At 33.4% G+C, this 70782-nt stretch overlaps 8 protein-coding genes, 2 long non-coding RNA genes and 1 other non-coding gene across 12 annotated transcripts; 6 read left to right on the forward strand and 5 right to left on the reverse strand.

Annotated features, from left to right (window-relative positions):
• Positions 1-3000: 3000 nt before the first annotated feature.
• Positions 3001-4377, forward strand: LOC108860175 (transcription factor MYBS1). The gene is made up of 2 exons (XM_018634082.2): positions 3001-3618; positions 3727-4377. Exons 1-2 carry the CDS (start codon positions 3230-3232, stop codon positions 4226-4228), a joined length of 891 nt encoding a protein of 296 aa, XP_018489584.1. The 5' UTR covers positions 3001-3229; the 3' UTR covers positions 4229-4377.
• Positions 4378-4784: 407 nt separating this feature from the next.
• TRNAD-GUC (transfer RNA aspartic acid (anticodon GUC)) lies at positions 4785-4856 on the reverse strand. The gene has a single exon. It is a non-coding gene; the product is annotated as a tRNA-Asp (tRNA).
• A 1218-nt stretch (positions 4857-6074) lies between these two features.
• LOC108858234 (protein PLANT CADMIUM RESISTANCE 6-like) lies at positions 6075-7343 on the forward strand. The gene is made up of 4 exons (XM_018632190.2): positions 6075-6286; positions 6418-6489; positions 6735-6947; positions 7073-7343. The coding sequence occupies exons 1-4, from the start codon at positions 6157-6159 to the stop codon at positions 7156-7158; spliced, it is 501 nt and encodes a 166-aa protein (XP_018487692.1). The 5' UTR covers positions 6075-6156; the 3' UTR covers positions 7159-7343.
• An 8802-nt stretch (positions 7344-16145) lies between these two features.
• On the forward strand, positions 16146-16451 carry LOC130497636 (protein PLANT CADMIUM RESISTANCE 6-like). The gene has a single exon (XM_056990594.1). The coding sequence runs from the start codon at positions 16146-16148 to the stop codon at positions 16449-16451; it is 306 nt and encodes a 101-aa protein (XP_056846574.1).
• Positions 16452-16833: 382 nt separating this feature from the next.
• On the forward strand, positions 16834-17414 carry LOC108858021 (protein PLANT CADMIUM RESISTANCE 6). Its single transcript, XM_018632017.2, has 2 exons — positions 16834-17040; positions 17128-17414. Exons 1-2 carry the CDS (start codon positions 16845-16847, stop codon positions 17211-17213), a joined length of 282 nt encoding a protein of 93 aa, XP_018487519.2. The 5' UTR covers positions 16834-16844; the 3' UTR covers positions 17214-17414.
• A 489-nt stretch (positions 17415-17903) lies between these two features.
• Positions 17904-18560, forward strand: LOC130497640 (uncharacterized protein At1g43920, Chloroplastic-like). The gene is made up of 3 exons (XM_056990598.1): positions 17904-18050; positions 18143-18339; positions 18434-18560. Exons 1-3 carry the CDS (start codon positions 17904-17906, stop codon positions 18558-18560), a joined length of 471 nt encoding a protein of 156 aa, XP_056846578.1.
• A 1635-nt stretch (positions 18561-20195) lies between these two features.
• Positions 20196-29696, reverse strand: LOC108806065 (DENN domain and WD repeat-containing protein SCD1). 2 transcript variants are annotated; one of them, XM_018578092.2, is made up of 31 exons: positions 29353-29693; positions 29028-29121; positions 28733-28934; positions 28470-28611; positions 28218-28318; positions 28006-28069; positions 27679-27792; positions 27380-27597; positions 27216-27270; positions 27065-27139; positions 26642-26837; positions 26205-26328; positions 26082-26136; positions 25701-25745; positions 25167-25242; positions 24915-24991; positions 24788-24838; positions 24459-24616; positions 24313-24360; positions 23668-23725; positions 23484-23567; positions 23083-23338; positions 22831-22997; positions 22244-22308; positions 22018-22141; positions 21531-21712; positions 21363-21434; positions 21057-21217; positions 20921-20962; positions 20622-20809; positions 20196-20531 (listed from the first exon to the last, which is right to left on the reverse strand). In XM_018578092.2, exons 1-31 carry the CDS (start codon positions 29524-29526, stop codon positions 20436-20438), a joined length of 3564 nt encoding a protein of 1187 aa, XP_018433594.1. In that variant the 5' UTR covers positions 29527-29693; the 3' UTR covers positions 20196-20435. The 2 variants fall into 2 exon arrangements, 1 of the variants encoding a protein (XP_018433594.1); XR_008935126.1 differs by lacking the exons at positions 20196-20531; positions 20622-20809; positions 20921-20962; ... (1 more) ...; positions 21363-21434; positions 21531-21712 and having other exon boundaries at positions 22124-22141; positions 22827-22997; positions 29353-29696.
• Positions 29697-31335: 1639 nt separating this feature from the next.
• LOC130499143 (uncharacterized) lies at positions 31336-33106 on the reverse strand. Its single transcript, XR_008938008.1, has 7 exons — positions 32680-33106; positions 32372-32603; positions 32176-32293; positions 31930-32082; positions 31736-31850; positions 31523-31666; positions 31336-31446 (listed from the first exon to the last, which is right to left on the reverse strand). It is a non-coding gene; the product is annotated as an uncharacterized LOC130499143 (long non-coding RNA).
• A 4039-nt stretch (positions 33107-37145) lies between these two features.
• Positions 37146-38974, reverse strand: LOC108848614 (uncharacterized). Its single transcript, XM_018622020.1, has 8 exons — positions 38767-38974; positions 38488-38614; positions 38270-38394; positions 38101-38182; positions 37914-38031; positions 37675-37838; positions 37444-37534; positions 37146-37373 (listed from the first exon to the last, which is right to left on the reverse strand). Exons 1-8 carry the CDS (start codon positions 38972-38974, stop codon positions 37146-37148), a joined length of 1143 nt encoding a protein of 380 aa, XP_018477522.1.
• An 11357-nt stretch (positions 38975-50331) lies between these two features.
• On the forward strand, positions 50332-54806 carry LOC108856885 (kunitz trypsin inhibitor 4-like). The gene is made up of 2 exons (XM_018630790.2): positions 50332-50556; positions 54083-54806. Exons 1-2 carry the CDS (start codon positions 50517-50519, stop codon positions 54670-54672), a joined length of 630 nt encoding a protein of 209 aa, XP_018486292.2. The 5' UTR covers positions 50332-50516; the 3' UTR covers positions 54673-54806.
• A 1836-nt stretch (positions 54807-56642) lies between these two features.
• On the reverse strand, positions 56643-57365 carry LOC108815999 (uncharacterized). Its single transcript, XR_001943776.2, has 3 exons — positions 57175-57365; positions 57037-57081; positions 56643-56960 (listed from the first exon to the last, which is right to left on the reverse strand). It is a non-coding gene; the product is annotated as an uncharacterized LOC108815999 (long non-coding RNA).
• Between the last annotated feature and the right edge of the window lie 13417 nt (positions 57366-70782).

Raw genomic sequence — 70782 nt, forward strand, 5'->3', positions numbered from 1 at the left:
ATTAAATAGTTAATTAAATGGTCCCACGACTTATCAACAATAGATAAATATATAGAACTCTAAATTAATATATTATATTTAAAGCACACATATATATATAGGGAAATTTGGACGCATGACTATAGTACAATTAGAATTGAGACGGTAACCATAGTAAACGGGTGCTACGATATTCTTTATATAATATATATAATGACAAAAACTACCCTTTTATTCCTGTTCATTCTCACTCTCACTTGATTTTTGTTTTTTTCTTTTATTCAATGATTATTTACAAGTTTCTGAATTTTTTCACCAAGTGATTATTCAATTATATTTACAAGTTTCTGTTCATTCTCAATCATATCCACCACTGATTTTTTCTTCATATCTTTGTTTGGGTTTACAATTTTGCTACTATCCAATATATATGGATTAAGAAGCAGAAGATGCGTAGAGCTAGTGGAGAAGATGAACAGTATACACTTCGTCGAACTATACTATTTGATAAACATAGAATAGTACACCACGATGTGTACTGTTACATCATCTCTATGTCTTGTCTTCTAGCAATATCGCCAATCATTGTTTCCTCACATATTCCCACTATCTCTTCTTTTTCTCTAATTCTTGTGGGTATTTTTTCTCCTACTTCATCAACTCCGACTACACCTCCATCATCCCTTTGCTAATGGTGTATCCTCTTACACTACACGACTCTACTATTTAATGATTATAGTATAGTATGTCTCATCTTCTCCTCTACTTCTTATGGTGGTTTTTTACTAATCCCTCAAATTTATTGACAATGCCACTAGTTTCTTCACAAATCGGAAATCCTTCTCCTTTAGGTTTAGGGTTTATGGTTTAGGGTTTAGGTTTAGGGTAATTGATTTGGATATATGGTTTGGGTTTAGGGTTTGGGTTTAGAGTATATGGTTTGGGTTTAGGATTTAGGGTTTATGGTTTGGGTTTAGGATATATGGTTTGGGTTTAGGGTTTAGGGTTTATGCTTAGGGTAATTGGTTTGGATATATGGTTTGGGTTTAGGGTTTGAGTTTAGGGTATATGGTTTGGGTTTAGGATTTAGGGTTTATGGTTTGGATATATGGTTTGGGTTTAGGGTATATGGTTTGGGTTTAGAGCTATTGTAGAAGATGAACTGTATACACTTTGTCGAACTATACTATTTGATAAACATAGAATAGTACACAACGATGTGTACTGTTACATCATCCTATGTCTTGTCTTCCAGCAATGTCGCCAATCACTGTTTCATCACCTATTTCCACCGCTTCTTCATTTTCTCCAATTCTTGTGGGTATTTTTTTTTTCTTGTGGGTATTTTTTTCTCCTAATTCATCACCTCCATCATCCCTTTGCTAAATGGTGAAACTGGTGTATGTCTCCTCTTCTCCTCTACTTCTTATGGTGGTTTTTACTAATCCCTCAAATTTATTGACAATGCCACTAGTTTCTTCACAAATCGGAAATCCTTCTCTTTTGGGTTTAGACTTTATGGTTTAGAGTTTGGGTTTATGGTTTGGATACATGGTTGGGTTTAGGATTTGAGTTTAAGGTATATGGTTTGGGTTTAGGGTATATGGTTTGGGTTTAGGGTATATGGTTTAGATATATGGTTCGGGTTTAGGTTTAGGGTTTGGGTTTAGGGTATATGGTTTGGGTTTAGGGTTTAGGGTTTGAGTTTAGAGCTAGTGTAGAAGATGAACTGTATACACTTTGTCGAACTAACATTGAATAGTACACAACGATGTGTACTGTTACATCATTTCTATGTCTTGTCTTCTAGCAATGTCGTCAATCATTGTTTCATCACATATTCCCACTGTCTCTTCTTTTTCTCCAATTTTTGTGGGTATTTTTTCTCCTACTTCATCACCTCTATCATCTTTTGCTAATGGTGTATCCTCTTACACTGGACGACTTTACTATTTAATGATTGTAGTATAGTATGTCTCATCTTTTCCTCTACTTTTTATGGTGGTTTTTTACTAATCCCTCAAATTTATTGACAATGCCACTAGCTTCTTCACAAATCAGAAATCCTCCTCTTTTGGGTTTATGGTTTATGCTTTGTGTTTAGGGTATATGGTTTGGGTTTAGGGTTTAGAGTTTAGGATTTGGGTTTAGAGTTTGGGTTTAGGGTTTAGGATTTAGGGTTTAAAGTATGTGGATTTGTGTTTGTGTATTTGTTTTTGCCTATACTATATGATATTTAGTATTTAGTCTCTCTCTCTCCCTTCCTCCCTCCCTCTCTTATTTATCATCCTGTTTCTCTTGCTACCGAGAACTTTAACTTCGTGATCTTCCAAACCATTTCCAAACATAGAAATAAGTAACATTGTTATGTATTATGTTAATGTGTTCCATTCTATTGTAAAATCGAATAATAGAAATATAAGTGTAAACTAACCAAATATATAATCTATTTTTATGATATTGGTATCATTTGTTTTCTATACTATTTTTAAAATAGTATAGTATAGTATAGTTAGTTAATTGTGCACACAATGCAGCAAACAAACGGTCAAGCGCGTAAAAGGAGTTTCTTATCTACTTTTGTGCTAAACAGACACACTTCCCCATAAAAGTCATACATGGTTACTTCTTTGATTTTTCTTCTCGTTATGAATATAGAGCAAATTGACCCATATATATATTAGATACTTCAACGCATATTAATTCACCAAAAGGTTAAAAATAAATATTTACATACTTTTCGGATACTTATGTCGGAATCCAAATATGCAATAGAAATCAAAAACATTTTCAAAAAAAAATCAAAAACGTTCTACGAGCTCACTTATCTTTCACGTTAGTTTTCTGATTAAAAACGTTAAACAAAAAGACCAAGTCTCTAAAGAATGAGGGTTAATTTGAAAGAAAAGGGAGAGTGATCGTCAACTACAAGAATCTTATCTTGTGCCTACTCTTTCCTTCCGAGTGACAATAGACAACGAACCCAACTGATTGATGCTTGTGAATAAGTTACTGTCGCCATCAAACCCCTTATCCTGCGCATATACATTACACAGTCCACTTTTATCGTGAGCACCTCAAAAACAAAAGAAGTTTTCACACAAAACTCCAAAAAGCGAAGAATCTGACCCATTCACATACGTTTCACAAACACCATCATGCCCACCACACGATCAAAGAAGAGAGTAAGAGAGGAGAGAGAAGCATAGAAAAGAGAGAGACAGGAAACAGAGATTGAAGCAAGAATCAAATGGAGAGTGTAGCAGTGACATGGAGCAGAGAAGAAGAGAAATCATTCGAGAACGCAATTGCTATGCATTGTGTAGAGGAAGAGATAACAGAGGAACAATGGAGCAAAATGGTGTCAGTGGTTCCAACAAAAACATTAGAACAAGTAAAGAAACATTACCAAATCCTTTTAGAAGACGTCAAGGCAATAGAGAACGGACAAGTCCCATTACCTCGTTATCACAGAGCCGGCGACGAAGCTGCTCCTGAGAACAGAGACTGTCATTCTTCTGGATCATCGGAGAAGAAACCAAACCACGGAGTCCCCGGGACAAATGGCGGCGGAAGAAGTAGTTCAAGACATGAGCAGGAGAGAAGAAAAGGGATTCCATGGACAGAAGAAGAGCATAGGTGTTTCCTTCTTCTTCTTCATCACTTCATCTTAAAGAAAGTAAAAAAAAAAAGATGTTACCTTTTATTCAAATGCTCTGTTTTTTTTTTGTTTTCTTGTTCTTGAAGGTTGTTTCTTTTGGGTTTGGAAAAATTCGGGAAAGGAGATTGGAGAAGCATCTCAAGGAACTTTGTGATCACAAGAACACCAACTCAAGTAGCAAGTCATGCTCAAAAATACTTCATCAGACTTAACTCGATGAACCGAGATCGAAGACGGTCTAGCATTCATGACATCACTTCTTTGAACAATCAAGCTCCTGCGGTTACAGGACAACAACAGCAACAACAAGTAGCTAAACATAGAGCAGCTCAGCCGCAACCACAGCCGCAGCAACCGCATCATCCGGGTGCGACAATGGCTGGACTAGGGATGTATGGCGGTGCGCCACTGGGACAACCAATCATGGCACCACCTGATCATATGGGTTCGGCTGTTGGAACACCAGTGATGCTTCCACCTCCAATGGGAACTCATCATCATCATCTTGGAGTTGCTCCTTATGCTGTACCGGCTTATCCGGTTCCACAAATACCGCAGCAACATCCAGCTCCATCGACTATGCATTGACGACAAGAGTTGGTGAAAACTGACACCACATTTGTAGTGATAACTTGTGTACATTTCTCGAAATGAATAGAGACTGAGAATAGCAATAATGTACAGCAGCGTCATATGTTTTCCCCCATTTCAAGAATCTGTTATCTTTCTTTTTTCCTTCTGAAATTGTAAGTACATTTCTTGAAATAAAGAGTCTGTCTAATAGGAATTTATATTCAAATATGTGCCGAAGTGTGCGATCGTAGAAGAAACAATTGTAAAGAACGGAAGATATTTATGTTGTGATCTAAAGACAGTTACAAAAAAACAAGAGAAAAAAGCAGTTTTTTACGAACTGTAGTTTTCTTCGAAGAGATCCTTTTAAGCTCAGTATCTAATAAGAAACGTAGTAAAAGCATTTCAATCAGTGCTTTTGATTTTAGAATATGCTAAAATGCTTTTGATTTTAGAATATGCTAAAATGCTTTTGATCAAGGCGTGTGGGCCAATTCATGCCTAATACAGTTAGACCAGTTCAGGCCATAATTTTTTCACTTGTTTCAGAAAATTGACAGAAAAAAACAAACGCCGTTGCCGGGGATCGAACCCGGGTCACCCGGGTGACAGGCGGGAATACTTACCACTATACTACAACGACTTGATGTCCAAACGGTTAAAAGCCTTTAATTTTAGTTGTCAATTATTACTTGTTTGCACCAAGTCAAGAGTCTTCTAAAATAAGTAATGATTGACCATGTGCGAGCACAATCATGTTTAGCATTATCAGATGACAATCTAGTTTTCCATTGTCAATAGCAAGTTGAGTTTTGTTTTCTTCTCTTTATAGATAGTAATTTTTTTTTTTAAGTGCTCACCAGAATAAGTCAAACAATATTTTAAACCCACTAATGTTTAGTGCCATTTCCCCCCAAATTGAAGTTTAATTAGTTTGTGAAACAGCTAAGATAAAATTTAAAAATTCATTCATTGTTGCGAATATTGGTATCAACTTTGATCTTTCTCAAAGATATTACCAAACTATTTAGTTACAAACTTGCTTCTTCAGATAAGAACACCTTTTGAATGGCGATATCCGTGGTTTTAAAATATTTTAGCATATGAGAATTATTCTTAGTAATGTAGGGATATCACCATTCTTTTTTTTAAGTTCCAAAAAAAAAAAATGGCGATATCCGTAGTCCGTACATTACTAAGAATAATTCTCATTACTAATATTTCAATTTCAAAACGATTATCTATTCGTATAAGCCAAGTTATAATAATCTTAATTATATAGTCATGGAGATCCAAATCAGATATGGTCTTTCTTGAATGCATACATTATTAGTATGTTAAAAATAAATACCAAAAGTTCATTCGATTTTCAATTTTAAATATGCAACAACAATAACAAGATGATATTCCACGCACCAGTGTACTAGCATGTTTGTTTTTGTTGCAGTTCTTCTGCAAATTGCAAAAGAGGGTTTATTAAAAATGATTTTTTTCTGTTTGTAATAAACTCTAGTTTCGTGATAAAAATGCAACCAATTTTCTTGAAGACGCTTTAGCTAGATGGTGGTCAATTCCTGCAAATAGGTTTTAAACTTCGTTAAAACAGAATTGTACACTCATATGGTAAACGTTGAAATGATCGTGATAGCATAGCTAGTTTCATTAGTAAACCTATACAAATTGAAATATTAATTATAACGAATTCAGTATATATGTATTGTCATGTTGTATGATAGAAAAGGTACAAAATGTCAAAACACAAGTTGTGACGAAAATTTCAAACTAATTTCAAGCTGCATAGAATTGACCGTTATATAAATTAAAGCTCGAACAAGCGTTTTATCACAATACAGTAAAAGAAGAAAAACTAAACTTAGCTTTCAAAAAAAAAGAAAAACTAAACTTCGTTCCTAAATCCTAATCAGTTATCTGCAAGTTCACAAATGGGTCGACCAGACCAAAATCCGGTGTCTCATGCACAACCAATCGGAGTGCCAATGACCGGAGCCGCCAGCAACCAACCATCAAACTGGACTTCAGAACTTTTTGATTGCATGAACGACGGGGAAAATGGTTAGAAGTTTCAAAAAATATATTTCAACCAAGACATTTGGTTTCCGAATTAAGTTCATTGGTTTTTCTTGTCGCTCCACTGTTAACACTTACATATTATTTTTGTTGCCTTTGATGTGTTTTCGAATCAGCTCTCATCACATGTTTCTTCCCGTTCATCACGTTCGGACAGATTGCTGAGGTTATCGATGAAGGCGCAAGCAGTAAGTAACACCGGACATGTGTTTCACTGTAGCATGCATTAATATAGATCAACGATATTGTGGAATTAGGGGATCAACACTTTCATGATGACAAAATTCTTTCTAAATCCCCATTTATGTTTAATTCATTCACACTAAAATGGGGATCTATCATTCCGGGACTTTTTGGAGACTTAATAGCGATCGTGTCATTTTATTGTGAGTATTTTCATTTCACGGTTCTGTGATTTTGTGTCATTGCGCAGGTTGTGGGACGAGTGGAATGCTGTATGGCGTGATATGCTGTCTATTAGGGATACCATGTGTTTACTCATGCACATTCCGGACCAAACTCCGAAGCAAATACGGGCTACCGGATGCTCCGGCTCCAGATTGGATCACCCATTGCTTCTGTGAATATTGTGCACTTTGCCAAGAATATCGTGAGCTCAAGAACCGTGGCCTTGATCCTGCCATTGGTAAAGCTGACCATATCCTACCTCTCAAATAATCTTTTTTTTAATATTTTGAATCTTGTTTTTTTTTTGTTTGGTAATGACGTAATGCTATATTGACTTGGTATTATATATCTTGGTTTATTTAGGATGGAGTGGGAATGTGCAAAGGCAGCGAATGGGTCAGCAACAAGAGATGATGGCTCCTCCCATGGGTCAACGGATGATGGGTTGACTTGGATGTTGTTGTTTTCTCCTTAAAATTTACTCTTTTTCTGGTCAAGAAACACTATTCTCTTTAATAATGGTTTTTGTCAACCTTCGATAATGTATTTATTTGTGTGTATTTTTTCCTTCTTCCTGTGTGCTCATTTATTATTTTACGACCAAAAATAAATGTCAATAGGGCTTCGTGTTCGTGGATGGATACAACTGTTTATATTCCCTGTTATATACTAATAAGTCCACTTGGAAACACAACAAACCATTACTAAGAGCAGTGCCGGCCCTTTGTTTATTGTGGCATAAAACCTTTGTTTATGAGTTAAAACCTTTGTTTATGAGTTAAACGCTTCACCCCTGGAAACGATCAGATCGTACGCGTCCTCCTATGGGTGGCGTAGTATAATCTCTGCTAGATCTCTGGTTAGCAAAGGACTAATCAAAAGGGTGGGATCAGGGACATCCATATCAGTATGGCATGATCCCTGGCTCCCAACCACTCGCCCGAGACCAGCAAATAAAAAACAAAATGTTCTCTTACCGGATCTTATGGTTGATTCCCTCATTGATGAAACAACGCGAACCTGGAAATCACATACTCTTCAGGAGATAATGGAACCCGAGGATGTTAAAATTGTAGAGAGTATACCTTTAAGTAGGATACCAAATAATGATCGAGATGGCTGGCACTTTACAAAAAATGGCAAATATACGGTAAAATCAGGATACCAAGTGGAGCGAACATATCCTGATATAGAAAGAGGGACGGTAGAATTCGGACCTACGGTAACTGCTCTTAAAGCTAATTGTTGGAAAGTGCGCTGTCCGCCCAAGATGAAGCACTTTCTATGGCAAGTTTTATCGGGATGTATTGCAGTGAAGAAAAGTCTAAAGGCAAGGGGTATTAAAGGAGATATACGATGTGACAGATGTGGAGCAGAAGAAGAGTCTATAAATCATGTTTTCTTTGAATGCCCACCGGCAATCCAGGTGTGGGCACTATCAACGATCCCAACGCATCCAGATCACTTTCCAGGACAATCTTTATTTGTGAATATGGATTATTTATTTTGGAGGGTTAAACCAACATTAGAGGAGCACCATTATGCGTGGATACTTTGGTATTTATGGAAAGGACGGAATAGTAAGGTATTTAGTAATTTGGACACGGACCCACAAGAGACTCTCCGCCGAGCTATGACTGAATCTTTGCTCTGGAAGGAAGCTCAACAGGAGATTGCTCAGCCCCAGAATCAGGTTACAGAAACGACTGGAGCAGTACTACCGACTAGAGCGGGACGATGGTGCTTCACGGATGGATCATGGAAAGCAGAGGATACTTTTTCAGGACACGGATGGTACAGTACTTTGGAGGGTTATGAAGGTTTACTGGGAGCTAGGAATACGAGGGCTAGTCAATCTCCATTACATGCCGAAGTTGAAGCCCTTATTTGGGCGATGGAGTGCATGAGGAATTTACGGCAATATAACGTTACATTTGCAACGGATTGTTCTCAATTGGTGAAGATGGTTTCGGAACCAGAAGAATGGCCGGCGTTTGCGAGTTACTTAGAAGACATCAAGAGTCTGAAGAGAAGTTTCAACAGCTCAGAGATTATCCATATACCACGGACGCAGAACAAAAAGGCGGATAGCTTAGCACGCAGTGTGAGGCAACAAACGTCGTTTACTGTCCATATGGATACAGAGCACCCAGTTTGGTTTACAGAGTCCACATGAGTCTGTAAAATGGTCGACAAAAAAAAAAAAAAAAAAAAAAAAAAAAAAAAAAAATGAGTTAACTAATTACTCCCTCTGTCCCACTTTATATGATGTTTTAGGTTATTTCACATAGATTAAGAAAACACAAATTTTTATGTAGTTTATCTTGGTAACATAAAAATACATTAAATAAAACTAGTTTAACCAATAATAAAAAAGTACAGTATTTTATAATTGGTCATAAAATTCAAATCATATTAAATTCTACCTAGATTATTGAGAACATCACTTAAAATGGAACAAAATAAAAATCCTAAAACATTACTTAAAGTGGGACGGAGGGAGTATATGTTAAGTAAAAATATTTAATGCTAAACCTTAATAAATTTATAAATAAAACTACACTATCACTTTCATAACTTTTGTGCGAAAAATTAATCACAATATTAAAAAAAAAACATATTCTAAAATAAATGATATCATCATTTTGTTGGTTTCCAAATAAAAAACAATAAAAGGACATTAACAACTTTAAAAAAAATATATGGAAAACATAAAACAATACAAAGAACTTGTTTAAAATACTTAGAAAAGAAAACTTATTAGCTTTAAGAAAAACAGAAAGAAATTCATGAATTTTCAACATGAAAAATAAAATGTGAAAAAGTTTCTCTAAAAATGAATATTAAATATGAATTATATATCTAAGACTAATTTTGATTTATATAGACAAAATTATAATGAAAATAAAAGGATAATACTCAACTTTAAAAAATAAAAATATTTAATATAACTATTGATAATGTTAAACGGAGACAATGCTTACTCTATTATGTTTCAAGGGAAATACACGAAAAATTGTAAGAAATACCACAAGTAAGTACTATTTTTCAAAAATATCACCAGTCAGGAAATATACTAACATTTGAGTTTATGATTTAGTGATTATTGTTTAGGGTTTAGTATTAAGGGGTTGGGTTTATAAATATTCTAAATATTTATAAATTAGTTTGGTCTTTTTATCACAAATTTAGAGTATTTAATTTTGGAAATAATCATTCATCAATGATAAATTTGAAAAGTGGTGTCAAACTTGTGGTAGAATTGAAATTTTGTCGAAATACATGCATTGAATTATTAATGATAATCTTCTTTTAATAACTAGGTAAGGAAACCGCATGATATTGTGAGGGAACTCATTTTATAAAAATAAATTTATTAAATTTTAAAACTTATATTTTCATAAAAATTGTTTTACATTTTTATAAAAACAATTTCTGTATCACAATATATTTTGGATGCATCTATATTATTTATAGATGCTTTCAAATTTTATACTATTTTAATCTTAGATTATAATTCAATATAAATACACCAATACCAATATATATATATATATATATATATATATATATATTACTAGTTTAGATTATTTTGAATTTATGAACAAACGAAACCAACCTTGATCAAAATAATCTGCACCAAAAAGATTATTATAAACCATACATATAATTAAAATCATATATTTAATTATATATATACTATAAAAATAATTACCCAACAAACTGAATATCTGAATAATTTTAGATAACTTAGAAGATTCTTTAAATATATAAACATATATCAAATGAGAGAAAGGATAACTCTTTATAAATATATGAAGTTTTACGATGCAAAATTACATTCGTAGATATTTTGACAACCTCTTAAAATCTATGTAATTTTAAGATAAAAGATACAGTATTTTGTGAGATCATATTATTAATAGTTATATTTCAAAAGACATAGTTATACTTCTGATCATGTATGTTCCATCAATACAACTTTAGACATTAAAAAAAAAATAATGACCTAGACATTTTAAAAAAACTAATGAAAAATTTAAGATGAAAAATGCAACCTTTCACATTTATTGGGATGCCAATGAAATAATAAAACATATTCTTAAAAGAGAAATTGCACCCCATACACAAAGCTTATGCCGTAATTAAGTGAATACCCTAAATCCTACACCATGGTGCCTTAGTTAATAGAAAGCAAACTTGTCACATCTTACATAGTTTGCTAATTTCATCATTCTTTTTGTGTTTAAACAAATTCACTCTTCTTAAAATGGTAAAAACATATTTACAATTTTCACAATCTCTTAAAGACCATTTCCAATTTTAAGCATGAGAGATGCATTTTATGATGATAAGATATATATACATATTTACATATTTTTACAACCAATTATAAATTATGATTTTAGGATGAAAAAAAACATTTCATTATTAAGAAAATGCATTTTTCAGATCAAAAGGCACTCATCTCTTAAAAAACATTTCACATTTTAGCATTTAAAATACATGTTTATGATGATAAGATATATATATATATATATATATATATATATATATATATATATTTACACATATTTACAACATTATATAACATTGCATTTCTAGGATGAAATAATATTTTATCACAAGAAGATGTACTTACAACCAAATGAATTGACGGGAAAACGGTCGGTTATTACCCAACATATCGCGATATGTTCAATTCATACCGGACTTATGTGGTTGTGCAAAAACATACATGAACTTTCAAAAATTTCAAATAACATTTTATCATGATGACAAGATCTATATATATATATATATATATACAACATTTTTATTCTTTTGGGGAAATCATACATCAGCCGCCACATCACATGCCACATCATTTATTTTTTCTGACGTGGATTATACATGAGGATGCCACATGCATAATATTTTTTGGAAAAAAACTCAATGGTCGTTTTATAAAGATAACTTTAAAGAAAACATAAAATTTTATTATTTAGTAAAACTAACAAAAATTAATTAATTAAATATTAATTTTATATAAGAGATACATTTGTAAATGTTTCGATCCCATCACAAACCGTCATTTTAAGAGTTATATATGTGTTGTAATGATTCAAATTCAATGCTAATGTTGTAGTCGTATTATTCTCGATTATTTATGGTTATTTTTAAATTTTAAGAAAATTATAATATGTTAAACTAAATTCTTTAAATGTAAATAACAATCCATAATTAATAAAGCATAACAAGACCACGACACTAACATTAAATTTGAATTATTACATATAATACATATATAAAGTTAATTTTACTAAATAGTTAAAATTTAGTAAGAAGATGGTTCGAAGTCACAATCACTTCTAAGAGTTTACTTACTTTACACCATTGTATAGTTTCATTCTTTAAACTCTCTATTTTCCTGTAAATGCATATTATTTTACTTAGATCAATATATTTCATATTTCATCAAAAAAATAATAAAAATTTTGAAACTTTATATTTTCTAAAAATTTACTTTTATAAAACGGCTATTTATCTTTTTCAAAAACAAATTGTAACATGTGGCATCCTCGTCAGCAAAATTAGCTAATATATCATCTACGTCATCAAAATTAGATAACTACTTGATATTTGATGTGGCGACTAGTGTATTATTTCGCCAAAAATAAACATCAGATATGTTATCTGAAATTTTCAAAAGTTTAGGTATGTTTTTCACGGCGATATAAGTCGTGTATGAATTGAATATATCGCGATATATTGGGTATGGAATGATGATTGTTTTTCCATGAATTGACTCAACTATTTTTTTCGTCAACCTTTATATTAAAAGCCCAAATGGCATTTTTTCTTACAAATGGAATTCAAACCCATTACAAATATTGAGCCCAGTTAAAACTCTATTCTATATGAAAACAATGAACAAAAGTGAGGCAGTTGTCCATCCAGTGTTTCATTCTTGTCCTGACTGGCTCCACATGTCGCTCGAAGGGAAGGATTGCATCTTCACCGGCAATGTCACTGACTTGAACTCCGACGAGTTGATTCCTCCGGAATACGAAGAACAAACCCAACTTTAATTCCATTTGTATGCTTCAGTCTCTCAGTCGATGTTGCCTATGAGAATCTCTTTCTGTCTTCACTGGATGTGAATATCTTCTATTAGAGATATATTGGGCCGGAAGATATGTATCTTACGGACCAAAATTGTGAAGCCTGTGAAACCCATGAAGAATCTCAAGACTAAATGGAAAAACTTGAAAACAAGTTAATCTCAAGATATCCTTAGCATATTTACATTTAAATGTTTAGGAAAGTTAGCACTATCTAGGGTTAACATTATGTTAATGTTAATGCTATATATATGCATATTGTATTCTCATATTAACATAACACAATAATATATCTCATTCTATTATACTTTACATGGTATCAAGCAGTTGAGTTTTAGGAATCAAAATTAAAGCTTCCGCAAATTTTAAGATTCGATGATGCTTATCATCGTTGGTGTTGGCGATGTTGAAGAAGATGATGGTGATACCTACGATGAAGACGACGTTACCGCATGTGTTTGAATCGTAGGGTTTTGGTTTTAATCTAAGCTAGTGGCACAGTTAGTATTTTTAGGTGTTACGTCTTTACGTTTCTAAGTCAATGGTTTTATTAATATGGTTTTGAGTTCACGTGTCTTTAGCTAAGTTATAATATCATGTGGAGATGTCTAAGAGTTAACTGGAAGATTCTTTAAAGGTGATTCTTGTGCTTAGGTTTGTTCATGAGTTAGTTTAAGAGATTTATTCTATAGTTTAGAATGTCTCAAAATTTGTTTTGATACATTACGGAGAAGTTCTAGTAGAACGTTCAAGTTTTAGGTCAATTTGTTTAGTCCAAGTTACAGACTGTCTGAGATAGAACAATTGTTTTTGGAGCTGCAGTTGCGTCCACGGGATATATTCCCATTGTCAAGACTAAAACAGAGCTGAAGTTTTCATCCCTCCTTGTCCAAGTTGAAGTTTATTCCCGAAGGAATCTACTAATTTGTTTTCCTCGACATAGTGTCCACGACATACGTGGTCTGTTTTGTGATTGCATATTTGTGTGTTGCATCCCACGTTTGTCGTGCGGGGGAGCATTAGAGATATACTGGGCCGGAAGATATGTATCTTACGGACCAAGATTGTGAAGCCTATGTAACTCATGAAGAACCTCAAGACTAAATGGAAAAACTTGAAAAACAAGTTAATTTCAATATATTCTTAGCATATTTACTTTTAAGTGTGTAGAAAAATTAGCATTATCTAAGGTTAACATTATGTTAATGTTAATGCTATATATATGCATATTGTATTCTTATATCAAATACAACACAATAATATTCATATTCTATTTTACTTTATATTTTCAAGAAGCTTTTTGATTTAGGACACAACCATTAACAGAATGTTTGTCTAGAGAACAAACTCTGTCTTTTTTTTTAAGTTGTACCAAACCAAAAGCCCACTTGTAAAAACTCAATTCTTCAAATCATCCGAATAATTTACCAAATCTATATGAAGCAAAGATCGATTTCTTCAAACTTGAAGATCGAGCATGACCAGATAAAGAAAAAGAAAAATGTAGAGACAAACAGTAATATATGTTGAACAACGAGAGATGAAGCTTAACTTGAAAATTTTATTCAACTTTAATTCAAAACAGAAATTTGATATGAGTGATAATCAGGTCTGTTTTGATTAAAGCTAAGCACAACAAAATCGCCTAACGAAAACAAGATCGTCTACACGAATGAAATTTACAACAAAAAACAAAAGAAAAGATGGTAACCGGCGGCAAAGCCACTAGTTACCGAACGATAATCTTTGATTTAGAAAATTTGGTGTCGAGAAACCTTCTCTCTCTAACTTGTTCTACTTTCTCTATACCAAAAAAATAGAGCAAATTAGAGAGAGAAGGTTTCTCGACACAACTATTAAATTTATTGAAAAACATGTTTCAGATATTTTAGTAATTTTTTTAACTAATTTAAAAAAAACACATCTCTTCAAACAAATACATTTTATAGATGATGTTGGAAAGACACGTATAATTTGACAACGTCTTTTCAACTTTTAGGATGAAACAACACAGTCTTTGACATCAATTGAGATTGCTATTAATCTCTGTTTTTATGCTTGATCTTTTAAAGAATTTTTTATTCCAATTTAAACTTTTAATTTCCAATAGAAAATTTATTAAGTTTTTATGCTCTTTGACCATTTATATTATTAAATTTATTTTGTTATTAGATGACGTTTACGTTTAGAGTCATCCACATATATTAAGAAAACATTATTTTTCTTAAATTTTCTGTACAAAAGTATTATTAAGTATTCACCTAAACTTAATTTAGATGTCAAAGTATTGGAGGAATTGTGGCCTTCTAATTTAGATGTCAAAGTATGGACTAAACCTTATGCTTTAGAAGAAGAACCGGGTCTGGCTAAGAGATAGACTCTAATGCGAGAGTGTTTTGAATCTATCCCATAGAAAATAATGTCACTCTTTATGTAGTATCCTCGCTAATGAGCTCCCACGTCTGCTTTCTTTGGATCTCATTGCATGCGACGTTTAATGTATTAATTTTGAAAAAGTACTTTAAAAAATTGCAAAATCTTTTTTTTTTTGTGATTTGGGCTCAGTCACACAGTACCGTGATCCGTGAACCACCTTTTGATAGGTCGACCATCGTTTTATTACGGCAGCTCAACACGTTTGACCCTATAGTTTTTTCTTAAATCTTACAACACACACCGTAGTATAGTGGAAATCAAGATGCTATAATCATCCCATTCACAAATCGTAACGTCTTCCTGATACACCAAAATCATCACCCATATAAGTGTTAGCCATCATAACTCCATGCTCGTCTAAATGTGATTCTGACATCACCTGTAATGTTCCTGACCTGGTTTTGATGTCATTATTTTTCCTATTAATAAGTTATTTAAAGGCATAACATTGCCTTGGTCCTCAATTAAACATTAAAATACATAACATTCTACGCCAAACAAGTTCTCTCGAAAAGGCTTTGGCGTGTTCATATGCCCATTTTTCATAAATAATGGGGGTATCTCAAGAATAGTTTAAAATTCAACAAACAAATGAAAAAGCAATTGTACACCCATAGGTCCATGTTCAAAGAATCGTGACAGTAGAGCTTGTTTTACTAATAAGAATAGACGAATAAAAAATAATAATGAGAACAAAATTATTTATATATACAACATTAATCAAGTTGTATTATAAATAAAAAGTGCAAGATAAAAGTTCAAACTATCTCAAGTTGCATAGGATCACGTTTTATATAAGTCAAAACTTCATTCTAAGTTTCTTTCACAGTGCAATAATATAAGAAAACAAAAGCCTTTATTCCCTCAAACCCAAATTTATTCTCTTTAGTTTACAAATGGGTCGACCAGATCAAACTCCGAGTCCGAGAATGCACAACAACTTCAATCCGGTGTTTCATCCCCAACCTGCACCTGAAGAAAAGCGAATGGTCGAAGCCGAGCAGAAATATCCTAACAATGGTGGAATGGTTAACCAACCAACCGGAGTACCGAATATGGCCAGACCAGCTCAACCTACGTATATCAATCCCGCTGTAATGGGTAACCAACCTTATAGAGTACAAATGGCCCGACCGGTTATCCAACCATCAAACTGGACTTCAGGGCTTTTTGATTGCATGAACGATGGTGAAAATGGTTAGAAACTATAAACTTATCAATTATTTTATGATTAATGGTGCACTTATTGTTACATAATGTTTTTGATCTCCTTAATTGTTTTGTGTTTCGGATCAGCAATCATCACATGTTTATTTCCATTCGTCACATTTGGACAGATCGCAGAAGTTACCGATGAAGGCGCAACAAGTAAGTATATATATTTATGTACACCGATGTAACATGCATATATATAATATATAGAGATTATAATTGGTAATAAAGGAGTCACATAACTAAGTTTTCACTAATCAAAATTTCTTGGGACGCGGTTTATCTTGTCACGAGTCCGTAATTGTATAATTTTTACAATCAAAGCAATATATTTTTGCCTATGTATATGTATCTATGTGTGTGCAGGTTGTGGAACGGGTGGAATGTTGTACGGCTTGATATGTTGTCTGTTTGGGATACCATGTGTTTACTCATGCACATTCCGGGCCAAGATCCGAAGCAAATTCGGGTTACCGGATGCTCCAGCTCCAGATTGGATCACCCATTGCTTCTGTGAATATTGTGCACTTTGCCAAGAATATCGTGAGCTCAAGAACCGTGGCCTTGATCCTGCCATTGGTAATTGACCATCTCCAATTTTGAATCTTGTTTTTGATAGTTAATGTTTAGGTGCCTTTACAGTATATAATATCTTGCTGTATTTAGGATGGAGTGGGAATGTGCAAAGGCAGAGAATGGGACAGCAACAAGAGATGATGGCTCCTCCCATGGGTCAACGGATGATGGGTTGACTTATTGTAAATTTTATTACACAACATCCATTTGTAATATTATTTGTGTTTGTTTCGTTTTACATAATTTATTGTGCCACCAAGAAATAAATGTCAACTAGGCTTGTCGATGACGACTTTCGTGGTATGCATGAACTGATCTCTGTTGTTATGAGAAAATCTTTGCTACAATTTCTCTATATTATCATATCACTGTTACATTCTTTTGAAAATCCAAAAAATAATGTTACAAAAAAAAAAGAAAAAAGAAATTCCGAAAAATAATAAAAGTATTCTTTCTTATATTTTTACTGTAGATAAACACATCAAAGACAAATTCCCCAGCTGAGTCTTGGACTGAATATACCATTTCTTTTCGGGAAAATGGTCATTTAAATCATGAACTTTTTAATTTGGTCGAAAAAAGGCATGAACTTTCTCATGAACCATTTAAAGCATATACTTATTTTGATTAACCATTTAAGGCATCAACTAAGTTCGACAAAGCCAATTTGAATACGTCGTTAATTCCATTAACAGAGCTATTAGACAGGGGTTAATTGCCGTTATTACCTCTGTTAAACACCAAACGATGTCGTTTTAGAATTAGAAAACCCCCAAATCCATATATCTCCAAATCGAAATCCCTAAATCCCTAATTCCCAGAAAGTTCAAAACATACTTTCTTTACAATTTCGTCTCAATTTTCTGATGAGTTCATCTTCAGAGATAAATCATGGGGGAGAAATTCGTGGATTCCCAGTGAAGTGTGAGTGTGGTTTACGCGTAAAGCCTTACCTATCGAATACACAAGAGAATCCAGGAAGACCTTTCTACCGTTGCATAACCAAAAAAGATGTAAGCTAGTTAGATGTTTACGTTATTTAAACAGCCTCTGAGATGTTCTTTATGTTAGTTTGATATTAACATCTAATTTGATCATGAATTAGGGACATTTATTCAAGTGGGTTGAGGATGCTGTGTGTGAAGAGGTTGAAGATGCTATTCCAAAAATCGAAATCATTGGCAGGAAGCTTACTAATACCATAAGTGAGGTAGATGAGTTAAAGACTTTGATTAAAGATTTGAAAGAAGGTGTAGCAAGGAGCGAGATGGAAATAAAGAAGTGGAAAGCGTTGATGATGTTGTGCTTTGTGTGTGTTTGCTTTGTGGTCATTTGCATTGCTTTCTTAATGTTTGGTAAAGCTATGAAAAGCAAGTCTGCATTTACTTCTATGTAGCTTTGATGTTTCTTCTATGTATGTCATGTATGTCGACATTGTTGTTGTCTTTGAGTTTGCATTTGACATTGTTGTTGTGTTTCAGTGCACTAGGTATGGTAATGAGACATTCATGTTTGTTTCATGATTTTCTTGTTGCTAGAATGAGTATTCTGAAAATGAAAACCATATAAGCTAAACATCGATCAGTTAAACATGATAGATCCAAAATAAAACATCAACAAAGCATGATCCACAGCCAAAAGAACTTCAGTTTAAAACAACATTAAGAAAAACAGCATAGCAGGTTCACCCGATCTGACACAGGTATGCTCATTGATATAAACTTTCACTTGCATCTTATGCTTTCTCTTCTCATAAGAACAATAAATCCTCCAGCCACAAGGAACATCAGTATCTGAACACTTAGCACCAATCCTCATTGCTTGCGACCTGTAAAGCTTTATATCATATCTGGTTTTTAAAGAATACCTCAGAACAGCAAGCTTGAAGTCTTCTGCAGAGTTATATGTTTTTCCCAAAGCAAGTAGTTCGTCCGGATCTTCATGGTCTCTACGAATTTGCGCTTCCTCATCTTCATCGTCATCAGAAGACAAAGGATCGGGAATCCTCTCATCGTCCCAGATATCATCTCCACTGTCAGCATCACTTCCATCTCCTTCATCTCTCGCAGCTTCTTCATCCATGTTTTCTTCATCAGCTTCCTCTTCGAGGTGTTCCTCTTCCTCATTATGTGTTTGATCATCTTCATTCTCTTCATCAGCACCATCTTCAAGACCATTAAAATCATCATCGCCAAACACAGCACAATCGTCTTCACTTACATCATCTTCTTCCCCACGATTCTCTTCTCTACAAGCCTCTGCTCGGGCCTTAGCTTCACGAAGCCTAGCTTCACGAGCCCTTTCGTCAGTCGTCTCTACTTCACAAGCCTCTACTCGAGCCTTAGCTTCACGAGCCCTTTCGTCAGTCGCCTCTACTTCACAAGCCTCATCCACTTCACGAGTCCTTTCTTCACGATTCTCTACTTCGCTCGCCTCTAGTACACGAGCCCTTGCTTCACGAGCCTGTGCTTTTGCTTCACGAGCCATTGCTGCACGATTCTCTGCTTCACGAGTCTCTTCCTCACGAGCTCTTTCTTCGCGAGCAGCTGCTCTGGCCTCACGAGCTTCTGCTTCACTTCCGCCTTTCGAAGATTCATCATTCTTCCCCTGTCCTCGTCGATAAGGTATCTTTTCTCTTGGAATTCCCTTCTTTCTTATCATTTTGAAGAGAACGTGTCTGATCAATTGAGCTTTCTGAGAATTAGGGGTTTAGGGATTTCGATTTGGGGATATATGGATTTGGGGGTTTTCTAATTTTAAAACGACATCGTTTGGTGTTTAACAGAGGTAATAACGGCAATTAACCCCGTCTAATAGCTATGTTAATGGAATTAACGACGTATTCAAATTGGCTTTGTCGAACTTAGTTGATGCCTTAAATGGCTAATCAAAATAAGTATATGCTTTAAATGGTCCATAAGAAAGTTCATGCCTTTTTTCGACCAAATTAAAAAGTTCATGATTTAAATGACCATTTTCTCATTTCTTTTCCGCAAGAAATATGTAAATTATATTTTACACTAAGTTAACCATGAGGATGTTGAATAAAGAGATCTAATAGACCAACAGAAATAATAATAATTGATTAAAAATGTACATAACCTGTTTTATTCGAATAACATTTCCAAAACGCTAGTTTATTGATAGACCAATCGAAATAAGAATCACTGGTCGAACATATTTATAAGTAATTAAACATAACAAGATTACACCGAGAAAAAGTAGAAGAAAAAAATCAAAATGTTTCTTCAAAGGGCATAAAAAAAGCAAAAAAGATGTAAACTAAGATAAAAAATCATAAATGAAAAACACCCAGAGTAAAAGAAAAAGCGAAAGTAAAAGAAAAAGCAGAAAGAAAATAAATGATACACAGGAATAACAACGATGTGGAAGTGAAATCAGATGTTGATGGTCGCATCCCAAAGCCGGAGAACTCCATTCCGGCCACCGCTACATATCCGTTTCCTCTCCAGATCAGACGCAACACATCTCACCTGGATCACAAACTCCTATTCAGTCTCAGTAGCAAAAAAAGAAGGATGTTAAGCTTTTCAACTTATGTGAAAAGAGGATCGTCATCATACCACAGCGGCTGTTTTTTGGGGTACTCTGTACAGTTGCCAGCCTGAGACTTTGGTTCCAGCGTTAGAAGGACGATGGAAAAGAGACATCGAGTTATCCGCTGCTCCGATGCCTAACCAATGCTCACCAGCGTTGATTGATAGTATAGACGAATTATGGAGCGTTATGTTCTTCACGCATTTAATGCCATCTGTAAATCAAGCAGACCAAAGTATATTATGAGATTGTCACATAGCCAAGTGTTCACAGTTGCAAGTTGTGATAGTCTACTGTAGAATTTATATGATGATTAGATTCCCACCATCATCATTTTCCCAAAAACGGAGCAATCCATCAGCGGAACCTACAAGAAAAGAGAGTAACAATGAGCCTTGCTGTTTATTTGCTTTCACAATAGGTTTATTTTCGGAACTGGTCTAGCTGAAATTATCATGGACCTGTGATTATTCCTTTGTCGAGTGTGGAGTATTCAACAGATTGTACTGGCCCAGCATGGCATGCTAAAACAGCGTCGCATGATCCTCTGGAGATAGACCACACTCTTGCTGTCCAGTCATCGCTCCCTGTTATCAAGGTATCTTCCACCATTCGAAGTGACCTGCAGAAAGACACAATTTGATCAAACAAGTCGCACATCTTAAATAAAATTAAGCAAACCCTACAACCGGCAAACAGAACATCATTTAAGAAAAAGAGCACAACAAATGAAACATGTTCGTTGAAGAGAACATTGTGAGGCTCACCGTATCCATTTTGTATGCCCTTTCAGTTTATGCATCTGTCTCCCTGAACGAAGATCCCATATATTTGCGATCCTGATTATTTTTATCCAACCATATAGCTGAATCCGTAGGTGACATTCAATATAGCAAAAATCCATATGTTACTTATGTGTAATATAGTATACATACGTGTCTCTGCCAGCAGCAGCCAAGATTCCTGTGGAGTCATCATATTCAATTGAAAGAATAGCACTAGTGCATCGGCCAACAGTTGAGACACACATATCAGTTCGAACATCCCACATCTTAACTGTTCCATCATGTGAAGCAGTGAGAACACGTTCACCTGATATCATCTTGACACAGCTAACCTGCACAACGTATTTATATGTACATGATGGAACAGTTAATAAAAGCTTCCTCTTTAGTGCCTAATGACTGATTAATAGGTATGAACTGGTCAATGATATTAACTTTACAAATTTAAATGATCGTTGATCAATTGTCAATGTGCAGTGGCAGCTCCAACATTTTCCGAACGGAATTCCAATGAATTATAGTTATCTGTTTATTTAATTACTCCAATGTCTATATGTTTATTCTGAGTTGACATTAACAATTTACCATGTTGAATTTTGTCATAATAACTGCTAAACACTAAGATCGTAATGGAAACCTGAGAATCGTGGCCTTTCAGTTCTTCGAGAAGCTGAAGTGTCTGTTTGTCCCATACGATTACAGATTGATCATCTGATCCTGAAACTATCTTTGCTCTGTCAGAGCTTATAGCACGCACGGTACTACATCAAAAGTTGGAAAAAAAGGAAGCATTGTTAAAGAAATGAAAACTAACTAAATCCCACAACTCCTGAGAGGTATTAAGTCGCATAAGAAATATATACCCAGTATGTCCTTTCAGAGTCGCCCGAAGTTCAGATCCACGCAGACTTGGATCCCAGATTTTAACCTGCTCAAATTCAGGAGGCATTCAAAAGAGGATACTAGGTTGTTGTAATCCATTCTAAATTAGAAAAAAATGCGGTTAACCTCTATCTGAATTACAACAAATGAAACAATGAAGACTATCCTATTTGACTATGCAATTTGAAAAGAAGCATCGTACAGATTATTGTTCCAGTTCTATTTCGGTCTACTTATTCTTCCAAAAATTCCAGCTACTATATTCACAACTATGGTAACATTCATATTAAAATAATACACTAATCTAGATAAATGCTAATAACAGAAGAATGAACTACTCCTTATACCCTTTATGCAATGATCTATAGGCCTAACAGAAAGAGGATGCCGTCATCCTTTAGATCTAAAAGAACACAGCACTCTTTAAGTCATCAATGTGTGTGTTCTCAACGATGATATCAAGAACATGTATAGGTGCAAAGAAATTGTAACTAAACGATTAAAAACTGACGAATAATTGAAAAAAAAAACATATAAACATTCGTGTAACTATGCATTTTATACCGACCAGACAGTCTGTACTGCCACTGATAAAGAACCCAGCATCCTCGCGATCGCCCACAAGATCATAGACTTCCCTTCTTGTCACAGAGTGCAAGGCAGTGACAGCACCGCTGTGACCCTTCAGAACACGTACATTGGTTTGGATTTTCTTCTGTGCAGCAGCAGTTATATCTGTTTTGCCAAGATTAGTATACTGACTTCAGCAAAAACAAGTTAGAATAGCAACTGGAAAGGGAGGAGCTAATCATGGACATACCTGAAGAAGCATTATCAGAAACCCACTTACGAACACGACTGAACGAATTCGCTCTTGATGCTGTATCTCTGCTAAACATACTCTGAACCCAACTCCTTCCAGAAGCTTCTGAAGGTTGCTGGGTTTCATCCGAGGCATCTGCTTTTGGACGTGGTGATGGCAACCCAGAAGATATAGACTGCTGCTTAAATGAAGAAGCGCCCCAATAGCCTACACGAAGTTGCTGAACATGCGACAAGAACCCTCTGAGTTTAATCTGAAACGAAGTTCAATATGCAGCAAAAATATTATTCCTCAGTTGGTTAGTGTTTCCAAAAGCCAAGTTAAAAAGCTTGAAAATTGTAATCATATGGAGATAATTCTCAAAAACAGAAGAATCAATTAAACAAAACTAAATTCACCAGTAATTTGTATCCAAGTTTTTGCTTCTCTGCTATTGTCTCTATCATGTTCCAAGCCTCTGTATCAGGAAGTCCCAAGCCAGCCTGCAAAAGAGTATTAAATAAAGTAAACAAGGGAACTGTAATCATCCCATTACAGGAAGCGAAGGTGAAGAGTAAGTCAACTTTGAAAATAAGACTTCACCATATGTGATGCCACTATGATTAGTCGGGCTGTGACCAAAGTAGCGTAGTTCACTGAGCTGAGATAGTACAACAATGGGTTACACCAATTAGTAATGCTAATGATGATCCAATCAATTGGTAGTATACAATACACAATGGGATGATATATGGCTAACAGGACTTAGATTTCAAGTATGTGGACTACAGTCGACAAGTTGACGAAGATTTAAGGGGAAATTTTGGAAAGACACATGCGTCAAGACACGAAAATTATTTAGAATCTATACGCAATTAAGCATTGCAGACATCTACAACAAATAGAAAGTAAATTCCTACTATAATCAACCCTCTTTTTCCCCAAAATTTTCTTTTAACGCAATAGTTTACCAAAAAAAAAAGAAGAAGTGCAGAGCTCCTTGCCAGAGCCAAAATATCAATAGAAAGACTGAGATGTTAGGGCGAAAAACCATGTGATCATATGTGCTACAGAACTTCCTTTAACAAGTGTCCATGACAAAAAAACCCACCATAAGTTTTAAGATTTACAGTTGGCTCAACCAGCTCATTTGTTTAATATTAGTCTCAGTGTGTTGAGGATCAGGAGCAAGCATACGAACAAATAGTTGATATTATCTAATGAATAGAAGATCTTAAGAAGACTCACTCATTTGCAGGCTGCTCCATGAGATACTCGAAGTAACCTTCCCAGAATCTGTCAGAAGAGCTCACAGTATGTCATTAACCAATTTTCTAAGCAGCACCAACATACAGAAAAAACTAAGAGAAGCCGCAACTTGTTGGATATCATACCTCAATTCCTCCCAGATGGGTATGGAGATGAGATGACGCTGAACATAGTCTGAGACATTATTGGCATCCTTCTTAAACATTTCTGCAGAAACTTCAAGTGCATACTGGACTGTCGATAAATCGTTCCTTGAAGCAGCACGGCTGACAGCCATTTTGAGCTGATTTTAACAATGAACAATAATTGGTGAAGGGTATAATTCTTAGAGTTTCAGTGACTCTTCATCAACAGCCAAGAATAAAACCTGCGCAAAGCTAAATATGTACATCTAAAGTGCAAGCTATTCAGAAACTAGGTATACTAAACCCGGTACACATATAGAATTACCTACCAATTCTTTGACCGCAATGAACTGCTCCACAGTCAATCCACCATTCCAGTCCTGCAAGAAATAAATAAACTATACAGTAAGGTCCCGCTCAGTCAAACTGGCTGCATCTGCTAGTTGTTACGCTTACTGAATTTTTCAGATGCTCTCTTATACACTCGATAAAGCCACTCCCACCAATCCCCTCAGCATCAGATTCAATGAGAGCTGTATGAGCAAAGTTTGTGTTTAATTTTCAATAAAGACAATAACAGCTCTTTGTTTTTTCAGCAGAGACAGAAATCACAGTCAAAATGGCCACTATTTGGGTAGTATCTGGCTGATTAAGCATACAAATTTGATTCATTCCTTTATTTATCCATTTCCTGCATTGGGGCCATACCCAATATCGTGCCGTATTCAAATGATGAAAGAGGATCTTCATCTGAACCCAGTTTCAGAAGACGGAGCCATAATCCCTGGAAACCACAACAAACCAATGCAATCAGAGAGTGGCATAGATTTAATCTTCACTGCAACCTATTAGATATAAATTTATTTGCTAGGACTGGAATCATGACCAATTCTGGATTATTTAAAGTCAACCAACTACCTTTTCTAAGGAGAACAATTTACTGCACATGCTTTAGATCGTTACATATAGAATAACAGAGAGTTATTCTGGGACAAGTTTGATAACAGGCTAAGAGTTTTTGTGTAGCTTGAATATCCAACAATTTGGTTTACGTTTATTTGTCAGTTTGACATAAATTTGAGGGTTAACAGGGGGCTGAGTAAATCTCACCACATCATAGACTTTCTCCCAAGTTGGATACTTAAGGGTTCTTATCACAAAGGTCTAAATAGAAAGAATTATTTTTTTAAGGAGGTAGCAACGGACTTCGTTCAGTTTATAAACTTGCAAAGGAAACTATACCTGCAACTTGACTTTTATATCCAAGACCATGCGATCTCTCTCTGCCTGTAATCAGTACAATATCATTAAAAAGAGAGGTAACGGCATTACATATAGAATAGAAGTCTTGTGCAACTTTTTCACTTTTAGTTGAGTTATCAATCTTATTCAACACAAGAAAAAACGAAGGCTAAAATTATAATGCAGGACTTGATATAGCATCCTATAATATACTACAACAGTTATAGAAACCAATTTTTCATTTGATATCCTAATTAGTTCATGTGCATTGATGAGTTTGTTTGATATACTATCCAAGCATGACAGACCCGTGCCACCTCTTCATGTCAGATTAATTTGTTTCGACCATACATGAGAACCAAGATTACATGCAACACTTACCGCCCTCTCCCTTGAACTGAAACTGTCTTCCTTAGTGTTCTTCCCTGGCGGCGAGCTGCAATTGGAAGATATAGAAATTAAGTAAGGGAGCCAGATTGCTGTTCCAAGCTAAACAGGATATACCTTGGAGAATGCCTTCCGTTGGATTCAAGAGCTCCGCTTGCTGCTGCGAGGATCTGCTTTCGCTTTTCTTCTTGTTCCTCTGACCTAACATTCGCAGGAAACCTGTCATAGGTATACCTGGTGGCTGAAAAAAAAAGAATAAAGCTGGATCAGAACACCAAACTCAGTAGGCACTAGGCATAGAACTATTCTCCAGAAGAAATAGAACAGAGTGAAAGATTCTGATTATTTTTCTAATGCTATGCATGCTACACCAACTTTTTTTGTCTCTGTCCAAGTTCAATTACTAGTGGCAAGCCAAAAACCCATGAGAATATGAAGAATGGTAAACTATCAATCAGAACTCTTTTCATTCTCGGTAGTTCGTTATAAATGATATAAACCTCAAACTGTATCATACAGCCTATGCGACCTAAAAACAAAAGATCAAAATGCACCTGGTTCTTCAACATCCGGATCAGCTATTGTGATTATCTCAGGCTCCATAGAAGATTTAGGCAGAATCGACATGGCATCTTGACCCCTTCCAACAGCATCTTGTAACTTCTCGAGGAGATTAGTACTATTCTCATCAGAGCCTAAACGCCTTTCAAGGTAATCGAGGAATGCAAAAGAGCCCAAGAATTGAACCAACTGAAAGCAATGGAAGACAAACAATAACCAACAATTATTAAACAGATAAAACATGACTTAGATCATTTAACACTTATTGATGAATAGGTAAATGGTCCAAATTCAATAGTAAGAATATAAAAGACAGATTACCATACAGATTGGAACAATAGAGAAGAAACAGGTCGAGTAATCAAACGCAGTACTGTAAATATACAACATGACCATACATGAAACAGTTAGATTACCATAGGCTCCGGTGGCTGATTAGTAGATCGAGACCGTCTCTTCAGAAACGCATCAGTGCTGAAAACTTTGTTTTCCTGATAAAATAATCCCGTATAAGTTATGTCAGAAGGGATGAATAAATATATAAGTAAAAGAGTGAAAATCACATACTATGAAGTTGCGGTAGCCACCCAAGATAGATGCAAAAAACTTTAAGAATATAACCCTGCGAGAGGAAATGGATTTTTGTATAACAAACAGATAACATAAGTACAAAAAAAAAGTTTCAATGGAAAATTCAGATAAACATATTTGGTAAAGTTTACTAAAGTCACCTGAGTTGAAGGTCATGATCCTCTCCCCAAGGTTTGCTAAGGCTTTTAGGGCCCTGCTCAACAGAATTACCAAAGCCCCTCAAATGATCGATCCCCACAACATTAGGTTGCAATAGTTTCAATATATCGTTTCTCAGAGCGCTAAACTCAGGCTCTGGTATCGGAGGTATCTCCTCCGAAGTAGTTATTTGGTTAAATTCAAGATCCACCACTACAACCTAAAAAAGGGAATGTTATGAGGCCAATATCAGATAGCATAAATTTTGAAGAGGAAAAGTATGAATTGAAATTAGACTCACGCCGTCCATAGCAAGATTTGATGTATCAACATCCGAGTGAAGACCCATCATATAAGGTGTTGGTGCATCAATGTAGTCTACTCCACTAAAAAATAGTAAAGGAATGTAGACTTGCTACACAAACATACATCAAAACAAAGAATAAATATCAGAAGAAATGTTTTAGTCAGTAGAAATGCAAATAGCTGTGATTGTTCTCATCTTATACCAATAATCAAGATATCCAATTTTCATTCACAACGTAATTCTTGGATTCACAAGTTTACAAATGCGTTCATTTATGTTTTAAGGGAATAATTAAGATCTCATCAGTGTAATAAGACATACCTGCCATCGGAAAGGATAAATCAAATGACATATGGCTTCTGCCACCAAAGTCAGAAGCGAATACCTATTGAGATTCAAAATGAAGCAAAATAAGGGTGATGCTTAAACAGAGATGATATGCATATGGTAAAAGTTTCAAAACAAAAGTAAAGATGTTAATACAAAATGTTAATGGTAAAACACGTTTAGAAAACTCATTATGAGAAAGTTACTTGTTTGATCGAAGCAAAACCCTCCGTTCAACTAGTACAGATGTAAACAGCTTAATCAAGTTGTCGACATCCAAGCACTGTACAAGAGGTTGGAGCGATATCTGCATCCAATAAAAACCATGCCAAACATTACATTACTTAACTGGAGAAACATGAAAGAAACCAGGGAACTATCACCCTTGCATAGCTGATACGGCTAAGCAAAAGTATTCAAAACAGATAAAGGAGGCAAAAAAAAAGCACAAGTCATACATCTGCCTGAGGAAGACTGTCCTCGGGAGGTGCTTCCACCGATAGCAGGCAATTCTCGACAGCATACAAGACTCGGTCTTTTCCAGGAGTCGGCAATGGTACATTAGATACCATATAGGCGATAATATCCCACAATGGTTTACTGAAAAGGTCATCAAAGTTCAAAACAGAAGAACGGGGGTGGGGTTTGCTTTCATATTTTTGTAGAGTAACGCAAGGCAAAGTTCAAAACACTAAATCAAAACAAAGATGTTAGTGTTTACCAGCTTCCTTCTGAGGAGAAGCAAAGAAGAAAAATCTCCTCGAGAGAATCCCGGAGAGCACGGAAATTGGGGGCGTGAGAGACAATACAGATACACTTGTCTGCGTATGTATCGGGTGGTAAGCGATAAGCTTCAGCAACATCCTCGCAGACTCGGTCACGGAACGCAATGCAACTGACAAATATTTTCGCTCCATCACCCTCTGTGGATTAATTAATTAAGCAAGTGCATAAAAATCAAACATAGCAAAATAAAAAAGATTGCAATGTAATGTTAAGGAGAATCATTCATATACCGGTCAAGACAATGGGATAGCTCCGTGGGAAACTCACAGCGTCGCTCGAAACAAAACCAGATGAATGGAACGCCACACCAGCAGGAAGAACACACTATTCAAATCAAAGGAAGCTCAAAACTCAATTCGAAATCTGATCCAATTCGAAGTCACCAAACCTAAACTCAATCAAAATCTGATCCAATTCGAAGTCATTAAACCTAAATCCAATCAAAATCTGATCCGAATTCGAAGTCTCCACACCTAAACCTAAACCGAATCAAAATCTGATCCAATTCGAAGTCATTAAACCTAAACCTAATCGAAATCGGGAATCGTAACTTACAGTGGGAAGCTGAGGAGGAGGGGGAGGATAGAGAGAATGATCGGAAGGAGGGAACTGGTCAAGAAGCGAAGGCATGTAATTGGTCTCCAATCCATGGAATCCGAGATCTCCGTCAAGGGTTCGCATCTCGGGACCCAGCCCGCACACGACGAAGTACTCGAAGATCCGACCCATGATCTTGGGATCCTCCAGATCTGAACTTTTGATTCTAGTAGTGCGTAATCATCCGATAATGGCTACGACGACGGTGGTGAGATGGTGATGGAGAAGTAGTTGTTTGTTGCTTCGTTAGAAGAAGGTGGCTCAGAATAATCAAAAGCCCGTTCGCGATTTGTTTCTCATTTTTCTCACACAAATTACAACTAATTATTTCTTTAGAGATAAAAATTGAAAAATGTGTTTTTAAAAATTGCAAATAACAGAGACAGTAAGAAATAATTTTTTTTGGTTTCAAAATGATTATGGATATTTGGTGTAACATCTGAATACAACATCTAGATATTCGCATGTTATTCAACTCAGATGCAAACATCTAGATGTTAAATTATTCGTTTTTTATTTTATAACAGCATTTAAATACTAAAAAGCTTTGTTTTATTCTTAATAATGAATGATTATAATATTCAAATAATTTTTTTCCGGCGATTTTACTAGTTCTGGCGACAAACTAAAATTTGCGATCTTGTTGGAAAACACATCTAAATTGCGGTTCTGACAAAAAAAATACAATTTTACGGTTTTAACTAGAAAAAATGATTTTTCTGTTTTGGCGGGAAATTTATGGTTTGGTAAGAAAACACTATTTTCTGTTTTGATGAGGGAATATGCAATCTTCTGATTTTGATGGGAAATTACGATATTGTTGTTTCTATGGGAAAATATTATTTTACAGTTTTGACAAAAAAATACGATTTTACAGTTTTGACAAAAAAAATGATTTTATGGTTTTGGCGGGAACTCATAATTTTTCAGTTTTGTCGAGAAAACGTGTATTCATCGTTTTAATGAGAAAATGTGATTATACAGTTTTGACAGAAAAACATATTTTAATGTTTTAGCAAAAAAAAATGTGATTTTACATTTTTGATAGAAAAACATGATTTTACGCTTTTGATACAAAAACGTGATTTTATGGTTTATGCAGGAGAACTATTTTTCACGTTTTGGCGAAAAATACAATTTTATAGTTTTGGTGGAAAACACAACTTTATGATTATGACACGCGATTTTCGGTTTTGACGGAAAAAGAGACTTTCCAGTGTCGGCACAAACACTCGATTTTCCAATTAAAAATATTTTATAAAAACTAAGATAATCAATTTTTATATTTGTATATAAAGTATTTAGTGTTTCAAAAAAATATTTAAAGTATTTAGATTTTTTGAATTGTGGGATGCAAATGTAGCATCCAAACTGTACATTTTTTTGCATCTCAGAAAACAACTTTTAGATGTTATAAATTTTGCGTCAAGATGATGATGTAATAGTATCCAAACAAATAATATCTGAATACTAACATCTAGATGCAGCTTCTAGATATTAAAATGAACCTATATGTTTTTATATATTGCATTTGGAAAGACTACAATATGTTTTTTTTTGTTTGAGAATTTGCGCCCGATAACAATAAAAGAGACGAAAATTAAATATATGTTTAAAGGTTGGAGAAGTGTAAGGAGTTGTATTAGAAGAAGAAGAATGATGTTTTTTTATTATTATGCTTAGTGCAGATGTGGAAAGAGTGTAATTTTGTTAGCCGGAAAATTATTGATGTAGAACAAAACGTAGAATTGCAATTACGTGAACTATTTTGTAACTATTAAACCTGAGAAACAGTTATAATCCGATGAAGTACATTGGAGTAATGGGGTTTTAGAGAAACATGAAATAAGGAAAATATTCAAAAGTCTTGAAGAAGTAATGCATAGCATCAGAGAAATAAGGAAAATATTCATTTGAAAACGTTACTCATTTGAGTTTTTTGGGCCCATCTTTGTTCGCTTCATTTGTTGATGTGTAGGTGGCAGCAGCGGAAGTTGATGCTTCTCCATATTCCACTTTTACTTTTTTTTTGTTTGCATTGATGGTTAAATTCTGGAGAGTGGTGTATAAGTTAGTTTAAAAACGATGAGACATATGTAAACATTTAGATTAGTTAATACTATAATACCTCCTTGTAGTTCATTCCAGAAATGGTGAAGGTACGGGTGTTGTCTGTGAAATTGTACGGCGTCACATGTACATGATAAATAAAAACTCGGCCTTGAAGTTCTGCAATACATTTTGGGAGTGTATTGCCTAGACCACGATTCACCTGAAGAACGGTATAGGTTTTAGTGAGAATTACAGTTTGCAGAAAAGATGGATTGTAAGAAATATAAACCTCATCATCAAGTAGAGTTGCTGCATCTTGTTTAGTGAGCTTCATCATCTCCTTGTCGAGCACCAAGAAAGTGGCATAATTTTTACCATCATCGACCAATAATTCAACCTTGCACCTGTACTAGACGATCATATGTATGATCAGAATCAAGAAAAGACTGTATGTTTTATGGAAAGGCATTGTTAATTTGTAACCTCACAACAGTGGTGGCATTGATATCATTACACTGGTCGCAGGGGTGAGATGTGGCTGAGTTCACATGTTCTTTCCCGCAGTGAGTGCAAGAGATGTAGTACCAGCCATTCTGTGCAACAACCTCAACAATCCATGCAAGTAAAATAAGCTTCCTGTGTAATAAGAGACTGTGAATATGATGCTTCATTAATTATAATATGAAAAGGTTTAGAGATTTAAGACGTTGCTGAAAGTGTATCACAAACCTGGCTAGAAGAGCTGGAGAGGAACATGCTGAGATCTCCCATTGGGCTAAGTTCTTTGGTAGTGATCATTGTTTCTGCTTTAAGACTTGGTAAGTCCTCGCCTACTGCATCTCTTAAACTGGAGTCAATGTTGTGATTGGTTAATTGGGCAGCCAGCGTAATATTGTATTATCCGGTAATATTAAAATAACTGTACCTCATTGTGAACTCTGTGATTGCAGTGATATTGTTTCCGAAATAAAACTTGGTGCCAGCCGTGGAGTGGAGGAACATGTTTTCTGATGAAAGGAGAATAATCGTTTATTCACTAATGTAATCTTAGTTAAAAATATATTATTAAGTTCCCTCCATTTTTTGTGGGTTTAGACTTGTAAACTTGTACGGTAGTGACCGCGAGCAGCAGGAATTAATCCATGGATCACAGAATTCTGGGAACAAAACAAAACGTTTACTCGAATGATTAGTCTTTCTGAAAAGTGGGATCGTAAATAAATAGTACACTACCTGCTCATCAAGGAAAAGCAAGGTGATTCCCATGAATTCACCTTGCTTCTTAATGTTTCTGGAGTCCCATGGCAGAAGGCGAGCCACGACGAATTGAGTAGATCTATCTAGGCGGAGACCGTCGAACGATGTTGGAGCAACAATGGCGGCAACGGAGGAAGACATCTTTCTGAGATTCTTTGGAAGCTGAAGGAACAAATTTAAACTGAGAATGATTGCGAGCGATCGTCACAGCCTCACTCATCCATCTCCTATTTATAAAAAACGAAATCATCAGACGAAAAAAATACTGAAACGTTACAGAGTCTATTGTAATTAACACAATACTTATTCTCGAATTTAAGAATTCATTGAAGGTCAAGGAAGGCAAAGAGATGAAAATAGTTTGCTTTGCATTGTAATTGTAAGAGAAACAAAAGCGACGACTTCGACAAAGGAAAAAAAAACGACGATGCTCTAATCCACAAAAACAAAATGCATCATTTTCTTTTAATTATTTAATAACACATGGCAACAAATATTGATGCCCAGCCCAACTAACAACCCATACGGCATATTATTAACCCATTACAAAAACATAACACAGAAGCCCAACCCAAAATGAAGCTGCTATGTTAATTAAACCAAACCGACGACAATCAGATGATACAACGAACCAGTCTATCAACTAAACCAGAAATCGACCCACATGCATTAAAAATAATCTGACGTGTATGCTCTCAAGAGAGAGGAAAGAGCCTAATTATATATATGACTAGGGGTTAACCCGGGCTACGCCCGGGACAATTTTGATTTTTCAAATATTTTGTATATAATTATTTCGTTAGATATTGTATTCTGAACTATATATTTTGTGAATTTATGAATATTTTATATTTATAGTATGCATAATAAAGAATTTGAATGTTTTTTGAGTATGAAATTATTTTATTTTACATTAATGGAAACATTTTTGTGATAGTTGAATTTTTTTGTTTGTATTTTTTTGTGATACTTTAACCTTTGAAAGTTTGTATATATTTGAACTATTATTTCAAAATTTTTATGGGATCTAATAAATATTTTCCAACAGAAATTTATATTATATAATCGGAACATTTGATATTATATATGTTTTTTTCTTTTGAGTAAAAATATTTTTTTCCTATCATTTTTTTTTGTTTTTGAAAATTGGCTTTCAGATTAACCAAATCAAATGTCAATTAAAAACCAAAAACATAAACCGGATCCCAATCTCCTATCCACATTAACCTAACTAAATCAAGTGTCAATAACCAAAAACATAACCAGATCATAATCTCATCTCCACGTTAATGGAAATGAATCGTGCCCGTAAATTAATTTTATATTTTTGTCACGTCAAGTTTCTCTATGATTTTACAAATCAAATTACAAATCAAAAATAGAATCATGTTTTTAAAGTTCGTTTTATTTTAGTCTCTAACATTATGTCACTTCGATTATTTTTAACAAAGAAACATATAACTAATAGTTGTATCCTTAATATAAATGTAATTTAGTTTTTCGAATTTTTGTTTCACTTTTATAAACAATCACATGCAAAAAGTAAAATAATATTATCATAAACTAATCTTGCCATCATTTGCATTTGTCATGAAAAGTCACCATCTGTCGATGACTTGAAAAACCGTTTTTATAACAAATCCTTTTCTCTTCTCTTATGTGTTTGCTTCTTGAAATTTTCCGCGAAAAAAATCACCAATTTCATACAATCAAATTTTGAATTGTGAGATGTGTCAAAAAGGCTCTCTCTGATTGAATTAAAGACTTAAGGGTAAGGAAATATTGGTGTAGAGAATCAGTTTCAGCGCATAGTTTGCTCTTCTCCTTCACCCTTCTTCTCACTCTCAAGCTTGTTCATGTTCTTTTTCAATCATGGTGATCAGTTTCTTTCTTTCTTTTTCGTAATTGCTGCCTTGACTTCTCTTTTGTATAGTTAAAGATGGGATAATTATATGAATCAGTTGATGTACAACTATAAAAATTGGATCCTTGTGTGTTTAGCGATGTCTAAAGTAGAAGTTTTTTATCATCATTTGGCTTTGTTTTTTTGCATTTTTATATTTATACTCTTGTAGCAGTTTCGTGCCGTGATTTTTCATGGTAGATTTCGTTGTGTGATTCATCTATAAAATCTTTTGTGATTATCACCTTTGCTCTTTGTTAGCATCATGTTATTTTGTAACTTTTAAAGTTCCGGTTTGTGGCAGTGGGGTCCTTTTCATTATGTTTTGGCAACGCCACTATTTGTTACTTTCAAGATCTTGCTATGTGTACATCTTAAAGATCAATATGGTATACTCTTTAAATTGTAATATTAATTGCGGCTGTGTTTATGGATGGTGTGTTTGTTTATGATAGATGGTTGTGTCCATCACTCCTTGTGTTGCAATTGTTTATGATGAAAGATTTGGTTGTGTCTTACCATTGCTTGTGTGTGTTTATGGCTTGTGTGTTTTCTTATGATAGATCTGGACTTGGTTTTTTAGTTATTGTTCAATAATACTTACCAGCATTCCAGAAAATTGTAACTCGTTATGTTTTTTTTTTCTTTTTGTTCTTAGGAAAGAATGATTCTTGCTCATTTGTGTGATGAGCTGAAAGGAGAAATACTGGAAACAGTCATGTGAATGGTAAAAAAACCATAATTTTCATTCGCTATTCTCTCCATCTTACTGGTTTAGAAACAATATATTTTTATTTTCAAAATGCAGTCTCTACTCTATATTTCCGTTGCAAACGCTATAACTGCAAAATTGAATGATGAGTATATTTTTTGCATATTTACATTTTTCTGGAGAATTTGCAAGACACTTATGCCTAGAGATGAAGAAACTATGAGGTATGAAGCCGTATGAGAAATATTTCATGTAAGTTGATTCTTCACTATTTGCATGTGAACTTATACTTTTTTTTTGTAACACAAATGTGAACTTATCCAAACATATTTTTTTGTATAGAAGAGACATTTACTATATTTTATGTAATATTTCTATTTCTCTTTACGATAGAAGTTTAATGTAAATTTTAATTTTGTATATTTACTTATTGTTTATTTATTTTTATTGTATATTTACTTATTCTAATTTTCTTGCTTTTATATCAAATGATAATATTATGATATATGTTTAATATAGTATTTCTATTTCTTATATTATCTGCTTGTTTTTCTTATAATGTTTATTTACTTATAAAAATCTTTGAAAATAATAAAAGTGTACAAATATACATTTTCAGATAGATGTTAATGTAGTTTTTCAATTTCTTATATTGTTTATTTAACTATTATTTATTTTTATTATATTGTGTATTTACTTATTCTAATTATTTGGCATTTTATATCAAATCATAATATTTTATTTACGATAGATGTTTAATGTAATATTTTTTTTCTTAATTTTATATAAATTTACTTATTTTTTTATTTTTCTTATATCGTATATTTACTTACTCTAATTTTCTTGCTTTATATTGTATGCTTATTTTTCTTATATTGTATATTTACTTACAAAAATATTTGGAAATAAAAAAAATGTAAAACCGTAAAATTTTAAGATAGGTGTGTAATGTAGTTTTAACATTTTTTATATTGTATATTTACTTATTTTTACTTTTTCTTATATTGTATATTTACTTATTCAGGTTTTTTTGCTTTTATATTAAATTTTAATATTATGATAGATGGTTAATGTAATATGTTTATTTCTTATATTTCATATTTAATTATTGTTTATTTTACTACATATTTTCAGATATATGTTTGATGTAGTTTTTCTATTTCTTATATTGAAAATTTACTTATTTTTTATTTTTTATTTTTTCACATTGCATTTGGCAATACGAACACGTATGTGAGAATCCTAATAGAAAACTTCAATTTATGCATATTTTCTTACTGCCACTTGCTTTTCTTTTAATTTTATTTGCCATTGTAAGCAATCTTAATGTAGCTACTCTTTAACACATTCAACTAATCATGTGACCCATCAGATGGGCACCATAAAACGCCAAATATGTACTTACCAAATTATTACAACACTGATTATATAGAAAGGTTGCGAAGCAGAATAGCCAAGTTATTTAGATTTGAAATCTATATTTGTTTGAGAAACTTAAAAATAGCTAGCAAAACATAAAATAACTTAAAAATCTAATACATTCTGACGTGATCAAAAAACAAAAACAGACTTGGCTAGAATCTTATTCTCATAAAAAACAAAGCATTAATGATAAAAAAAACTTGGAAAGCTAAAACAATAGGTAGAATAGCATAAAATAGGTAGCATATCATAATATAATTAATCAAACCTAATACATAATTGAGATCTTGGTTCTGACGAAAAACAAAACAACTTAGCTAGAATCTTAGTTCTGATTAAAAAACAAAGCATTAGTGATAAGAAAAACTTTGAAAGCTAAAATTAAAAACTTCAATGCTGGGGAGCCTAGTTGAGACGTTGGCGCTTGCCATCCTTCTTCTCATCATTGGTTTGCAAGGTTTGACCATTCTGAATATCAGCATCAACAATGTGGGATACTGTAGCTGTCGTGCGAACTGATTTGAAATTGAAGTCATTGACCTTCACTTGGAACGTGCACGTGCGCCCCACAATGTCTAGGACACATTGAGGTGTTGCAGTGCCAGGATCTTCATTTGAACCGTTTTCACCAGACTACATGGTATAAACATTTGGTTAGTTAGACTGAATGATAAGCTCTGTTTAACTTTTTGATTGTTCTTACCTCACTCACCTCATTCATGACGTCAGGCGCCTGTCTTACCACCAATTTCAGTGCTTCTTTGTCAAAAATCACAAAGGTTGCTTCATTGCCACTGTCATCGCGAACTTTAACCTCGAACCGGTATATATACCATAGACGATAAAGGAATATGAGTAATCAAATGGAAGCTTGGTAGCTCGTTAGTTGTGCGGTGACGCATATGTTCTGTATATTTTTCTAAATGAAACTAACCTGATGAGCCCAACAGTGTTTGGTTTCTTGCACTTGGAGTTAGGGCAAATGAAAGATGTTTCTGACCTTTCCAGTTGCCACTTGCAGGCGGTGCAGGAGATGAAGTACCAACCATATTCTTCCTTTACTTCTGTTATTGTTGCAGTGCAGATGAAGCTAGCGACCTGAATGTTTAGATGGGTGTAAATAGTAAGAATAAAAACAGAAACAAATGTAAATTTATGTGAGGAAGGCTAGACCTGTGGTGACTCATTTTCTAAGAATTTGTGAATCTCGTTCAGTGTCACTGTCTCCACTTTAGTAACTGCAGCGGTGGAGCTGTTGACAGTTGGTGGGGTTTTTCCATCAGCTTCAAACCTATGTGGAACATGTTTGAATATGAGACATGATAGCATTGCAGTAAGAGAGGGTTTGGTTCACAACTACCTTGATAATAATTTTTCTGTCTCAATGATGTCCGAGTCAAAGAAGAGACATGTGGAGGCTGTGGAGCTTAAGGTCACAACACCTGAGAAGTGGACAGTAATTGATATTGGTAGTGATACACACCAGAAATAAAATTAATATACACACAAAAAGATGAAAATAGACAAACCTCCAAGTGTTTTTGAATTGAGAGTGGTGATCAAGATTACTGACGGTTTTGTCTTGCTATCATTCCACCTACTTCGAAAAGTAGCAGCAATTGTGTCCCACAGATAAACACGAGCTATCTCACCGCTGTTAAATTAAATATTAAATATTAGTAAGGTACTTAAACACCAAATCTCTTAGACGCTCAAATAAATATGTTTGGTATTAGTTTGGTCGTACTCCTCAAGTTGGACATGCAAGAAGACCATATTCTTTGACTTTTCACCATTAGGCGTTGGGGCAGTAGCCATGGGTGTCTGACTGTCTAAGTTGTCCCCGTTGATGACTCGCAAAAAGCCAATAATATCTGTCAGGGAATGAAAGTGTAAAAAGTGCTGCGAATCAATCTTATCTAAATAAATTATTAGAGCCGAAGATTTATAATGTTTAGAGAGTTACAAATACACACCGAAAAGATCCTGTCGACAATGTCGGTGAACACTTAGAGATCTCGTATACGAAAGTGCTGAGAATCAATCTGGTAGTCCCCTTCAGGAACAGGGACGAAGGTTGTCTTGCTCGTGAAGCCGATAGCGTGATTATGCGGTGAGACTCTGTAAACTGATCTAGAAGCTCTGATGCTGAACTTGTTGAGCTTGTATATTGTGTTCGGTTTCAGGTCATCTTTGTGGCGGGGAAGGAAGTGCGTCGAGATAAACCTGTGCATGGTTGTCGACTGTAGTTGTTTCATTACGTAAGAGTTAGTGATGAATGTTAACATTAAAAATATGGTTGGTTAATGTGAGAGAATATGTTTGAGTCTGTGAGGAGCAACTCAACTCCCATGAGCATGTTAGCCTTTTAGAAGTTTCTGGCTTCCCAGCAATGGATAAGCCTGGCCAGAATTTCCTTGTTACACCAATCTGCTTTGAGATCGTCAAAATTTAATGGGACAGCAAGGGGTTGATGGTGAAGGCATTTTTTCTCTTTGCTGGAGTTCTCTCGAGTCTTTTTGGATGGCTGTGAGGTTGATGTTGCTGAGTCAATGGGTTTTATTATTTATAGGGAACTGTTAGATGTAAAAGAATATATTTTTTCTTTTATTGTTTAAAGTAGTTTTTTTTAAATGTATATTTGCCTTTTTAATCTTTTTTACATTTTAACATAGATGTTTAATGTAGTATTTACATTTGTTTATCTGTATACTTACTTGTTTTCAAAACTAAAAAATTTCCTTTTATTTTTAAAGTATTTTTTTTTTAAATGCATATTTGCCTTTTTAATTTATTTTACATTTTAATGTGGTATTTGCATTTGTAATATGTAAACTGACTTTTTAGTTTTTTTTAAATGCAGATTTGCCTTTTTAATTTATATTACATTTTAATTATGGAATCGTGTAAAGAAATTATGGAAATGTTATTGTTTAATTGCTGAAGTTTTTTGGAAATTTATTGTTTAAGTTTACTAATTAATAAACATGCCACGTGTCTTACAAAGGAGCTATTATTAAACGATGAGGTGGACGCTCCCTGGTGCCTCAAAACTGTACTTTTAATAGTATAGATTTATTTATAGGGAACTGTTAGATGTAAAAGAATATATTTTTCTTTTATTGTTTAAAGTAGTTTTTTTTAAATGTATATTTGCCTTTTTAATATTTTTTACATTTTAACATAGATGTTTAATGTAGTATTTACATTTGTTTATCTGTATACTTACTTGTTTTCAAAACTAAAAATTTTTCTTTTATTTTTTAAAGTATTTTTTTTAAATGCATATTTGCCTTTTTAATTTATTTTACATTTTAATGTGGTATTTGCATTTGTAATATGTAAACTGACTTTTTAGTTTTTTTTTAAATGCAGATTTGCCTTTTTAATTTATATTACATTTTAATTATGGAATCGTGTAAAGAAATTATGGAAATGTTATTGTTTAATTGCTGAAGTTTTTTGGAAATTTATTGTTTAAGTTTACTAGTTAATAAACATGCCACGTGTCTTACAAAGGAGCTATTATTAAACGATGAGGTGGACGCTCCCTGGTGCCTCAAAACTGTACTTTTAATAGTATAGATTAGGGTATAAATATTAATTTTTTTTGTCATCAGCGTGTACAGACTCTATAAAGACTCTGCAAACCAAAGAGGGGACTCTGAATCCATGTGAACAAATAATGACGGTTGGATGCGAGCTCCTCGTGCAAGACGGTCCGCCATTGTGTTTTGAGTCCGGGGTATATATTTGATCTCAAAAAAGTTGAAGCTTCGTTGTAATTGTTGAATTTCTTCAATGTAGGTTGAATAGGCAGGACATTCTTCTGGTTCTGAAACCATCTTCACCAACTGAGAACAATCTGTTGCAAAGGTCACACAAAGCTGTCGAAGTTTTAACATACGTTCCATCGCCCATATAAAAGCTTCAAATTCTGCATGCAAAGGGGAAAGGGATTGCCGATTATTCATTGCTCCCAATAGTCCATCGAAACCTTCCAATGTACTATACCATCAATTTCCTGAAAATAAATCCTTGTCTTTCCAGGATCCATCCGTAAAGCACCATCGTCCCTCCCTTTGAAGAGGGAGGTTTGTAACATCTTGTCTATGTAAGTTTGGTCCTGATTGTGCCACCACTTGGGAGACTGCCATTTGTGCCTCATTCTAGAGTATTGTTTCTGTTTCTGCCAGTTTTAAAGTCTCCATGGGATCTCTATCTATACCATTGAAAACCTTATCATTGCGTCCTTTCCATAGGTGCCACAATATCCATGCATAACCATGATCTTGGATGTAGGGTGAAATTCTCGAAAAAAAATAATCCATATTTGCATATACTGATTGCATTGGGAAATATTGTGGATTAGACGGGATCTTTGAGAGAGCCCAAACCTGCACATCAGGAGGGTATTCAAAAAAAACATGATTAATTGTTTCCTCTTCTCCACATCGATCACACCGAGTATCACACTTGATCCTTCGTGCCTGTAAATTCCTCCGTACCGATAGACAGCCTGAAATAATTTGCCAGAGAAAATGTTGCAGCTTTGGAGGACACTTTGTTTTCCATGATTGGGCTTGTAGGGCTTTTATATATGGCCCAAAGATAGGCGCCGGTCTCTCTGTGTATGGGTAAAGTTTTTTCGTGTCGTAACTTGATTTTACCGTATATTTTACTGATTGTGTAAAATACCATCCATTCCTATCTGAAGTCATTGCCCGACTCAGTGGAATACGCTCAATAAGATCTGCGTCCTCTGAAGTAACCAATGATCGAATAACCTGAGAATTCCAAGTACATGACATTGGATCAATTAGGTTCTCTACCGTAAGTGATGGGTCAAAATGAGTTGAGTTACTATTTGCTGGTCTCGGGCGATTGGTTGGGATCCATGGGTCATACCATACAAAGATGTATGATCATGTTCCCACCCTTTTGATTAGTCATTTGCTAACCAGAGATCTAGCTGAGACAATACTACGCCATCCATAGGAGGCTGAGTATGATCTAACGGGTTCTAAGGGGCTCGTGTTCCTAAAGTACCGGCCCTTGAAGACCGTGGAAAATAAAGAGTGTGGCTTTTCCATGAGACGCCAGAATTGCTTTGCCAACATAGCTGTATATATATCTGTTATTGTCCGAAAACCTAAACCTCCTTCTTCTTTGGGTTGACATACTTTATCCCATGCCATCCAATGCATTTCCCCTCCATTTCCCCCAGGACTCCACCAAAAATTTGAGATATTAATACTGGTCAGTTTTGTAGTTACCGTCTTCGGAATCCAAAAACAAGATATTACATGATTAGGTATTGCCGTTGCCACTGATTTAATTAAAACCTCTTTCCCACCTTTTGTAAGATATTTTGTTGTCCAGCCATTAACACAAATTTTTGGGTTTCTTCAAGATAGAATGCACAACAGAGTCAAATATTAATTTTTCATTCTATCAAATTCTATATCATTTAGTTAATCTATTATATTAAATCAAGATCATTACCTATTGATATATATTTTGTCCAACATATTTTATAACTCCATCTATTCTTTCAGTTTTTATCCTATTAATAAATGATGATCCATCAATTAACAACCATTAATTTATTTAACAATCTATCAATTATACAGTTAATAGCCCACTAAACATATTTACGGAACCCATATTTTTTTTTATCAAATTCATCCTTTATTATGATATATTACGGTTAATAGGCCACTAAACATTTAAATTCAATTAAGATTTATATAATAAAAACATATGTTATTTTTATTTAGAATTTTAATTGACTATTATAATCTTTCAGGAGTTTTCAGCTACACATACAAAAATTTACATCAAATAAGAGATATGTTGAGCAAAATATACTAAATTATTTTTACTATGATAATTTAAAATTAATTTTCACAAATATAAAAAAGGGTTAAGAAGATATATTAGCTCGTTTTAATCTTCTATTAATAAAAGTAAAACTAATGCTAGATAGATAAGATATATGGATTAACAAACTTACAAAATAAAGTATATAGAAGTTTAACATAAATTATATATATATATATATATATATATATATATATATAAAATCTCGATACATAAGAATTTTTCAATTAAAAATACCCCATGCTTTTAAAAAGTGGGTCAAAATCTATTAAAAATACTATGCACTTTTAATTCATTATATATGAAATTAAATCAATAAATTTAAAGAAAACATATATTTTCACTATTTAATTACTATCTGATTACAAAAAAAATGTAACTATACTTTGTTATTTTCTTAAAATAAAAATTATTCATTATTTAGGAATAAAGTACAAATTAATGTGAAAATAGCTATGACACAATTGTATAGTATGTAATATCACAAATTCAATACAATATCAAAACCTATTACTAATAATTTTAAACATTATTTATGCCGGGTCAACTTTTAAGTGTGTATTATTTTGTAAAATAGATTTTCATTAAGATTTATACACAATGTGGTTACAAAGAAAATCAAAAAATATGATTATAAAGAAAACACACAAATGTAAAAATTAAATTTAAAAAATAAAGATAAAAATAAAACAAAAAACCAAAATATATTCGTCCTTTCAAAGTGTGAGTATATTTTTGTTTTAATTTTTTTATTATTGTTTCCAGAAATTTAATTTTTATATAAAACCACAAAACAATAATCATAATTTAAAATAAGTTTGTGGCTACAAAATTTTTGTATAAAAACCAGTAAAAGCTGCAATGATAATCCAAAATGCTTAAAATACTGGAGATATTTCAAATATTTATTGGGTTTTGAACCAAATATTTAAACAGAAGTAATTTTATGTTAAATTTAGATATTTTTCATGTATTATAAAAATTTATATGTCATTTGTTGTTTTTATTTTTGAATTTGGAAAATTATAAGGTATATTTTAGTTTATAAAATTTTATTTGATTTCAACGGATAGTCAAAGCTAAACTAATACCGTAAATATATGAACTGAAACAAAATTTATAAATATCTAAATGATATTTAAATCACTAATTCAGAAAATTCAAAACCTTAATAATCTTAAACAAAAATCTTATCACATAATTAAACTTTATATTTCATTAATAATAAATATTATAATAAATAAATTTTATTTATTGGACTTCGTAAGGTAGTCGATAGTTTATAATATTGAAAGTAGTGGATCACTAATATTTTACAATTAAAGGATGACTTTACAAAATATGCATACATCTTAGAAGTAGTTACAAAAATATTTTATTACTAGGAGTATTCACTGAAACTGAATCTATCTGATGGATCCGAAAAATAAAAGTATTCACCTAATATTTATAACCATATTAGGTGAATATTTTAGAATTAAAGGGTGACTTTAAAAAATATGCATAAAGGATGACTTTAAAAAATATGCATATATCTTAGATGTAGTTAGAAAATTATTTCATTAGTAGAATTATTCACTGAAACTGAATTTATCTGGTGGATCCAAAAAATAAAAGTATTCACCTAATATTCATAACCGTATATTACATATTTGACAAAATTAAATTTGACAGAATATTCAGTGGTTCAGTGACAGGGGCGAATCTAGAGGAAATATTTAGTGGGTGCATTATTGGTAATAAAAACTAAAAATGTATGAAAATGATTTGAACTCAAGATATTATGGGTGCAGAGGCTGAATTTAACCATCTGATCCACCCCATTTTCAATGCTTTTGCCTATAAAATTGTGCATATCAATATAATTATGGGTGCACATGCCACCATTTACCATAAGGTGGCCTCGCCCTGGTGATCGCCATAGGGGAGTCTAGGCCTGCGAGTACGGTTACTCCGGATACGTCGGGTCGGTTAGTTCGGGTTTCCGGTTATTTCGGATCAAGGAAAAACTGCCGAATTAAACCGAAATTATCATCGGTTCGGTTCGGTTCGGCATCGGTTATCTCGGTTTCTTAATTTTTGTGCCGAAATTTACTGAACTGTTAAAGTTTTGATGATTAAGCGTGAACTGAAATCCCAGATTATCAGAAGAAAACGATTATGGAAGTTAAATGAGGCAGGGAAGAAGAGGCAGGGAATAAGACAAATCAAGAGATGAAACAAATAAGAAAAATAATACAAAGTATGAGAGTAAGCAAAAGATTAGATGAAAAAATTATATGTGTTGAAGAAAAAGATGATGCAGTGGAGAAGAAGATGCGATGAGGATGGGGTGGTGAATAAGAAGCGATGGGGTGGTGAGAAGAGATGACGAGGTGGTGATGAGATGGTGAAGAAGATGAGTGCCGCTTGGTTACTAAACACACACACAAAGATTAGGTTTAGCGAGGAAGAGAAAAAGAGTAAAGGTACTTTTTATCTTTTTTTTTTTAATTTCGGTTAACCGTTCGGTTTTAGTAAACCGAACCGAATTAACCGATAACCGAATACAATTTTAAATTGTGCGGATCGGTTTTATGCTCTTAACCACGACCAAACCGAATTCCTCAAATTTCGGTTCGGTTCGGTTAATAATCCCAGGTCTAGGGGAGTCTCACAATAGACCCGGTAAAATGGGTCAATAAGACAACCCAAAATGTATCCTTTGCAGATGAAGCCGGAATGCACTCATATGTCAACATTTGTGTGAGTGTTCACATCATCAATCCCGTAGGGGAAAATGGACTTATCCTCCTGGATGAATTTTTCCAGCTTCATTGTTTTCCAGAAGAATAACATCTTCTTCTGCCATGTTTTTGAAGTCTTTGCCATCAAAACTTGTCTGGCATCAATCCTTGAGTAGACATGCCAGGTATAGGAGGAGTTGGAACTGCGACCGGAGCACTTGTGGTTCCTACAACTGAACCCATCTAATAGAGACCAGCACCGAAAAGGCTACGCTGTGTGGTTTCATCAGCAACATTACCCAGTGGGGCAGCAATTGGTGCTGCCGCAGCGATGATTCCAGTGTTTGTCCCGGTCGCATCAGTTCGAGAAACGTTTAGTGGAGTTTGTGTATCAGTGGTGGTGTCAATGGTAGTGTTGTTAGGATCCGTCATTTTCTGTTGAGAAAACATGAAAGAGGATAAATACTCCAATAAACAAATAACATATTATTTAAGCAAAATAATAGTCTAAAATTGAAAGTCCTTTTTTTGGTGTTTGAACCAAATCATATCGATATGTCTGAAAAAAGTTTGCAAACTCGCTCAAAAGCGATCACATAAACCGTTTGTGTAGACTTTAGGTAGAGAGCGATTTAGAGTTAAGACTGTAGAAGCCGAAAACCGAGCTGACATAAATAAAAGCGAAGTTAAGGAAGCAGACGATTGAAAGGACAAAACGAAAACCAAAATAATAAAGTTTTCGTAAACAGACATGGAGTTGAGATATGATCTCTCTCTCTCTCTCTCTCTCTCTCTCTCTCTCTCTCTCTCTCTCTCTCTCTCTCTCTCTCTCTCTCTCTCTCTGAGCTGTTTCAAACAAGTCTGAGTGTTATCACATAAATATGCTACTCACTTATTCTTCTCATAGGCGATGTGGGACAAATTCCCTTGTCATTTATTAAAACAAATAAGGTGGAGGCCTATTTATTTTCACTGATTTACAATTATTCAAATAAGTCATGGGGTTTACAATAATTGATCCAACATATTGATCGAATGAAATTGATGAAAATTAAACTATATCAAAATGTTAAAAAGAAGGGAAATTAGGCTGTATAACCTTCAAACAAATTATAATTCACTCACTATCTAAAAAAAAATCTCACATATACAACTTGTCTCTTATATATAATATTGCCATATTGCTCTCACATGTAACCTGTAAAACCTGCAAAATAAAAAGATTAATAATAATAATATTGAAAAGTAATTTGTGGTTATCATTGATGCACATATCTTCTCTTCTTCTTCCTCTTTTTACTATATCTCTGTTTTTTTTAATACGTACTAATCCACACCACCACATCTCCTTTTTTTTTGGTCAAAACACACCACCACATCTCAAAGCAAGGAAGAAACACAATTTCTGGTCTTACAAAATTGAGTTTGGAGGAGAAGATGGCGCACCGTAGAGAATGAGGTGACATTGCGTTTCTATACTATGTTTTTGTTTTTTATACTATGTTTCTGTTTTTATATTGTGTTTCTGTTTTATACTCTATTTCTGTTTTATACTCTATTTTTGTTTTTATACTCTATTTTCGTTTTAGTTATCCAATGGTGGAAGATAACAATGGCGGACCGAAAGAAACGTCGCTGTGTCGGAAAAAATAAGAGAAGATAAAGATGATCTTTATATGGTGGTGAAGAATAACGACGGTGAACAAAGTGAAAGTGTATCAACACGTTTAGAAAAAGAAAAATTGAAAAAGATGAACTCGCCGTCTATACTATATTTGGTGAACGAAATTGTAACGCTCCGACCGCCCACGACTAATGGGCCACCCACGCCCGCTTTCTCGGCCCGTGGGCCCCATCCCATCCGACGGTCGGTCGTTAATTTTTCCAAGGCCCGAAATCATTGTTTACTGACCCTGCAATCACCACCCGACCTTTCTTCGTGCTTTGGCCTCACTCACACGCTATCGCGAATCACTTCCCGATAGGTCACCCATCCTTCCACTACTCCAGCTCAAGCACGCTTAACTCTGGAGTTCTTTCAGGATGTGTTCCAGGAAAGGTAAGTCAACTTTGGTGACATAAGTAGTCAAATCAATTCTCTTAAGCCTTTTCACATATCACAACTCGGGATGTTACAATTCACCCCCTCTCAAAGAACGCAACGTCCTCGTTGCGCCCCACGACAGGTCTCAAGACGCCTCTCAGGTCAGAACTGAGACGGCTAACCAGCTCTGATACCACTTGTAACGCCCCGACCGCCCACGGCTAATGGGCCACGCACGCCCGCTTTCTCGGCCCGTGGGCCCCATCCCATCCGACGGTCGGTCGTTAATTTTTCCAAGGCCCGAAATCATTTTTTACTGACCTTGCAATCACCACCCGACCTTTCTCCGTGCTTTGGCTTCACTCACACGCTATCGCGAATCACTTCCCGATAGGTCACCCATCCTTCCACTACTCCAGCTCAAGCACGCTTAACTCCGGAGTTCTTTCAGGATGTGTTCCGGGAAAGGTAAGTCAACTTTGATGACATAGGTAGCCAAATCAATTCTCTTAAGTCTTTTCACATATCACAACTCGGGATGTTACAGAAATAGTAGAGTGTATATTCTTTAATGTAGCTATTTATGTAAAGTTACCATACTATTTGAGACATAATTCTATAATATGTCTTAAAGATGTAATAATCTGGTGACTGTCAATTTTTGAAAACGGGGTAAACTGTTTATATCTCGGATGTGGGTTGACATTTCCGGGTTATGGTATAGTTTTATCATCTGGGTTGAGTTTCATTAAATCACCCTCGTTACTATGTTACTTGTATTAGTGATATGACTCCATCTATGTCGTAATATCAATCTATTTTATTCAATAATATAATAGTACAACATCCATATAAATTTGCTACTAAAGTCCCCTGAATTATTGAACAAGAACCGAAGTTTAGTTTCCCGTACACTCTAAAATTACTATACTATATCCATCATGTAGTATAGTATTATGAACCTGGTAAATGTCATTTATTTGAAAACGTAGAAAACTGTTTATATCTCGGATGTGGGTTGACATTTCCAGGTTAGAGTTTAGTGTTATCATCTGAGTGGAAGTTTTATTAACTCACCCTCGTTACTCTATTACTTGTATTAGTGATATGAACCCATCTATGTCGTATTGTCAGTCTATTCTATTCAATAATATAGTAGTACAACATTCATATTACCAAGCTGCTAAAGTCCCCTGAATTATTGAACGAGAACTAAAGTTTAGTTCCCCATACACTCTAAAAGTACTATACTATATCCACCATGTAGTATAGTATTATGAACCTGGTGAATGTCATTTTTGAAAACGGAGAAAACTGTTTATATCTCAGATGTGGTTTGATATTTCCAGGTTAGGGTTTAGTGTTATCATCTAGGTGGGAGTTTCACTAACTCACCCTCGTTGCTACCTATGGTTTAGATTTATAGATTGTATTTGAGTTTATTGGTTCATACCTAGGGTTTAGATTTACTAAATAGATGTTTGGGTATAATAAACCATATTATATACATTTTGTTTGGGTTTATACTTCCTTAATTAGGGTTTAGTTTTAATAATCAGCGGTGTGTTTTGTATCTTCAGATTCTTCATTATGTTTGGGTTTGTATTTTACCAATTATGGTTTAGATTTTATAATTAGGGGTTTGGATATACTATTTAGCTAATGTGAGAGAGTCTAATGTGTAGAGGTTAGATGTCAGATTGATGTCCAATACTACTTCTTCAAAATAGAATAACATATCCGCAAACTGTATGTGGGTATTATGAGTGTGATATGACTTTCTTATATTTTCTCAAATGTAAACAGTCTACTGTAAATATTAGCCATATCTTATTTTATTTATATCATTTATGCATCTCTCCTCCACTTGCTACATGTACAAAGGAGGGTTAGAACCGGGTGAAAAGTGACACAATTGTTAGTTACTTAATACTGTCAAAATCAGTGGCACTCACTTAATTTTGATGTCAAAGTTGAATATTCTGCAAATAAACCCTAAAAAGAAAAACTTTTAACTGTTTACAATTGTTCAAATAAGTCATGGGGTTTACAATAACTGATCCGACATATATAATCGAATGAAATTGATGAAAATTAAACTATAACAAAATGTTAAAAACAATAAACTTTTAACTGTTTACAAATTCCGTATAATTATATATACATATATATATATATATATATATATATAGATAGAGAGAGAGAGAGTCATAAAAAGACAACAAAATGATAACTATGTGGCAGCGGATTCCGATGAAAATTGGATTACTGGTGAGTAATACATATTTATGAAGAATGTACGTGTAGAATTGTAAATAGATCACCAACTAAGGATCGCATGATCTCATGGAGGTATGCAAACCGACCCAAACTATCACCTCTGCAATCAGGCATATCAATCAGGAAATGTCTTTATTTTGACTGCTTCTTTCTCCAGATCAGTTTGGAACAGCTTCTCATACTCTCCACTCCATTCAACTTGTCTCCCTTCTGTCTCTACCTTCCAATTGTTTGACCAATTATTAGCCCATTGTCTTAAATAATAAATGACAAAACGTGAAAACGAAATGGAGCAAAGGCCCACATCGCCTAGCAAAAGAGAAATGGAACATTATATATATGTTCTCTTGTTATGAATGCTCAGCTTGGGCTTGGGCTTGGCTCTTTGGTAGAGGGCCTTTGGTCCAATTACTTTTGTTTTTCTCCTATTTTTGAATCAAAAAAACATGTAATTCGTTTTTGAACGAAGTGCAGTTCGTTTCAAAACACATGCATTTTGTCTGTCCGTCCAAGATAATTTTAAACGAGAAGAGAGCATCTTAAGAAAGAAGTACCGCAACTCAACTTCTCTCGATCTCTGCGAGATTTTTGCATACGTGTAGCAGCTGTTACGGGAAATAGAACTCCATCTTCTCTTTAAATACTATCTCTCCTCCTCATTCATTTCTTACTTTCTCATCGAAAACCATCGGTTTCAATTCAGTTTTTCCAACTGTTTCTTTCCTTATTATCGCTTTATATATTACTTGTTATTTCAATTCGGTTTCCGGCTTCAACACCAATAGCCATCATAAATACATCTCCTTCGTTGTCAAAAAAAAAAAAATACATCTCCTTCCTTACATGGCAATCAACGATCTATGGAACGAAAGGTTTCATCGTGGTAAGCACATATTAGTGTACTGTACCCATTATTAACATTAGTCACATAATTAATAGTAAAACTCTTAAAAAAAACCTATTCACTTCAATTGTTTTGTTCTCTAACTTTCTATATAATAATAATTCGTGTTCTTTTTATGTTTTTAATCTGAGATTTCGCAGCACGAGGAAAGTAGCCTTCACGTATTAAGGATGACTAAGTGTTTTCTGGAAAATGTCTCGTAACATATTTGAGATTATTTATCAAAAAAAAAAAACATATTTGAGATAGAATTAAAGAAATAGAGCTCGTGAAACACATACTCATTTTTTTTGGTAAAGTTGACCCATTTAAAAAACGGACAATCAGAGAATAATGCTTGGAAAGTAGAATCTATATAATGATTATCTTCTCGACGTGTTCATTTGTTGAATTTTAGGAGAATTCGGGTGAAATAATTCAATGAAAACATCTTGTTTATCAAATACAATTTGCAAAATACTTTTGAAGAAAAAGAAGTGCCGGTGATGCTTTTATAAGGAAAAAGAAATATGCCATTAAAATATATCAATGCTATTACAACAAGAAAACTTTTTATCTACTTGCAAGTACTCTATGTTTAGGGCTGGGTTGCGGGTCAAACCCGCCCCGCACGACCCGCAACCCGCGGATTTCATTTTTTTTTTCTTGAAAATCTTCGACCCGCATGACCCACGAACAAAGATAATTGCACACGCACTCGCCCCGCTAATTTTGCGAATTACCCGCGGGACCCGCGGGTTATATATATTTTTTAAAAAATAATTATTTAATTTATTTTTTTCTAAAATTTATATATAAATAATATATTTATAATTATTTTTTATATATTTTTAAAAATTTTAATTATTATTTTTAAAAAAATTTGTATTTTTAAAAATATTTATCTTTTTAACAAAAAGAAACATTTAAAAAAAATAAAAAAAAAATAATAAATTGCGGGTTGGCGGGTACCTGCAATTCAAAATCCACCAACCCGCATCCGCCCCGCAAAAAATATTCATAACCCGCACCCGCACCCGCACCCGCACCCGCGGGCTGTGACTCAAATTCCTAGGCCTATCTATGTTGGACCACTACATTAATTTTATTTTTTATTAATTCTCCTACAACTAAATTACTTACTATTAAATATATATCATATCAAACAAATTATTTTAATATTTTCAAAATAAGATATCTAAAAAGATATTCTTAGGTATCTTTTTTCTAAGATTACATTTTGATAATATTTTTAATATCTTTTATTTAAAATGTAGATATATATTTATTTATTTTTACTATTTAATTTAAACAATAAAAGTCATAATTACTATTAACTATAATTAAAATGAATATTGATTCATTTTTCATTTATATAATAAGAATAAAATTTCTATACTTTATATATATATATTCATAATTAAAATTATATACCAATTAATAAATATAAAGTAATTTAATCCATATATTAGCTATTTTATAAATTATAAAATAACAGAAAAATATATTCATGAATTTTATAACATACCTCAACTTTTTTAAACAAATAATAAAGGAAGATATATAAACTAATAAATAATTTAATATTTAATATATATATATATATATTAGAATATTAAAAATAATCAATACTATTAAAACACGAGGATTTTTTATCTTCTTGCAAGTAATATATGTTGGATCATTACATTAATTTTATATCTATTATTTCTCCTACAACTAAATTATTTATTATTAAATATAATGTAATATCAGACCAACTATTTTAATATTTTAATATCTTTTTCTAAGATTACATTTTGATAATATCTTTTACTATCTTCTATTTAAATGTAAATATACATTTCTTTTTTTAATATTAATTTAAGTAATAAAATTCATAATTAATATTAAATATAATTAAAATCTAATATTGATTCATTTTTCATTTATATAATAAGAAATAACATTTCTATAATATTTAAATTCATAATTAAATTACTATAGAAATTTATAAATATAAAGTAACTTAATCCATATATTTTTCGATCAAAACAAAATCCATATATTAGCTATTTTATAAATTATAAAATAACAAACAATATATTCATGAATTTTATAACAACCTCAAATTATTAAAACAAATAATAAAGTAAGATATATAAACTAATACATAATTTAATATTTATATATATATATATATATATCTTTAAAGTAGAATAATAAAAATAACTTAATATATTTATCAAGTATGAGACGGGTTAAATGAAAATAGTTAATTTATTACAATAATGATGAAAAATATACTAATAAAATAAATTTTAACCAATATGAAAATAAAAATAATAAAATAAATTTTAACCAATATGAAAATAAAAATAATAAAATAAATTTTTACTATCATTAAAAGTTTTAAAATATAAGTAAAATTGATACATGGCGGATAAATAAATGGATTATCTTATTTTCAGAAAATTATGTTAATGTAAATTTTAATTTAAAATACAGTAAGTCTAATATGAATAATGAAATTAAACTAAATAAATAAATAAGCAATTATATTTATTTTAAACTTAAATCACTAAATTGTAATAACCATATATGAATCGTTGATGCTCAAATCTATTTGTCTTTTAGTATGCATCATCTCAAATATTGATTTATTACGCTTATAATAAAATGATAAATTAGTTTGACTAAAAATTTGTATATCTAATTTTTGTAAAACTGGAGCATCACATTCATAATATATTCGCAATTCATCTAAGTATTCATGAATTAGAATACTTTAAATATGATTTAAGTTAAATTGTATTACATAATAGGTCATCCATCGGTTCAACCGATTGACGAGTTCCTTGTTTTAGCTGTTTTTCCAGTTTAACCGTGGGTCAGAGTTGAATTTCAGAGCACTAAAAATAATATTTCATGTGTAACTTTTAAATATAGATACACAATCAAAAAGAAAAAATTATATCATATAAATTTGGTTTGTATCGAAAATATTCCGTGCTTTGAAAGCGCAGATCAAAATCTAGTTTATTCTTTTAAATTAGGAATTAGGATTGTGACCAATTGGTGTATGTTCAGTCCAATTAATTATTTTAAAACTACAACTAAATAAACAATTTCTAAATAACCATATTCTAAAATTAAAACAAAATCTAAAATCTGAAATCTTTTCTTTGTAGACTAGTTTCTTCTGAGTTGCTTTCAAGAGTTTAGAGCTACTAATTTTCGATCCCAAACCAGAGCTATAGTGAACATACATACATCCGTTAGCCAACTGTAACAAACAAATTAATAGATTATTAGCAAATAAAATAAAATAAAGAAGCGTGCAAGGAAAGTGGTGTAAAAAAAAAGGATAAGCATCGCATCTCCTCAGTTCCTCAACGTGTGTGCATGTATACACATCCGTGTATAAATACCAATCACATGAACTCACATCTTCTTCATCCAGTAACATTCAAATCTAATCAACTACATAAACTCCAAAAAAAAAATAGGATGAATCCTATGTTAAACTTCCTTCTTGCCTTAACAGCTGTTTTGGCCGCGACTGCAAACGCCGGAGGGCCAATTTACGACACTGATGGTGATGTCATAATTGGAGGAAGTTACTATGTTCTCCCTCGCATCTGGGGTGCTGCAGGTGGCGGCCTGAATCTCGCCCCCCGTGGTGACAACCAATGTCCCCTCTTTATCGGACAGGAGCCTTCAGAGGTCAACAAGGGCATTCCCGTAAGATTCTCAAACTGGAGGTCTAGAGTTAGGTTCGTTCCTGAATCAATGAATCTTAACATAAAGATGGATGTCAAAGCTACGGTCTGCGTTCAGTCAACTTACTGGTGGGTCACTGCAGCCGAATCTCACTTTAGGACGATGTTCGTAACGGCTGGTCGTAAGCCAGAACATGGAGAAGATTCAGCAAACAGCTTTTTCCAGATTAAGAAAATTGGAGATAATCTTAGCGGTTACAAGATTGCATTTTGCCCTGAGGATAAAGATTGCATCAATGTCGGGATAAAAGTGGACCGGTCTGGCGTTAGGCGTTTGGTTTTGAGCTCTACTCCATTCGAAGTTGTGTTTGAGAAAGCGACATACACTTCGTCCAAGACTATGTCTAATGTCTGAAAGAGATTGAAGACTATACTGAATTGAGAGAGTTATAACTTACGACTAATAATATAACTCTATATCTGCGTTTGTTGTTTCCTTTGTTCATCAATCATCATTTATGAATTAAACCATCTTTCCTTTGTTTTCTTTTTAGTTCTCTCTCTCTAATTTTAAGATTCACACAACATAGGAAACTAAATAAAACATTTTCTATTCTAGAAGGAGCACAGACTAAAATACATTATGTAACACCACTGCACCATAAAACATCTACAAAAGATTGGTTCATGCATATACGATTCAGTAAAATTGTTGATTATATGTTCACTTATTTAGGATGATATTGCTATCGTATCTGATTTTATCAGTGACAATAAGCTAATAATGTTAATAATTAGTAGTTCCTGAAAAAGTTTTTGTTATCCATAACTAAACCCAATTGCGATCTAATATGATTGGAACTCCTGAAATTGAAAATAATTTTAATTAAACATATATAGTTCCCGTATATGACACAAATTTTGCCAAAAAATGTGAAGCAACTTGAATGATTATGTTACGATTTAGAAATCAAGCAGTTGTTTGTATTTATAAATGTACTCTGGTATATATAGTTTTACTTGAATGATTGTGTTTCATTCTAAATAAGGTAGTATTTTAATTCCACTTCTATTTCTCGTGTATCTAGCATCTAGTTCTTGTATGGTCAAATATAGAAGAATAAATATATTTTCTAAGGATATAATTATCGTTTAATTAGTCAATTTACGGGATATTATATAACAGTTTAGTAATAACATAAAAATAAATAAGCATGTTTCAAGATTTTATATATGTATTCTTTGAATCTGGGAATAAGATATTTTTAGGAAATATGGTTTGTTTGTTAAAGAGATATTTGTATACTATTTAAATAAAAAAAATGTAGGATATTTAAATGGATACCTAAAATAATGGGATGAATATTTGTTAAACATTAATTATTAATGAAATGAGGTCCTACTAAGACTTTTTTCTAGTAGAGAAAAATAGTGACTCTATTTTAATAGATTAAGATATCATAGTAGTTATATAAAAAAATTTTGTATTAGGGTTTGATAGCTATCAAGAGGGTTATATAAGGTTCAACATGTATTTTGGTTTTATGTCAGTTATTCCTACGGTTACTTTTAAATTTTTAACAATTTTACTTTTCTTTAATACATGCATGGTTATCTTCAGTTTGATTTTTGTTGGGCAATAAGGGTCCGATTGTTTATGACTTTGTAGACTTTTGCTGTTGAAACTTATTATATCTTATATATTAAAATAGAAATAATAACTTTAATTCATGTGTGATTTTTTTTTTTAAATGGACTCTAATTAGAAATCAGTTATCATTCATTTATTATTAAAAATATATTTAATAATGTGTATATACATATTTGAATTATTCTAAGCAAACAAATCAAATAGATATTCTTACATTTGGATAAAATTATATAAAATAAATTAATATGCTAAGAGATTGAGAGTTGAATAAGCAAACCAATTCGGAAATATTTCAAAACTTCTTTGATTGATTACAAATTCATAAGGTAGTTACACCCAGAAATTCAAAAGTTTGTATTTATACGTATGTTTTCATCTTAATTAGGTATCTTACAAACATAATATATTTGACAGTTCAAGTATTCACTACAAGAAAACATGTCTACTGCAAGGGAAAAAAATATCGCAATTCCGTTGCAAATCGCAATTTGCAACGAATTTGCAAGGAAAGTCGTTTCCTTGCAAATCCTTACTCGCAAATAAAAAACGCTTGCAATTCTCTCGCAAATTTGCAACGGAATAATTTCCGTCGCAAATTTGCGAGAGAATAATTTTCGTTGCAAATTTGCGAGAGACAGATATTCCCTCGCAAAATTGCATTAGATTTGCAATAAAAAGTTTCCCTTGCAAATTCTTTTAAAAATATTAAAAAAAAAATTAACAAAAATACAAAATAAAAAAATGTAAATAAATATATATAACGAAATATATATACATACAGATACATATTTAAATACACGAATATATAATAAGCTAAAAAATTATAATAAGCTGGTTTAGTTAAATAAACCAGTTTAACTAAACCTAATTAAGCTAACCTAACTAAACTTAACCAAACCTAATTCTAAAAAAAAAATTAATCCTAGAAAATAAATCAGCCGGCTCCTTGCCTCCTCCACCGCACCACCACCAGAGCCGCGCCACAACCACAGCCGCACCACCACCGGCCCTGTCTCCTTAACCATCAAGCTTCTTCTCAATCCTTCATCTCCCTTCACAAAAACAAAAAAAAATATTAGATATAAACAGAGGGAGAGACAGAGAGATAGAGAAAGAGAGAGGACTAACCATGGAAGTGTGGCTCCGGCCTCATCGTGCCTTGCTTCCTCCAACCTGAAAACAAACAAATTCAGTTCAAAACAGAGAGACAGAGACAGAAGGACAGAGGGACAGAGAGAGAGAGAGAGAGAGAGAGAAAGGTCGAACCATGGTGGTGTGGGGCGTGAGATAAAGTAGATCCGGCTGTGTGTGAGAGAGAGGAGTGCTGGCGACAAGGAGAGATGTCATGGCGGCAGAGACGAGAGGCGGGAGAGAGAGCCCGAGAGAGGAGAGATGGTGGGAGAAAAAAATCCCTTGTTTTTTTTTTCTTGACGGCTCCAACAGAAGAAAAGAATTAGGTTTGTGTCTTTATATACTAACCCTAGTTTTAGAAACTCGTTTGTCATTTTCTTTTTTTTTTTTTTTTATGGAGGGGAAAATAGTTTTGCTAAGGAAAATGAAGAGATACCTTGCAATTCCCTTGCAAATTGCGTCCGAAATCAATTCATTGCAAATTTGCAAGAGAATTGCGAGGAAGTCATTACAGTTTCCTTGCAAAATTTTAGTTAAAGTTTTTTAGAGTTTCGTTTAGAGTTTTGTTATGTTTTGTATATACTAATATGGTTCTTGATATTTGTTTTTCGAAAAATTATTTACATGAATATGTTTAACAAAGTACAGTAATTTAGTTAACATGTATTGAATATATAAATTATAAAGTTTGTATTTTGTATTGAGTAATTAGTTCAAGTGTCGAGAATTGAATTTATAACTAAAATATTGTATTTTCAAAAATATTTAACAATGTACATTTTAAACACTAAATATTTTAACAAAGTGTGTTATACGAAACCAAAGTCTTTAACAAAACCCTAAAACCGTTCAAGTGGAAAAAAACATGATTTTGCAAGGAAATTGCAAGGGATTCCTCGCAATTCTCTTGCAAATTTGCAAGGTAATCAAAAACCCTCGCAAATTTGCAAGGGAACTGCGAGAGATCCCTTGCAATTCCCTTGCAAATTGCGACGGAAATGAATCGCTTGCAAATTTGCAAGACAATTGCGAGGGAGTCATTGCAATTTCCTTGCAAAATTTTAATAAAAGTGTTTTAGGGTTTCGTTTAGGATTTTATTAGTTTTGTATACACGAATGTGTTTCTTGATATTTCTTTTTCGAAAAATTATTTACATGAATATGTTTAAGAAAGTTATAATAGTTTAGTTAACATGTATTGAATATATAAATTATAAAGTTTGTATTTTGTATTAAGTAATTAGTTCAAGTGTCGAGAATTGAATTTATAACTAAAAATCTGCATTTTCAAAAATATTGATCGACATACATTTTAAACACTAAATATTTTAACTAAATGTGTTATATGACACCAAATCTTTAACAAAACCCTAAAACCGTTCAAATGGAGAAAACATGTTTTTGCAAGGAAATTGCAAGGGATTCCTCGCAATTCTCTTGCAAATTTGCGAGGTAACCAAAAATCCTTGCAAATTTGCAAGATAATTGCGAGGGAGTCATTGCAATTTTCTTGCAATTGCCTTGCAAATTCATAATTCAATGTGTTTTAGGGTTTCGTTTGTGCTTTTGATACATTTTTGGTGGAGTAATATTTTTCTTTATATTTAGTTTCAGAAAAATTATTTAGTGTAAAATATTTTTTTTTTTTAAAACTCGTAATTTAAGTGATGTATATTAAATGTATAAGTTATATAGTTTTGATGTTTAATATTCATAATTCTAAATCAAGTGTTGGGAATTGAGTCTATAACCGTTAATTGGTGTATTTTCAAAAATATTTATAGATGTATACATTAAACACTAAATATTTTAATTAAATGTGTTATATGACACCAAATTTTTTAACAAAATCTCAAGCCGTTTAAGTGGTGAAACCTGGTTTTGCAAGCAAATTGCAATGGATTCCTTGCAATTCCCTTGCAAATTTGCATGGTTTTCAAAAACTCTCGCAAATTTGCAAGAGAATTGCGAGAGATCCCTTGCAATTTTCTTGCAAATTCATAACTCAATGTATTTTAGGGTTTCGTTTGTGGTTTAGTTACGTTTTCAGTGGAGTAATATGTTTCTTTTATTTAATTTAGAAAAGTTATTTAAAGTAAAAATATATTTTTAAAAAAGTTCTGTTAATTTAATTGATGTATATTGAATGTTTAAGTTATATATTAAATATTTTGTAATACTAATTCAAGTGTCGGAAATTTAGTTTATAGATGTTAATTAATGAAATTTTCAAAAATAGTCATCGACATACTTTTTAAATATTAAATATTTTAAGTAAACGTGTTATAAGACACCAAAGTCATTAGCAAAATTCCAAACCGTTCAAGTGTAGAAAACATGATTTTGAAAAACAAAATTGCAAGGAATACAAAACCCTCGCAATTCTGTTGCAAATTTGCAAGGAATACAAAACCGTCGCAAATTTTGCAAGAGAATTGCGACAAAACTAGTTTTCTCGTAAATTTGCGTTTGAATTGCGAGGAAACTGTATTTTCTCTCGCGGATTCCTCGCAAATTTGCGAGTGAATTTTTTTCCTCGCAAATTTGCAACGAATTTGCGAGGATTATATATTTCCTTGCAGTTCCGTTGCAAATCCCTTGCAAATTTGCAAGGGAAATTTTTCCTCGCAAATTTTCCTTGCAAATCAATTGTTTTCTTGTAGTGATTTAATTGTTGGGTATGTTTTCACATCTATTATTTCAAACTGAACAACTGTTTTTTTTTTAATTTAATAAGATTAAAATTAGATTACTATTTTTGGCTTAATTTAGTTCAGTTTATCCTTTTATATTTCTAAATATATTTGATAAATCATATAAAATTTGGTAAGTTTATATTTAAAAACATAGAAACACACCGAAAATGTTGTAGTTCCATTCATGAACATATCTTATAATATTTTAAAATTCATGTATATTTATGAATATTTATAAAACAACTAAATCCTAATAATTGGTAAATCATCACTTGCTTAGAATTGTGAATATATTTTATAATTTTATCAATGAAAATTAGGTAAATTTTTAATTTATAGTTTTTCTTAGTTTACCATGTGATTTGAAAAATATGATATTAGATGATCACTTTACATTGTTTGAAATTAATTTATTTAAATCATTTGATCAAAAATATAATCATTATAAAATATGTTTTCTTAAAAAGTATCTAAACTATTTTCGTTTTTCGTTTGTAAATTATATATATACACCTATATATTTTGAAAACTTATAGATATTCAATTTTTAATCAATGTTTTCAGGGAAAATATAAAGTATATAAAAGTACTTTAAAAATATAGAAAATCTATCTGCAAAAAAAGGTGGATAAATCGAAGATGGTGTACCTCCCAGTGATTTGAAGCCGCTAGAGCAATGATAAATTGAACTGTCTCAATGCGTGCAACATGGATAAACCCCTTCAAAGTCAATAACAAGTGTTTGTACATAACCTTTTGCGACCAGTCTTGCTTTGTATGTATTCGCACTTCCATCAAGATTTTGTTTTATTTTGAAAACTTATTTTAACCCAATTTTTTTAACTCCGAACGATAGATCAAATAAATCCCACATTTGTTCTTTATTATGGAAGTAATCTAATCATCACATACTAGTATACTTTCTTTTGATTCTTTTGCTTTGCTGAAATCCTATGGCTCCTCTTTAATCATGATCAAAAGACGTTCACATTCTATTTCTGCAAGATATACATAGTTGATTAAGTATTCTTGCTTCTTTCGTATTCTCGTTGATCGCCTGACCACAGACTGATCATGCCCCTGTTCATCATTGTCTTCCTTAGTGTCATTTAAATGGGGATACTTCCATGATATCACTTACATCTTCATCTACTATATTTTGTTTGGTATCTCCAAGTGGAATGATTGTTCCCTTGTACCTCAATAAAATATTCATCATCTCTTATGATTTTGTTACCAAACTTTCCAAAACTTAGGCTAAACATTTCAGAGTCTTTGCCATCTTCTTCTCGTTCGATGTTCCAATTCCATTTTTTTGCTTTCGTCAAAGACAACATCTCTGCTAATGACTATTTTATGGTTTGTTGGGCATTACTGTATCATGTATATTTTGTTGCCAGCAAGCTATAATTAAAGAGAACTTTGGTGTTTCATATTTTAACCATATTTCTTTTCTCGAGTCCACTCGCTCCAATGCTACTTGAATGCGAACTTTCTTTAGAAATGGAATTTGTTTTGTATTTCCCATTTTCTTCTTCGTTTGAATATAAACTAGATTTTGATCCACGCTTTCAAAGCGCGAGATATTTACGTTATGAAAAACCAATAAAACACATCAAACGTTTTGTTAGGATATTAAAATATTGAAACCTGCCTCGATTTAAACTATGTTTCATTTCAACCTGTTTCATTTAGATCCGATTCATTTATCCCTATCCAATTTAGAAACCTATCTCACATTTTGTAGATATATTTGTATATTAAATTTAGAAAGCTATAATTTAACATGTCTTACGCAGACCATTATGATGAAAAACTTATTATGTGAAAGCTATTCTACAACATAAAAAATATCCAAATGTTTCATGATCATATATTGTTGTTATCTTAATGAACACAAAATCATGTTATTATAATGTAGAGAAGGAAATTAGAGATAATAACCTTAAATATAATTAAAATGGAAAATTTGGAGAAATACACTACAAGAATCCATTGATATAGCTAAGGACTGGCAAAAGAATTTCTGTAGCCAAATCCATTAGCTACAGAAATGGTGAAAGATTGCAACAGAACAAATAATTTTGTTTTTTTAGTTAAATCTGTAGCGAAATTGTAGCAGTTCGTAGCTATATGGCGAAGGATAGTTTCTGTAGGTGTTTTGTAGCTAATTAGCTATGTATTAGCTAGAGATAAATTGTTGCCATAAATGATAAACTTTAAATTTTATATCATAAATCATAACACAAAATTTTAACCCTCAAGCTCAAAAGAAATCCAAGTACCATAATATAACTAAAACTAAAGTCTACGTTTTGTAAAAAAGAAAATAAGTTTATAAACTTATTTTTCAAATCTCAAACTCAAACCTTAAACTTAACTTACAATATTCCCCAAATCTCAAACCCTAATTATAATGTTCAACACATATACTGTATACGACTTATAAAAATACATTCTGTTCATTTTTAATCCTAGATCATAAGTTCAAATTTTTTTTTGAAACCTTAACCATAAAATTTAATCTCAAACCCTAAACCCTATCCTCTAAACCCCAAAATTTATTCCCAAAACCATACTTCCCGGTACAAACGAGAAAAAAGTCAAAAACAGATTTAACTACCCAATGCAAATAATATTTGAAAATAAATAAGAAAGATGGATTGTTATTGACCAATACAAGAAAAGGGTGAGGATCGCCATATTCTAATCTCAGCCGTTAGATGAAAATTGATCTAAGGAACAAAATGGTTTGCTTTTTCATATTTAATATTTTATTCTATTGTTTTTCTTATTTCCTACCTCTTCAGATCTGTCGATCTATCTCTCTTTATCTCCTCTTTCTCCAGATCTGTAAATCTATTCATCTCATCTTTCGTCTCGAGTGGTGTAAGGCATGGTCTCCTCTCCAGTGGTGGAAGGCGGTGTGGTAGTCCAGTCTCATCTTCGGTTGTCTCCTCGAGGGTCAGCAATCCAGCTTCCTCTCTGCTCCTCTCTCCTCCTCCGTAGTTCAGTCTCCTCTCTGCTCCTCCGCATTTCAGTCTCTTCTCTGCTCTTCCACAGTCCAGTCTCCTCTTCGCTCCTCTGCAGTCAGGGCTTCGTTCCTCCTCCGCAGTTCATGCTCCTCTCTGATTTTCAGTGGCATCTACGTCTGATTCATCTCAGCATTCCTACATAAACATCTTCAATTTTTTTTTTGTTGTCTTTAGATTTCACTTCTTAGTTTTAACTTTTTGTTTGTGTATAAGAAGTTTGACATCGACATATTGGGCATGGTTAGGAATTTCAGATTTCTTATAATACTATAATCTTTTACCATTTCTGGTGTTATTGTATTGTTAACAATATATTCAAGCGTTATAAATTGTGTGTGATGGAATTAATCAAATTTTTGTCTGTTGCTATATTGAAATCCGACGTTTGATAATCAAATCCGTAGCTATATATTTGCTATAACTATGCTAAGGATATATCGTAGCTATTAGATACGGAAAGTCTTTCGTTCAAAACGTCGCCAATGAGCAACAGACAATGTGGTGGCCAGGCGGTCGCTATTAGCTACGACTATTGTTCTCGCAATCCGTCACGAGCTAGCTATGAATTGGCGACGTTTCATATTTAGCGTCGACGCTGAGGCCACCGCTTCGATCCGTCGCCATCCGTAGCGTTTTGTTTTCTTGCTATGGATTGTTGCTTCTAGCTACCGAAAATTCTGTAACTATTTCACTGATTTCTTGTAGTGATACACTTCCATAAGATTTTAATTTGAAACTACATTATTATTTAAGTGTTTTGAAATGTACACTTTTGTATATACAAATTTACTAAATTGTCCAATATGAATATTTCTCTATTATTGTTCATCACAATTTTTATACATTTAAAGTAACAGTCTCAACAAGAATAATCTTTTGAATATCTAAAAAATATTCTTTTTAATATATCTCAACTTTTTTGAAAAACAATTTTTGAAAAAAAAAACAATATATCTTAACTTTTTGAATTTTTTTTTTTTGAAAAAAAACAATCTAGACGATCTTCTTCTTCTCGATGAGATATTATCCTCCATCCTGATAAAACCATTTTTCTTTGTTTGTTTCATAAATTTTTTTTTGTCATCTGATAGATTAATATTAGATCCAACAGCATTTACACATCGGATTTGCATACCCTAAACAGAGCCAAGAGCCGGCGAGGTAACATATACCACCCGGAGCCATGAAACAGACATAACACAAACTTTTAAAGCTAAAAAAGACAGAAGAAAAAGGATGTCAAGAGGCATGGAGGTAAGACAGAACTTCAGGAGAGAAAAGCACAACCCTTCTCTCGAAGACGAGCTTACCAAACGAGAACTCATAAGCAACTAACACCAGTTGAGAAGAGCAACGCGATAGATTGGAAGCACATGAACATCACCAACACATAAACTGAAACGAGAGGGTTAGAATCCTTTAACCGTCGCTGTGAAACCCTCCAATCCCAACTAAAACTCGCCATTGGACCTTGAATGGGTTCTCCACGTGCCTCATACGCACCATCACTCCACCACGGCAAAGCCTATAAAAACTTCCCGACGTCTTATTCACACAGCCAGTAACCAGATAATAACCACTCCAAATCCAGCATTATCACAACAAACGACCAACAATGACGCATTAGCTCCAATAAACATCTATCTCCTTCCGCTCCTATCAAAACTAAAGATGAGCTCGCAAAACTCAAGTCCCCTTGTGCAAGAACATGCCTTTCCATCAACGCAAGACACGAAGCCCCGACCTGAAAGTAACCTCTACGCTCCACTCCACAACGAAGCAACAGCTCCGGATAATCAACACCGAGAAAGAACAAAGGAGAGAGGAAGTCCCTTACCCTCACGCGCCTTCACATCCGACGAAACCGAGTAGATCTAGAAAGGGGAAAGACGAGATCTATTGAAACCTTCACCCAAAAGCCGACTTCTTCTGCCAACAGAACCCTCGCCGACTCACTGGACTCCAGAACAAGGTCACTGGCGGTGGATCTAAACCGCTCCGGAACCAATCCGAAGAAACCCACCGTTGAGCCTAACCACAATCCTCAGTATATCACCGACAGAGGGATAGTGAGGAGAAAAAGCAAAGATAAAACATGAGATATAAACAAGGAAGCCTCCGGTGTCGGATTACAGAGCCTCCTCCGACCACCGGAGCTGAAAAACAAATTGGTCGTTTGTTTCATAGTTTATTATTTCTCTTATTTAGAGGGTTTTGAATTCATGAATCCTGAACTGTTATTGGAATTTGTAAATTCTCGTTTTCTGTTATTATCTTGTTTATATTGAAACATACATTTGATCTGTGTAACTTTCTCATTTCGATTATCTATGGTTCTAAGTTTAGAAAATTATAATTGGATGTTCTGTGTAACTTTCTCATCACTGCCATTATCTGTTTTTTAGTTTAAGTGAACCTCTTGCTATGGCTCAGTTTATGGAGTGATGACGGGAAGTTCATTTATGCTGCCGCAGCTTCATTTATGCTGACAGTCTAACTTGCCTACAGAATCAAGAAAGAAGTATGTGATGTGTTAAGCAAGGCTGAGCAGAATTTTGATATTTTGACTTAGTAAACAATTGCCTAATTAAGAGGTTACTGTTGTGAATGTGTGTGTCTTATTAATGTCGAATATGAACTCCTTATATAGGGAACTACAAGATGGGCTACTAATGGGCCAAAGCCTAGTAAGTATCTTTTGGATAAACATCCACCTGAACCAGTCGGTTCATAACACTTCCTCTGGATGTTGAATTCATCTTGAGTTCGCCAGATACCAAATCCTTTTTGGGCTCGTGATACACTTTACCAATTACTTGGTGTTGCCTCATTAAAACCTTACCAGGAAAACCCAGTGGGACAAAACCATGGTGAAGGAAAAAGAGTACAACATGTATCACTTCCCCTGATTTGTACCTCCGTATATGCTCCTGAGGTTGGCGCATGAGTAGACTGGTGGGAATTTTATGGACGCCAAGTCTCTGAGCTGGTCTTCGTAATATGCACGTCCTGGACTGATAGGAAGGTCTCATGGACGTGGTGCTGATGTAGACATGGTGAAGAAGCCGGTTGACATGTCTTTGGTTGGACTCGTACTTCTTCATATTTGTTTTCCAACGTGTGCATACTGCTTGTTTGAGAACTATCCATGTATGGATCCAATTTATAACATGTATCATAATCAAAAACAAAACCAAACAAACACATCTTTGGGTTTGGTTAGTATAAAATAATCTCAAACATTAGTAAAAGGATATTTCAATCATGTCCCATTGCCTTTATATTTAGAAATAACATAAGCTTAGTTCAATGCTTATGTTCGGATGTGTGTAACAAACACATTAAGGCAAGGCGCCAATGGCACTTTTGGCAAGGGAAATGTATGGCTTTATTTCCAATGCCTCATGGTTTGATCATTTAACAACATATATGATCATACTTCACTTTGAAATTATTTAGATGTATAGTATTAAGTTTAAACTTAACTATAGTTTCACTTGTGAATATTTACATCCGGATGTGCCTTGAGTCTTTTCTAGACCAAGGAAATATGTCTCTGTCCAATCTAGGATCAAAGGATCCGTGACCTATCTCAGATGGTCTCATGACCATGTTCCTTCTTAGAATAAAATGGGTCAGTACTCGGACCAAGTGAAAACCATTCGACCATGAGTCTTGCATTGGCTTGTATCCGGACTAAGGCACAACTTTCTTGTCGTCCTTATGACCAAATGGGTCTATATACAGATATATAGACTATGGGACTATGTTACCATACAGTGGGGCGAGCCATAGACTTTATAGTAAGCATTTAGGGTCAATGAACCTTATAAGCTTTACATAATGGTTCATACCTATCGTTTTGACATCTTTAATCTATGCTTTATTTGATGCACAAGGATTTCATCTTTAAGTATATTTAAGATACTCACTTTGTAGTCCCAAACAATCTTTGTTTGTCCCAAATTTAATCTTTCCCAAAACATTCATTTCAATGCTTTCTTTAGATAGTCTTTTGGGAAGTGTCTCCAGAGGTTCCTAGGATATTTTCTTTAGATCAAAATATTCTTGTATACTCTAGTTCTCGAGAACTTTGTTGCATTAGACAACTCTATATCTTCTGAGACTTATATATATTTTCCAGTGGACTTATATAATCAGGCGGTTTACATCCTTGAACCGCAAGTATAAGTTTTTCTTATGTGCCAGACTTATCGAGGAATCTCAATGTTTGTTGCATCCACCATAAGGAGCTTATCTCCTTTTAATTGATTCCTGGTCTTTGTGATAATCCTTGTGCACATGACTATGCTTAATATTATGCATATGGTCGTGCCTTACATTAACTGTATCTCGCCATAGAAATTTCTTTCACAAAGACTGTTTTCTGTCCAACTGGTTTAGCATCTAGAGGTGTCCGTACTTATGGGACCTATCCTCCCTTAACTCCACATCTACTTTCTTATTTGATCTTAATCTCATATGTTTGAATGCATTCATGTGGACGTGGGTTTCATGATCCTCATTGATCTCATGATCTCAAGTGCTACATTGCGCATATTTTATCATTAGTTTCGAGTACTCGTTTGTTCCTTTGTGTCCTAGACATGACATATCTTATTGAGGTTTTATTATGTCCTTCAATACCCTGAAGTTTGGCGTCCCAAACATCATTAGGTACCTTAGGTACAACCATTTCTTATGGTTTCCTCATCCGTGATCACTGTTTTAGTTTTGTACATGTACATTTTGATTATGTCTAGGAGTCCCTCATCCACGGATTTGCACCTTACTTTAATATCCAGGGATCTTATCTTTAGAACTTATTGATCTAACTTGTTTAGATTCAGTAGCAACTTGATTGTGTTCTCTTGAACATCAAATCTTATTTGGTGCATTCATAGCTGGTAGAAATGACTTAGTCATTCTATTCGGGTCAGGAATCTGGCAATTATATTAAGCTAGCTTTTGTATAAACTTTATGGACTTCTAGAACTCATTCTAGAGTCTGGGATCTTGCCAATATAAGGATGTTTTGATTCCATATAATTTTCTATTATCCAGCTTTCCCTTAATGTTGGATGTTCAGATTCACTGAGGTGACTATCCGTGTACCTAGGCTTTAATCAACTTGTCCGTGGATAGCTCAAGGTATTTAGAAACGTGGGGAACTTATATAAAATGTATCCAACATCTATTCTCATCCTCTCATCTTATATTTCTGTGGTGGAGCGATAGAATTTATAAATGACACTTCTTTATGTGCTAAGATGAGATGTGTCTGGCCTTTGACCCGTTTCAGTTAATGGGATGGGTATCAATGTTCACTTCTGTGTGTGTATGTCCATGTAGAATAAAAGGTGTGTTTTATTCTTATTCTTCCCCCATGGACATATCATACTCTTTGAGTGCTTAGGATGTGAACATATCTAGACATATAGTCTTTTCTTTGAAAGGAACTCATTTCTTTGCTCTTAGTTTCAACTGTATGGTGAAACATCTTTCTTTTACTTCTCATCCACGTCTATTCTTATGTATGTCCATGTATCATGGAGTGCTATACACTTACCCTCATGGACATTTCATGCTTATGAAGCACTTGGACGTGAGTTCATTGGCATATATCAAGACATGTAGTCTTTAAGGCGATTTATAAGGGACCTTTTCATTTGCCTTTAGTTTACTTCTTTTCTATTATTTTCCTTTCATTGTGAATTTTCACGTCTACATTGAGTCATGAGATGTTTTCTACATTCTCCATGATCATATAATGTTTATCAAACCCTTTTGAGACGTGAGCACTTTAATCTATATTCACTTGGACGTTTTGAAGTAACATGTTTTTCTTTATCTTTGGTTTAATCCGAATGGGATAAGTCTATCTTTGTTCTTGTGAACTCTTTGATGTTTCAATATTGTGTATGTCCATGTTACATGGAGTGATTAACACTTATCCCCATGGACATATCATATTTGAATACTTTTAGACGTGAGTTCACTTAGCTTTTACCAAGACTTGTAGTCATTGCCATCATACAATCTTCTTTGGGCGGTTTCTCTTTAAGGAAACACTTTGTTTCTTTTGCCCATGGATTCATTATGAAACTATCCATTCATCAATTCTTAAGTCTTTCACTTATAAGAATGATTATTGTACACGTCCTCTCTTTGTGTACATAGCCTCAAATGTGAATACAATGCACACGACCTCTATATTGTACACGTCCTCTCTTTGTGTACCTTTGAGGCAATAGGATATTTGGTCATGGATTTTGTGTCTTAAGATGTCTGTGGTTTGATCCACTGTACATCATAAGGGTATTCACATGAATGGACGTTTTGTTTATGATATAAAAGCTTTCATTTATTGACTCTTTCAAAGATAGCAACCAAAGAAAGTGAATAATGTTTAAAGGAAAATAATAAGGTATGAAATAACTAAGTAAGAACACTAAGGGCTAGATGTCGAGTCAACATGTCTTACTCCATATGGTGATCTATTCTCTTATGCTTTGTTGGATCATCCTTTCTTGTGATCCATACGATCACACTTGTCATGATCCATGAGAACATCTTTGACAATTTTCCTTCATCTTTCCGAACCATCTTAGCTTTTCTTTTAAAGCTTTGCTGATAAAGAGTAGCTAGATACTTAGGAGTTCTGCATCTCTTAGCCAAATGGTTGTCCATTTCACAATTATTGCACAACTTAGACCATCCCCCATGTCCATATCCTCTCTTGACACGGTTGGTTTCTAGATCAGCCCTTTCGGCTGGTAGTGCATTAGCTGGTGGTAATGGAGTTGGCCTCGTAAACTCTCTTTCACTACTGTTCATTAGCATTCATGATTTTGCTCAGCTTGCAACAATCTTGCTATTAGAGATGTATAGGTAGTGAAGCCCATTTCTCTATATTGTTGTAGTAACAATAAGTTGGTAGGGTGAAAGGTGGAGAATGTCTTTTCCAACATATCTTCATCAGTCACTACCTCACCACATAGTTTCATTTCGAAAACTATTTTGAGTAGGGCAAAGTTATATTCTTCCACAATTTTATAGTCTCAGAATCTGAGGTTGATCGATTCTCGTAAAGCTTTGGTATGTATAACCTCTTGGATACAATTTCTATTTTCTAGATCTGTCCAAAGCTTTGAGGGATCATCAGTCAGATATAGACTTTTGAGTTTTTCACAAATATGATGGCGAGTGTTCAGGAGTTCTCTTGCAATGCTATCATATGTGATGCATTCACTGAGTTCATCAGACTCAAGTGTGGTTTTAATATCTTGTGCCCATTTCACATATTGCAAGTAGTTTTATCCTGAGATTATGATGGAGGAATTCGACATCTAAAATATTTAGTGTTTCTCTAGTTAGATCTTAGTAATATGTTCTGAGAGACTGATTTTAAAATCTAATTTTAGAGAAGTTTTCCATAAAATTCTATGAAATGGAAATTCCAGAAAAAAAAAATCTATAAAAGGAAACTTTTTAAAAAATGAAAATTTTCTAAAAATAGAAACTTTCTAAAAATGGAAACTTTCTAATTTTTGATTTGGTCTATCAACCAAATTAGGGTTTATACTATCGATTGGTTTAGGGATTTATATACTGATTTGGTTTAATGTTTTCACAATTCGGATTTGGTTTTTATAAGTTTCATAATCCGGTTTAGATTAGGGTTTAATAATTGGATATGGTTTAAAGAGTTTCATAATCCGATTCGGTTTGGAGTTTTATAAGTTTTAAATTTCATGAACTTTAGGGTTTGTTTATTAAACAAATTTGTTATATCAAATCTAGCAACCTAATGATTCAATCAACCAGAGTATACGAGTTCTCTAAAGTTCTAATCTCAACTTCAAACATTTTTCATAAAAATCGGATCAATCAAAATTAGGGTTTGATGACTTACCTTTGAATTAACTCGATTCGCTCCTTGGTTCTTTTGGAAATATTAACCTCAATTGATCTTACTGGGATCCTTTGTTTTCCTTAAACAAATTTATCAA

The sequence above is a fragment of the Raphanus sativus genome, chromosome 1 (genome assembly GCF_000801105.2).
Source record: "Raphanus sativus cultivar WK10039 chromosome 1, ASM80110v3, whole genome shotgun sequence".
Classification (NCBI taxonomy): Eukaryota; Viridiplantae; Streptophyta; class Magnoliopsida; order Brassicales; family Brassicaceae; genus Raphanus; species Raphanus sativus.

What these genes read in the sequence shown, in the direction of transcription:
- LOC108860175 (XM_018634082.2), top strand. Translation starts at nt 3,230, where the DNA reads ATGGAGAGTGTAGCAGTGACATGGAGCAGAGAAGAAGAGAAATCATTC. An exon ending in TGGACAGAAGAAGAGCATAG is followed by an intron (nt 3,619 to 3,726) that starts GTGTTTCCTTCT and finishes TTGTTCTTGAAG; the next exon opens with GTTGTTTCTTTTGGGTTTGG.
- LOC108858234 (XM_018632190.2), top strand. Translation starts at nt 6,157, where the DNA reads ATGGGTCGACCAGACCAAAATCCGGTGTCTCATGCACAACCAATCGGA. An exon ending in CATGAACGACGGGGAAAATG is followed by an intron (nt 6,287 to 6,417) that starts GTTAGAAGTTTC and finishes TTTTCGAATCAG; the next exon opens with CTCTCATCACATGTTTCTTC. An exon ending in TGGCCTTGATCCTGCCATTG is followed by an intron (nt 6,948 to 7,072) that starts GTAAAGCTGACC and finishes TGGTTTATTTAG; the next exon opens with GATGGAGTGGGAATGTGCAA.
- LOC130497636 (XM_056990594.1), top strand. Translation starts at nt 16,146, where the DNA reads ATGGGTCGACCAGATCAAACTCCGAGTCCGAGAATGCACAACAACTTC.
- LOC108858021 (XM_018632017.2), top strand. Translation starts at nt 16,845, where the DNA reads ATGTTGTACGGCTTGATATGTTGTCTGTTTGGGATACCATGTGTTTAC. An exon ending in TGGCCTTGATCCTGCCATTG is followed by an intron (nt 17,041 to 17,127) that starts GTAATTGACCAT and finishes TGCTGTATTTAG; the next exon opens with GATGGAGTGGGAATGTGCAA.
- LOC130497640 (XM_056990598.1), top strand. Translation starts at nt 17,904, where the DNA reads ATGAGTTCATCTTCAGAGATAAATCATGGGGGAGAAATTCGTGGATTC. An exon ending in GTTGCATAACCAAAAAAGAT is followed by an intron (nt 18,051 to 18,142) that starts GTAAGCTAGTTA and finishes ATCATGAATTAG; the next exon opens with GGACATTTATTCAAGTGGGT. An exon ending in TGGAAAGCGTTGATGATGTT is followed by an intron (nt 18,340 to 18,433) that starts GTGCTTTGTGTG and finishes ACTTCTATGTAG; the next exon opens with CTTTGATGTTTCTTCTATGT.
- LOC108806065 (XM_018578092.2), bottom strand. Translation starts at nt 29,526, where the DNA reads ATGGGTCGGATCTTCGAGTACTTCGTCGTGTGCGGGCTGGGTCCCGAG. An exon ending in TCATAGTGGCATCACATATG is followed by an intron (nt 23,568 to 23,667) that starts GTGAAGTCTTAT and finishes ACTCTTTTGCAG; the next exon opens with GCTGGCTTGGGACTTCCTGA. An exon ending in GGGCATACAAAATGGATACG is followed by an intron (nt 21,218 to 21,362) that starts GTGAGCCTCACA and finishes GTCTTTCTGCAG; the next exon opens with GTCACTTCGAATGGTGGAAG.
- LOC108848614 (XM_018622020.1), bottom strand. Translation starts at nt 38,974, where the DNA reads ATGCACAGGTTTATCTCGACGCACTTCCTTCCCCGCCACAAAGATGAC. An exon ending in TTGCATGTCCAACTTGAGGA is followed by an intron (nt 38,395 to 38,487) that starts GTACGACCAAAC and finishes TTAATTTAACAG; the next exon opens with CGGTGAGATAGCTCGTGTTT. An exon ending in AACACTGTTGGGCTCATCAG is followed by an intron (nt 37,535 to 37,674) that starts GTTAGTTTCATT and finishes TCGCGATGACAG; the next exon opens with TGGCAATGAAGCAACCTTTG.
- LOC108856885 (XM_018630790.2), top strand. Translation starts at nt 50,517, where the DNA reads ATGGCAATCAACGATCTATGGAACGAAAGGTTTCATCGTG. An exon ending in GAACGAAAGGTTTCATCGTG is followed by an intron (nt 50,557 to 54,082) that starts GTAAGCACATAT and finishes TTGCCTTAACAG; the next exon opens with CTGTTTTGGCCGCGACTGCA.